The sequence below is a fragment of the Rhea americana genome, unplaced genomic scaffold, assembly GCF_003343005.1.
Source record: "Rhea americana isolate MKP2758 unplaced genomic scaffold, rheAme1 scaffold_14, whole genome shotgun sequence".
NCBI classification, from domain to species: Eukaryota; Metazoa; Chordata; class Aves; order Rheiformes; family Rheidae; genus Rhea; species Rhea americana.
Window position 1 is genome coordinate 1,722,242 of NW_028185483.1, and position 61,785 is coordinate 1,784,026.

Consider the following 61,785-nt stretch of genomic DNA (forward strand, 5'->3'; position numbering starts at 1 on the left):
AATATAGGTAATTATTCCTGCTCTGCTTTCAAACAGTAACTATAGGTACTGTAGAACATCCTGAACTCCGTTTTGTATCTGAACTCCCTATTTCATATCTGTTTTGTTAACTACAGCCTTTGGTTAAATAGAGAAGTAGTTATCATCAAAAGCGTCACAGGCATGCTAAAAATAATTTCTCAGCGTACAGTAGATGGGTAGGTAACTTAATTTGCCTATTCAAGCTTTCTCCTACTTCCTTGAGGCTTTTTCATCTTCAGTGCATAACTGCTTAATTTGAAACTCATTTTTCCTTTCCTTCCATTTTTTTGGTTTCACCTGAAAAATCGGGTCATAGTTGCATTTATAATAAAGATAGACACGAAGCTTTGTACATCTTTAATCAGCTCTCCTTCTAAACTCAGTTGGTTAAAAAATATGAAGAAAACCTGAACCTGTCCTGGTCCAAGTCTGGGTAAACAGAATTGTTGGAGCTTCTAGACTGATGGCAGCTCAGCTGAGCTTTTAGTACTTCATACATTTGTAGTTATTCCTATTGATACTCTGCAAGGCAGCCAGATCACACAGTGTTTGTTTTACTCCTTTCCAGTACAAACACTCACTGCTGAATTTATGCTGCATGCCAGAAATATACCAACCAGGGAACTGACACAAGCCTATTAAATTCTTACATTAACATGACTGTCTGATGTTTGCTTGAACTCTCAACAAACCGAAGAGATAAAGTAACTTAAAGCAGATCAAACTACAACTGTTGGCAAAAGTTTCTGGGCTACAGTCATCTAACACTACATCTACTGCAGTCGGTAGATAGGGACAAAACATGCTTGTACTGGGCTGGAAAGTTGGAATCACAATGAAATTTCCTTTTGGAGGTTTTTTGAGGGAAGTTAAAAAGATGTATTCTCTCTACTGAATTGCTTAGGTAATTGTCCTTGTACAACCCCATATTAAAAATTTATGCAGAAATGTAAGTAACTAATTATAAATCCTGAAATAATTAGATTCAAGGAAATGAAACTATTGATGCTGAAATAGGTTAAAGGAGTACAGTAGACTTTCATACTCATTAGGATGATGAAGAGTGCATCCTAAACTTCAGTTCAAAATAATCAGAGTATCTTCAGACTATTGCCTGGCAGGGACCCAGTAACACTATGCACTGGATCACTAACCAGTAAAATTTTTATATGTATTTGAGCCATCAACATCTAATTCTCAGTTGTCCATGAAATATTTATTTCTTCCTTTAAATTCAGACATAACAATAGCAATGGTGAAGCAGATGCTGTCACATTTAGAGCTGCTTAAACAGCAACTGCTGTATTAGTACTTCAAAAATAACTTAAACTTTTGTATTACCTTAGTGAAATCAACAGTAATATCCCCTCAGTTCTAACAGTAGGAGAGAATACTGGAACAGGACGATGATTGACTGGAGCACGACAAGGCCTTGGGTTCTCATGCTGACTAGCTGATAGTCAGAAACACAGAAGCAAGTTGGTATCTGATGAAACAGCCAGAAGAAATGGCAGAAAAAGTTTTGTTACCAGGGAAGCTTCTCTGCTGCCTGTGGGACTGAGGCACCTTTCAGAAAGGGGTTTGGTTCCTACCAACTATTAGGAAAACACTAATACAAACAGAATTCTGCACTTTTTCCATTTGTACGAAACATCTAGAAGTTTGGGGTTTTCATTTTGTATGCAAAGTGTGTGATTTGTGTTTACATGTCACATCCAAATGCAGAGGGCGATAGTCCCCCCGAGCATGGATAGGGAGGGTCCTGGTCCATGAGGAGCAAGGACCCTCCACTGCAGGGGTGTGTGGAGGCAAAAATGTGCCAAAGAATAAGACACCTCAGATCACCTCTGGCAGTCAGAATGGCTACTACCTCTTTCCAGCAGGGGCTAGGGGACTGGCTTACAGTGGGGCTTAAATTCACACTTCTGAACTGAGGCCCCTGAACTGCTCTAGGTTGAATTTGCCTTTGAATTGTATTACTGCAGTGTGCTGTACACAAAGCAGTCTTGTCAGAAGTTACACGTGATGTCTATAGGTGATTTCTTCAGTTGAGTGTGTTGCTGGGAGGAAATTAAATCAGTATCTTTGTCTACTCTGGCTAACTGTTACAAATGGAGAAAAAAACAAGATTAATGTTTTGAGGTTAAAATCAACACCCTAAATGACCTGAAAGTTACCTGCTTCTACTGTTATAATTGAGCATGTTGGAGCTCAAGTCTACACATAAGAAATGAGGATGAATTTTTTTTAAGTCATCTCATTAGCTTTGTCACTTCCTCTTCCACTGGTCTAAAACTTTATTAACCTCCATGCTGCCAAATTTATTGCTTTACTCTGATCATCTAGTGAGAGAACAGAATAGTTTAGCATATTTTCTCCAGCTGAATTACCAATTTATACATCTTCTGGGCAAGAGTTGGCTACAGATGTAACCTAATTTAGCAGCAGTTATTAGAAAATGCCAAAGAGAAGGATCAATTGATCCTTAAGATGACTTCTGTTGGAGAGTGGATGAAAAAACATCCCAAAGAAATACAGGTTGCCTGTGTAATTCCTGCCTGTGGCCTGTTCACTTTCCCGTCCTCACTCCTGCCTTTGTGGGAGAAATGCTCTTATTTTGCAGTAGAGGAGGAATCTGGAGCTTCAAAGACTACACTAATTTTATACACCAAAACTATGCTTCAGCAGGACCCTTCTGGACTCCCTTCCTCTGTAAATAGCTGGACAACTTTAGGATGCAAACATCCAAGCATTAAAAGCAATTTAACAGAATATTGACTAATATTTACTATTTTGCAAATATTTATGAGTAATATCATTCATGTTTAGCAAGGTACTTAACAACACATTTAGCTTAAACCACAGCATACCTTTGTTAGGCCTTTTGAGGTACAGCTTAAATTTAACTCTCAGCTGAGGTGTGTCTTGAGATATTTTGGAGCTTCTAGAGCCCTTAATACAGCCTGTGAACACATTGCACCAGCACACAACACAGCTTAGCTGCTGCTATGCACTGCTCTTTGTATGCTCCTGGCAGACACTTTTCATTTCATACCTCATCTGCATCTTGCTAGAATATCTGCCAAAAATCAGAACATACCAATTACATAAAAGAAAATATCGTATGTTTTGGGCAAGGAATCATAATCCAATTTCTTAGAGGTTGTTAAGAATAGCAAACTCTGGTTATATTTACACTGCAAGTAAAAGTATAGTGCAGAGGAATCTGAGCCAACTTTAAACAAGCTATATATGCAGCTTTGGGTCCCTTTAAGCATTTTAAGTATGTAAGATGATTTGAAATTAAAGCTTTAAACATCTATGGCAAGTTCTCCAAATTGCTGTTTCTGGTTTTATCAAGTAGAGAGAGAAAAAAAAAAGCATACTAGAACAGAGGAAAGATAGTTTAATAAATCACAAAAAATAATTCTAGAGTTAGAACAAACTGACACTAATTCTCATCTTTCAACTAAGACTGCCTGTATAATCTTGATTCCAGTAGGCCTGATGTGCCATTTCCTTCAAACATCAAGTCCTGAAGCAAATCCAAAGGATGCCACAGATGAACCAGAATGCTACTCTTTACAGCTTCTCAAGAAACCTCTAATTAGCAGACTTGGAGACAGTACCAGAGACAGATGAGAAATCCTTGTGATTGTTAAAAAGGAGGTAGGGGTGAGAGAAAGCATTCTACAGTCTTACCATCTCTCCAGTAATAACATATCACGTCAGAGGTAATATACATCAACAGGCCTGAAGTATTAGTAGACTACTGCATTACTTGTGGCAGGCTACTGATTGTTGTCACTTCTGAGAGTCTTGGGACACTTAAAAGCTTACCATTCAGTCTCTACCATTGGCTCAAACCATTTCTATATGCTGTGACTATATGAAATGGTCATATAATGTCATGCTAGCACCTGGACCTAATTTCCACTTCAGATAAATATCTTTTTTATGATGCAACTCGTGACTCTGAAAATGCTGGTGTTTCCATTTTCTGGAACAGAATGTTTGCTACTCAAATTATGCTTCTGGTATGGATACTGCCTAGCTGCCTCCCCCTCTCTTAGTTTGGTGTCTCTAGTATGATTATTGCCATGTACCTGCACCTATGATCTTTCTAGTTGCCTACCTTATGCTGTCAAAGAAAGATTAAACAAATAACAGCATGGTTATCCAAATACAGTACTTTTTCCGTAAAGTTTCTTTAACCTGGTGTGAGCCAGCTGAAATATTGTAGCTCTTTAAAGAAAAACCATGGTGTTGAGATATGTATACATAATGATACCATATATATGATGCATATGATATCATATGTAATTATACCAAAGCCATCTGCAGAGGGGAAAAATAATTAGTCCCAAGACTACAAAAGTTTCAGAGACATAGCTGTATAACCAAGCAGGAAACCATCTAGGTAAGCTTACTGTACGTATTTGAAGTAGTAACTATTGTGACTGTTAAGGAACCTTTTTAAAATAACTCCACATTGACTGTCGTATTTGCAAACAAAATGAAACAAGTCAAATACTTAAGGTATTTATGTTTTAATAAAGGATGCCACATTCAGCACCTAGCTCTCTAACTATATTTCATATATATAAAGTACAAAGTATATGAGGCTGCAGATTGACTAAATATTTTGAACATGTCATACTTGGTGGTTTCTTCAGTGAATATTAAGTCGAAGTGTCTTTAACTAATGTGAAGAAGTCTTTAACTGTTGTTGCTGTAGTTGTTACAATTTTGCTATGTGTCCTGAAACAAAATTCTGCAGAGAAGCAATGGAAACACATTTATCTGAAGAAATTAGTTAAGGAGCACTGAAAACTAAGGCTATGTTTCCACAGTGTTTGGCCACCAGGTCAGAGACGAGGCAATTGGCTGACGTACTCTGTGATCAGAAGATTGGTGAAGTCACTTCACTAGAAATCTCTAGCTGGCTATTTATATATGCTGGCATTACCCAGAAACAAGCTTGTCATAGGAGGGGCCCAGCACTGTCTTACTGGTCCCTGTCAGAAAATGTGATGCCACTAGAAGATACAAGTTACATGATGGACTTCCATGGCAAGCACAGCTGTGATTTGCCCAGTCAATTTAGAGAGGGGATAAATGCAAAAGGAGAACACACTCAGCATTTTAGAAGCAGAGTTCCAGATTTAAGCCATAGTCTATATCCATGCACAAGCATGTTTATACCATACGGATGCAAAATAAGTTGGGGTATAGGCATAATCTTACAGGCTTACTTTCAAATGAGCAACTCTTACAGTATATCAGTTACTCAGATACCCAAATTCAAATGTATGTAAAACTTGCAGTTTTCATGAATACTAAAACCTTTGATGCTTATTTCCTTGTTCCTTTCCTTCCTTCACTATTTGCCCCAAAACATTTAGGAAAAATATATTAATATAAGCTAAATATAGAAGAGATATTTGCAAAAATAAGTATAACTTAAAAAATGTAATCATGAAAACCGCTAACTTCAAGATTAATGCAGGTTTCCCCCTCTGCCTCCCAGGCAATTTGAAGGGTTTACTTGGCTAGTTATACTGCATAGTTTGGCTCTGTCCATAGATCTCACTTCTCTAGAGAAGAACATGATAAATGTTTTGGTACTTAACATTAAGTACCAAATCAAACAACTAGGCAGTGCTGTGTGGATATCATAAAAGAAAAACTCCTAGAGTGAAGTAGCTGTTGCCATACAGTTTTCCAAACAAAAAAAGAGCTCTTTTTTTTTTTTTTTTTTTTTTTTTTTTTTTTTTTTTTTTTTTTTTTTTTTTTTTTTTTTTTTTTTTTTTTTTTTTTGATTCTTACAGAGCGCAGCATAGCATTTTAGTTCTTGAATGCCAACAAGAGGAAAACCAAAATTATATAAAAGGCTGTAGACCGGGTACACATGATCAGTAAAATGTTTCGTTCTTTCAAAATCAGGCTTTTTAAAGAAGCCAATTTAAGAAACTGTATTCCACAACTTGTTACTGCACAAAGCACGGAAATGGAGCAGGGAAGAACTGAAGCGTGAACAGGGAGGATGCTGAAGGTGACTTTAGGAAAAGCTGGAAAGGATTGAATTGCTATGCAGGGAACCTCGTTATCATTCCATTTCCTTATGCTGTACCAAGGACATTGTCAACAGATTGAGCAAGAGGATCAGAGTGATAGAAAAATTATGGTAGAGGAACACACAATTACTTGGAAAATAACCACATTTTCAAAGCAATCACATGCTCGTGGTAATATCATGAGCCTAGCTGGTTCTTTCCAGCCTGATGCAGGCAATTGACCTATTTATTTCTTAAGGAGGGGATAATAGATGTGAACGTTTCAGTTTGGTGCAAAGACAAAGTCACTTACAAGACAAGGGAGAAAGGACATTATGTAACAATAAGTTTTTCTATTTTTGTTCTGCTTTCCTGTGATATTATTTGACAACACAAGTTCTCTAACAGAATCTGAGCAAAACAGAATTCTAGAAAATGAAACGCAGTAATTCTGAGTGCTGACTAGCCAGTCTAAATATTATATTTGGTGACAAAGCATCTTTCTCCAATATCTGCATTATACACATCCTAGCCCAGACTTCACCTCCAAATATACTCTATTAGTAACAGAAATTTCAAAGGAGCAAGCACTTCTTTCTCATCACACAATTTAAATTGTACTTTACTGCAGTAGGGATACTTTACAGGGCTGCAAAGGTTAAAAAAAGGTTTTAAAGTTGAAAAATATTTAATATTGCACCATTTTAAATTTCTCCTCATATCACAAAGAAGGAATACTATTAGTCAAAATTAACATTTGCTCCACTAAAAGCATGTTTTGGGACAGAATCTCTCATCATCATTTGACATATTTTAAAAGTTACTTATGAAGGATATGGGAAGACAGTAATCAAAATCTGGCAGATTGAGCTCTTCAAGGCAAGGAGACAGGCTGTATATTTCTTCATTGACCAATTCAATGGGACCTTGAACATTACCACAGTGCAAAATACAATATTTTATTACAAAGTGATAAAATAGTGTATATTCCCTAGTTTAAGTCACATATCTTTAATTTGTTGTTAGAAATACCTCTCACCAAGGAAAGCTAAATGTTTACTTTTTTCCCTATTATCTTTATATGAAAATGGAGCACTGCATTCATAGCTAGTATAACTAGTATTTATATAAAACTTACTGACTATGATTTGTAAGTGGAGGAACTACATTCTCCCCTACATTTTAGCATAATTACAGTGAGGTTACGAGAATTTATGTGCAAGTTACATGAGGAAAAATATAAATCTGAATCCCTTTTATGATAATCATTGTGAATTTGTTTTTAATCATACTATTTGCATGTTCCTCATGTGCTATCATTTTCTATTCATGTGTAACTTTTCCTTGCATGAGAAGACTAACAAGGGAACATGTTTTTAGAAAATTTCCCAAATGCTTTGATGAATTCAGTGGAAAAATCTTAATTGTTTAGACATTCATAATGCATTACTGTTGAGTAAAATGCGGGGCAAATTTGTCTCTTATCTGGTGGAGAAGGGGATTGCCTCAGTAAAGTTCTTGGAGTTAAACTTAGTTTAACTCTTACGGTAAAGCACACCAAAAAACTAAAAATATTTTTCTAAGAATCATTGTTCTACTGTTATTGTACAGTGTGATTTTCTCAAGCAAGCCTGATTCTAGGATATCCTTCTCTCAAATGTGTGCTTGAACTCTTCTGAAATGATACCATGAATGCACAGAAGATTTTCAGACAGTGAGACAGTATTTTTGACAGAATATGAGCTCAACTGCAAGTCTTCTGACAAGTGCAAAAGTGTTAACTTTACAATCTAAGACTGATACATGACAGACTCAGCCCTTCACAGACCTCAGGTTTCCTCTTTTCTCCTTTGAGAGCATATGCATGGCTACTATTTTCATAGATAGTGCTCTAGGTCCCTCATTCTCTTCTACTTTTTATACCCATAAATGCCTCACTTGCAGGTCTCATACTTCAAAGCATAAATACTTTGGATTGTCTCTTGTCTGTGTAATTATATATAACCAGTCCTGGTTCAAGATTTCTGCTTCATGATACAAATCAGGAAAAATCTTCTGGTTCTCTTCACACAATTGTGCCTGGCTTAGGGAGCAGGGCCACTGCACTAAGTCATCCTGCACACAGCCTACTGTGGTGTCGCAGAAATGGAGAATTCGCTGAAAGACTGATCCTGGATTTCCAGTGCTTGCATAACATTGTTGTCAGAGGAACTATGTATGTTGAGAGAAGAGTCAACAATGGGGCTCATTTGCAAAAACAGTAATGAATGTATGGTGCCTTTCAGCTTGGCTTGCCAGCACCTGAAACACAGCAATGCAAAGCTAGCTGTGTTTTAACTGCAACTTCTTTAATATATGCATCTCTCTCCAATATACGCATTTCACCAAGCATAGAAAAGTTAAGTCCACCTAACAAATATTTCACCCCAAAAGTACGTGGAAAGATCTCTTCTATAGATCTCTGCTTAGCACAAACAGACAATTTCCAGGAAGCAATACTGCCTAAGAAAGGACAAATTAGATAACTAGGGAATAAACCGTCCACTTACCTCTCTTCACAAAGACTGCTGCTTCATTACAAAACTTTGCCCAAAAGAACTAAGTACATCTTCAAAAGACTGTCTGCTCATGCGCTAGGAAGACTGAAATAGGAAGATCTGTACCCGAACTAATTTGTTACGTTACTATAGCAATTTTAACAGAGGCTCCCATCTCATGGCCTGAAATCACTTAGCATTTACAGAGAGTGGGCAATTCACAACCTCTTCCTAGTTTCCAGCTATTATTTGACATTAAAGAGATCTGAAAACAGGCTAACTGTTTTTCCATGTAAGCAACTGCAGTGGAGCAGACTGACTGGGAAGTCTCAACAGGACAGCTCCTTACAATGCAAACCAAAGTATTAAACAATTTGAAGATGCCTATACCAGCACAATCTGAGACTTTATTAGTAATTCATTATAAAAGACATGGGGAGCAGATAAATTCAACTTTAGGTGCAGCATGCATATGTAGTCTGAGTGTGGCCAGTCATATCTGGCAGATACTACAGCACTGATGTTTCAAACAAAGGTTTTCAAAGTTAAAGGGTTTTGAGTGTAAAGCCTACAGCTGCTTCTGCATTACATTGGCTCCTAAGGCAGCATCAGGCACTTTCATAAAAAAGTTAGCAGAACAGAACATCAAAAGGAAGAGAGCTGGGTCTAATATATTGCTTATAGGGCTTTTCATAAACAAAGAGGAAAATTCCCTCCCTGCCCACAAATTAGTCATAATATTTACCTGATAACATCAGGTAACTGATGGTAGAGGTAAAGATCCTATTCCTGACTGAGGTTCTACAGTCCTTTGGATTTTTAAAGATACTGTAACCAATATTTGGTTGTATTTTGCAATAAAATGCAATTTATTAAACAAAATTCTTGTAGTAATCTACATAGCGTTTCTCAATTTTTTAAAAGCATGTTTTATTCACTGTATTTTGAAGCTGGCTTTTTTCCAGCCAGATGGCATTTGCAAATCAAAAGTAAGGCTAGCAACAAACTCCACAAGCTTATTTCTGAGCTAGAGCAAATTCAAGAATTGAATTGATAAAGTGACTCAATATTTTCACCTACTTATTCAGCTTTCCTTTAGGATGAAACAGAAGATTTCAAAATGTCAATGTCTGAGCCTGATATGGAAGACTGCTTTGTGTTAAGTTTTGTGCTAGCTTGCTTTGTGTGTGTGAGTTTCTGTCCTTAAGGATTAGTATGCATGGAGATAATCTAGGCATTGTGTTGGCCTTGCAGTTAGGTGGCAGGCAGGCAGATGGGACACAATTATGCAGTAAAATGAATGGAAGATAAATTGTCATTCTTCATTACAAATTTAGATGCTCCTGACAGCTTAAATCACAACTCTATACAGAGAGTATGTTCACAACAGCTTAGAGATAGTTGTGTGATTCCTACTCACAGTGATAGGAAATGCCTTGTTAAATTCACACCTTCTTTTGAACAGTTACTGACCCAGATGACAGGTTCCAGCACAAATACAGCCATATGGAAGTACTGCACAGAATATTATTTTGTTAGTCACCATCCAGGAACGAGAACTAGCTCAGGGAGGCAGATGTTTCAAGCAGGTATTATGGTGAAAATACAATGCTTGGCACTGTGCAGATACCATCTCATAGCAGCATTTCTATATCTGTATCTACCCTTTTTGACTTTGCTCACTCTTATTTCTTCCTAGCCATTTCACATACCCAGGCAAGCAGAATATCTGAGATGCTGCAGGAGAATCTTAGGACAGCAAATATGACAGCTCTGAAATGAGATTGATGCAGCTGCATGATTGATGCTGCAGCTCCTCCATGCATTTTTTTTCTTACTTGTGCCTTCTAAAGAGCACTAAAGAGGCACTTACTGCATGGTGCATGGACTATGCCATATCCACTGTTCAGAGACCTCCTGATTCATTCACCAGCTTCTGCTAGGTATTGACATGGCCACTGCAATGGAACGGTTGTCATGGAGATGCAGAGGAAGATGATTGTTAAACTGTCAAGTGACCTGAAAGAAACCAAACTGATTTTATCACTTGCATATACTAGATTGCTGTCCTCTCTTCTCATTTCCTTTTAGGGAGTACGCTGACACATCCATGCAGAAATCACTGCAAGTATAGGGACACAGCTGTTTTGCTGAGCCAAATTTCCCCATTGCCTAATGTTACAAGTCACCTCAACTTCTACAAATCATTAAAAAAAATCAAAAGTTGCACAGAGCCTTGTAGCACCAGGAACCCAAGGGAGAGCATGTCTGTCAGGCACTCATTGATTCCTCCTGCCAAGGCATCCATACTCAGGTGCCTGCAGAACCACAGCAAAAGCTGGCATATAAGAACTGCACATGTGGAAGGAAGTTCTGCTCTCAGAGGGAACTGCTAGACACTTCCAATCTGGATATTTTCTATTGTTCTTCCTCTATTAAAAAGAGCAACTGCGGTTCCATCTGGGAAGATGACTCAGGGTATTAGATACAGAGGGCTTGAGAACCAGACCTTGAGTCTGTGCCACACTGTCAGGAGGATGAGTTAGCTCTGTACTCTGGCTGCCAAACTCAAGTATGTGCCTCTTCGGGTACCATGATTACTTCTGTAATGCCTCTAAGGAGCCAGAATTCAACAGGTTTGGTTAACAGCCATCTTAGTCATCATCATGACAGCATAGCTTTGAGGCCAGAGTAAGGCACAAAGGAGATCGTGTGTGTAGGGCCTTTAAGGTTGCCCATGATAAATAATGCAAGTTCAACATCAACCTTTTATTCCTTTCTCACCATGACAAACCCCAGTGTAGCCTCCACATTAGAGGCCAAGCACTCTTAGGAACATAATCTACAAATTCTTCAGGACATGAGCCCAAACAAATTATGTAAATAAATTGTTTAGAAGCCAGAAGACGGGTAAATTGAAGATAATGAAGCAAATGGAAAAACTCTTCTTCCTTTCATTCATTGGCATTAAGTTCAATCTGATTACCCCTCCCACACTTTGGACTGCCACCAGATTACTAAGGTGTGAAGTCAGCTGAGATCTTAAGGCATCTGCCTCTCTACAAAAATTCGTCATTCAGAAGTCTTTCTCCCCTATCCCTAATGAATTTTTTTAGCATTTAGAGGTCTCAAGCATCCCTTTGCTGAAATACCAGCTAAATCCAGGCTTCGTAATACTACTTTTTCAGCTTCTATTTTCAAGTTATTTCCTTCCCATTCAGCTCTCCTGCTGTTATTCTATTTCCTAGAATAGCTTTAAAGACATGTCCATAGCCTGTTTTCTGCCTCATTGAATTTAGCCAATAAGAATGTGACTACAAGTGATTTGCCATATCATGGGATATGATAGTTTAATACCTCAATTACCTCTCCAACTGACCAATTCCATGTACTAAGATCATCAGGATCACTGCAGAGACGCAAGCAAAAGCTTTGCCAAAAATCTGACAGACTGATTGCTTACACATTTTTAGAAACATGTGTCTTGGGGCCTCAGCAAGAAGATCTCATAAATCTTGACTGAGGCCCAGAGGGACCTCCTGCTGCCTTTACTTCTCCACAAAACAAATACAAATGCTTCATATTTGTGGACACATCTCTATTTCAGTAAATGCATGTTTGTGATAGCTGAACTATCATACTACTTTCAAAGTGTAATGGCAAGCTCTCTGCACCAAGCATCAATAAGAGATCACAACCTGTTTTGATGAGAACTGAAATTTCTCAAATATTCCCACTGGGTGATCTGCCTGTGTTTACAACTACCACGCTTCCCTGTTGTCACTGAGATAATCATACAGGATGCCTGTAGGCATGCTGTTCTCATCTGTGATGTCCAGAGATCCTATACGCTTAACACACGGGCTAACCAGTGTCTAGATGCAAGACTCAGGACAAAGCCTGTCTGCAGTGATAGTTAAAGCTGGGGATCCAGTCATTAAGGCATTTCTTTCGTTCTTCCCCAGAATGACCTGCAGTTTTCACTGTATCGCCTAGTGGGGTACCTGTCAGTCACACAGCAAACGAAGCAACTGAATGGGAATATGTACCATCAGGAGGTATTTAGGTCTCCAATGATATTTAATCTAATGAACACTTCAATCTGAGGAAAGCCTAATTTAGCACTGAAGAGCTAGAACAGAAGGGATAGTGCTGTTTACTAAATCAAAACACTGACTAACATCCTAGGTTTTCCCCCTCAATCTGAACAAGATTGAAATGTTTTGCTTGCAAAAGTTGATGAAATCATAGCTCCAGTTGGGATAGCTACTAGTGGCTATCATTAAAAAAAAAATCCCAAACCTTATGCAGCTTTTGCATACTCTAGCAAGGAGACAGTGTTTAATTTTGTATGAATTTACATTATGATCAGATTAAAAAATCCCCTAGAGGAAATCCTAGCTATACTAACATCAATAGCAAATTTCCCACTGACTTAAATAGGGAGCATATCAGTCTAAGGAGAAATGGTATATAGGAAGACCACACTAACTTGCCTCCCGCTAAACTGAGGCTGTTTTAGGTTTTTAACTACCCGTCTTTCCCTGATATCTGAATATCTCTGAATTGCATTAGAGTTCCAGTGTGTTTGCCATTTTCACATTTGAGTTAAGAAAACACTCCTTTTACAGATGATGGTCAGAAAGATGAAGCAAATACCAGCAATCTTACAGGATCTGTAATAGTCTCTGACAGCAAGGAATTGAAGGCACATCTCAAATTCTGTGCAGAGAACCTAACAACCATCTTGTTTTGTATCACCATATTCAAAGCCTTTCACAGATAAGGAGTCACACATTCTGGTTTCTAAACTCAAATGATACTAAAAACATTTCAGTAACTTTTGTTTGAAGAGCATGATATAAATCGATCAAAAATATTTACCTCTAGATTCAGCAGAAAAGATATGTCATTTTCCAAAACTATTGAGAAACAAGATTTAGTTTCACAGAAGAAATTTTAGTGAAAAATCAAAACTCAAGGAAAAAAATTATCAGCTTATCCCCCTAACGAGGAAAAAAATGAGATGGAAATGCACATTTTTGGCAGCATAACAGTATCAGCTGACAACAGTGATACTTTAAATTCTTCCCTGTGAATGAGCTTTGCATTGCAAAGCAGGCTTGTAAAATTTAAGTGTTTTCACACCATTAAATTTTTTCTTGTTAAGTACCTCAAAATGAGTTCGGCCCACTGGACTTTGCTGTAATGCTGTAGTACATTGAAAGTCTCCCCTTTTATTTTGCAAGACAAATGCAAATTAGATATCCCACTCCTTACTTTCAGTACAACTTTCAATGGGAACCAAATATTTAACTATTTATGCTTTCCAGATGCTTCTCCAAAGCTTTTGTTTCTTTAACAGCAACAGTATTAAAAACCCCATCACCTCTCTTTTCAGGAGAAAGGAAGTGTAACATGCAGTAAAGCACAGCTAAAAGATACTCTTCTGCAGTGTGGTAGCTATTGCCATGTGCCTCCAGAGGTGGTCAGACATGTTATCATGGCTGAGCAGGACCAGCAAGACACATTGCTATTCCAGACCCCTTCTCAGCTGCCTGCCCTGTTCACTTGCTTTTGCGTTGGGATACCACCACATGTAATCATACTCTAGGTTCTCCTGCCACAGTGACCAAGTTAAAAACCCACAAACACTAAAAACATTCATGGCTATGCAGTTATTCTGAGAGATTTGCATTAGAAGGCAGCTACATCCAAATGCACATGACAGCACACTTGAGAGGAAAGGTGCCTCTAATAGGGAATGGTAATTAGCAAATGGACCTGCTGGAAAATATCTTCTTCAGCTGCCTCAGAAAGCAGCACACAAACAACTTCATTTCTGCCCAGCTGCCTCCAACCGGGGGCATGACCTGCCCCAGGAGCTCCTACTCCAGACCAGGCCATAGTCAGAGCTGTGCACAAAGCAGCCAGAAACAGCCTCCAATGTGAAAACTGACACTTTCTCCCACCCTCCCCCACCCTCCTCCATCTACAGCTCCTGTCCCTTCAATACCATGACCAACACTTCAGCCTCCAAAAGACAAAGGTGAATTCACAGTTTTGCTTCGGAAGATCTTGCCAGCATGCTTGTTGCAATAAAATTTATGCTTTTTTTGTACTTATCTGCACCTACGTTTATGTTTCACTTCAGAACCATTTGGTCTTACGTTGCGATTTTAAAAAGCCTGCTATGCATTTTACACTGTGGCAACATGATTCTTCACATTATGATTCAAAACAAAAAAAGTTTCCAGGAAGTTGTATTAATAAATCTTCACAACTAATACAGCTGATCACAAAACTTCCTCAACTAAAATTTGTAAGCAAGTCTGTAAATGGTTTAAGTAACAGCAAATTCAGCTCTTTCTTTCTCCTTAGAAGTCCATTCTATGAAGTTATCAAACTTTCCGATCAGGACCAAGCCTTTTGAATGCTTTTGATTGCTCCTCCCTCCCAGATACCTCAACCACATATCCATCCATCTCCTGCACAGCAGCACCTTCTCAAAACAGAATTGTCTGGCCTAGAAAAATATGACAGGGGAAGTATTCAACAGACCTGACTACATGGACTATGCAAGCCAAAAGCCAGCCCCAATCACAAATGTATTGGAGTTTTCCTCTTAGACCGAGTGAATGGACACAGACTACAATATATTTCCATTATAATCCATTTCCACCATTCACCTGGAAACACAGGCTTTGGTTATATCAAAATATATCCATCTTTGACTCTCAGAATAGGAACAAAAACACAAAATATTTTTGTCTGCAAAGTATTTTAACAGAAACATGAAAAAAACTTTTAAAAGCAACCCACTACTGATATCAGAGAATTTATCAAGGCTTTGTTTTTTGTATTCTTTCAATGATATACTAATTTTGTACCACAGACATGAAAATAAGCTCAAAGTGTGAGTATGGCAATTAGATTTCAGAGTGAAAAAGTTAATAGAATTGTTAAACATCAAATGCATTTGGTTCAGTTTCATAGGATTCCCGAAATCCCAAAGATGATAATCCAAACAAAATTCTCATACTACAAATTACTCATAAATTGGCTTATTTAATTCTGTGATTTGCCTTGCATGCATCTGTAATAGTTTTTCCCCATTAGGACATGTTATTTTAATGTTTTTGGTTACACAAAATTGAAAAGAGGCAAGTTATTTTGAGCATTCTACTTGGAGATTTCAGAGACCATAGCTAGGTTTTTGCATCCGTTATGCCTGTTCCCTCTTACTACTTTGTCAAAGGCATTGTATCCTACTTGCTACAGAACTAAACTAGCATGGAAAATAAGAGGAAGAAAAGCTTAATCGCATTAAGGTAGCAATAAGCTCAAACTGCCCACAGTAGATCCTGAGCTACTCCCCTACTCCTGCTGAGCCCAATAGCAAACACCTGCAGCATGCCTCCTGTATGATTCTACCTCTGACATGGACAGCAGCAGCAGTCACTGCACTTTACTTCCATAAAAGACAGAGCACATTGGCTCTCTCTTGGCCATGCTGAGGGGTACATTATGCTGAGGTCTTCATCTCCTTCTTAAGGGACACAGCAGGTGGGGAATAGAGTGCTCCAATTTCTGTGGTGCAATGAGGAGAAACCCCAGCAAAACAAGCAACTACCAAGAGCATTGGTGGGAAGCAGCCTCAGTAGTGTGCTCAGTTAACTGTAATGCCTCCACATTTGCTTTCCTCCTCTTGGCAGGGTTTGAATTTATGGCTGAATGTAAGTGTACTCCATCAAGTCACCAGACAATAGCCTCAGAGAGGGAGAGAGATAGTATAAATGAAGTTATACTTAGATGGCTCTAATTTAAAGGCTTCTTGAGCCCAATATGTGCAACCCATTCTGTTTATTCCATTTTGAATCTACCATATTTCTGTCCAGGAAAGCAGTCTCAGTTTAGAGCCAAGAGAATATCTGTACAGAAGGCCCTTCTGAAATTAATAGAAAGCTATTCCTCTCAAAGGGAAAAGTAAAGAGACAGTTTTATAAGTAGCCCAGTGAAATATTTGTAAATCTATTTTTCTTCGGAATCAGGGGTAATGTATATAAAGACTAACTGGGAATATTTTTTTTTCCAAGAAGTGAGAATTGGTAAGTTAACCCCCCACAGCCTTCAGATGGAGAAGTTTTTCCTCGCCAGAAGTCTTTTGCTATTAGTATTGTATTCTCCAATCAATACAATGAAAAAGCTTCAATTATTTTATAAATGATATAGTTCTCTATAGTTGTCTGTGGGTTTATGGCTAATGTCTAAAAAGACAGCACTATTTACTAGTCGGCCACTACTATATGTAGCACAGCTGTAAAATAGGAAGGGAAGCACTTGCTCTCACATAGTTTCTATACAACTGAACCACTGAATAATTTTGTGGTCTTGAAGGTTAGACAGACATTATACAATAACTTAAGACAATATTTTTTCCAACATCACAGAACTAGTTGAAAGCATACAACAGCCAGGAAGGAGAGCTAAAACACCCCCGAGAGTTTGACAGTCATTTCAGGATAGCCTTACACAGTATTGCCAAAAAAAGAAAGAGGATAATGCTGTGCTACAGTAGGTTAGTATCAGTGATCTTCCTGAATCAAAGGAGTGTTCAAACAAGTAAGATTTAGGTAAGTTAGGACAGCAGAATCAGGCCAACAGAAGGATATAAGGAAAATTACAAGGTTTTATTTCAATTGTATTATCATTCCATGTACAACTAAAAGGAAATTTAGTGTCCTTACAGTTGACATAAAAAAAGTTGCCATGAATGTGTGAGTCACTGCTGCCAATCAGCAATTATGATGGAAGATGTAGCAAGAGCAATCCAAGATAGTCAGAGTTAATTGTTGTGGATGCATAAAAACTGAGCCAGCTGTCCTATTTGTTAACTACAGGATGCAATAGCTGACTGATTATTCAGATCGTTTTGAAATAATTCAACATATTTCTACAAACAAACAGTAACAAAAGACAGGATTATTATGAAAATCAGAGGACAAAAAAAAAATCTAAGCCATTTTTCCTTGTGTAAGATGCTTTCCCAGACTATTCAAAAGCAAAATAAACCCATTTTTATATATATATATATATAAAAGTAAATTAAGGAAATTACTTTTCTCTGATAAAAACAGCATACAGAAGTGACTTGTTGGAGGGCTGTCAACTCTTACTGGTTATAACAGTTTATCTAGTTAGGACTATAAATTAGAGCACTGCTTCTACAAAAAGTCAGGTTTTGAGGCAGTTTCCCACTAGAGTAACTTAATTAGTTTGAAGATGAAGTCCGATAAATTTGAGATTAGAGGCCACAACTTCCCACAATAATAAAGAGCTGGATTTAATCACACAAAAATCCCATTTCAGTCCTGTGCCTGTACGTATGGGACTGACTTCTTGCCGCATGTTCGTGGGGTGCCACGGTGGTTGCTCAGCACTTCTGCAAAAGTCACTGGAAGTGATAATGCTGGTTTACACTAGGCTAACTAAAGGTCCTTTTTGGAGAGGTGGGTAAGGATATTTCTAGACTAGACAAATTAATTACCCTTTCAATATTATTCTCTAAGCTTTTACTAAGTAGTCTGCAGTCACCATTCCCAGGCCGGTTTTAAACTGTAAAAGGCCTGCAAACTACATTGCTTCCTGGTAGCAATACTATGCCTATGCATGAAGGTCCAATTTCTGAAAGTTTAAGAAATGCTTAGGAGATGTACTATGAATTAAATAAATAGTAGTACCATGTTGTATTATATGACAAGGTATTAGTTGGTTTTATATTGTAAGCAGCCTACTGACTCACTGGAACCTGGTAGGTTTACTAACTATAGAAATTCTCATTTATATTCATCTGCAGTAAAGTATCAGTGATCATGCTTTACCATTAAATATGATAAAAATTCTACTCTTCTGCATCCATGTGAATGTTTCTGCTAGAGGTTCTGCCTAACTCATATGCTTACTTCTGACTGATTAGCTGTAATGGTGTGAAAATACTCATAAGCACTAACAAGATGTCATATCTTTATGCTCTGCCTTATAGATTCAAGCTCCAGTCTATTCAAGCCAATATATAATACAATACAGTACTGTTTTGATATTTCAGCTCCACTGAGATCAGAGTCTTAGCTTTGTTGCTTTTAGAATTCCCAGTCCGAATCATGCTTGCATATTCAATACTCAAGCTAAATGACTTTAGTCTTATGCCCTGTCTGTGAAGGGCAGGGATGTTGTGGACTGACAGCTCTGCACGTTGATTCAGCAGCAAGTGCAACAGTTAATTCACCTGATTTGTCAATTCTGGAACTCACTGCTGAGTGCCAAATACCTACAGAGCTGTTTTGCGTGGAGTAGTGTGGGTCGTGACTACGTCAGTCAACCTAATTGATAACCAGAAGCTACAAATATACAATGAACCTTATACTACAAAATGCTCCATAAGGAATCAAAATCCAGCCTTAAGAAATTAGATTTACTGTTTCATATGTAAAACCATTTACACTCCATCACCCTAAAATAAAAAAATCACTGTTACTAATGTTTCACATGTTGAGCAAAAAGATGAGAAAGCTAAAATTTTACCTTCTTTCAATTCTGTGGGACAGGAAGGGCATTATTTATGAAAGCAAATTTAACTGTGATCTGTAGTCTCTAAGTGTTATGCCACATTCATTATTTATTGTTTGGTGACCCTATCTGTGCTGCAGAAAGCACTCAGTGTGAAAGGCAATGGTAATATCTTACATTCAAAACTTTGTAAGAAAGTGTCTTGGGCTTTTCACATCCTGTTACATACCTTATATTCATGTTGGGAGGAGAGTTTTAATTGCCTGTAATCAAGTAAATAATGACAGAGTAAATTACCTATTTAGGCATTCCTTTCATGTAATTTTTACTTCAATTGTGTCTGAGTTCCTGCTAACTTAGCAGATTCTAAGTGCGTCTGTGTGTGTGGCAGGGGTAAGGGGGAGGAGAGGCATGCATGGGGGAAAATACTGTTTAGAGAACAATATGACTTGAATTGCTTTAGCTGGTATATTACTCCCACAAGACTATACCGCAGTTTCTGGACAGAAATTCTTTTGACTAGAAAAACAGTGGGAAAACCATGTTTCTGTATAAAAAGCTGCTTTTGATATAAGAAGGATAAAATTTCTTTAAGCCAGAACAAATTCACTGTTTTCTCATTTGTAAAACTTCAGTCATTTACACCATGAATAGGAGTGTTGGCTGGCAGAAGGAGCAAACTGTACACTGGATTGAATTTTTGCATACCTGCAAATCTATCAGTTCTTAAGTGAAAATTGGTAGTTTTATGTAGCTGTTTTCAATATTCTTAGTCACCATCGGTTCAGGGACTAGAAATCCCAAGGTCAAGAGCAAGCCTAGGTTTCAGAGTCAAAAGTTCAGAATGACCTTTTACAAATAGTCACCTTTCACTAGTCCCTCCAGGTCCCCCAGAATTATACTGCTTTTCCACAATGAACCACTGTGTAACACTTCAGATTAAGAGGCCAAATAACCACTCTGTTAAATAAAATCAGATACTGCAGGTGGAAATGCCTTTTCCCCCACTACGTCTCCTAAATCTCTGAAAACAAAACCAACAGGAAGCCAAATCAAGAATTAGTTTGACTACCCCATTTACCTGACAGAGTTTACAGAAAATTGGTATCTATTACTAGTAGCCTAAAATATTCTGAATTAATTATGTCCTGCTTATAAGGGAACTGATACATTCCTCTTAAAAAAAAAAAAAAAAAAGGGAGTGTTTTGCAGCTTGCACAAAGAGATCCTGATCCATGGCTAGGACTCCTCAACGTTAAAAAGCAATAGTCCTCATAACCCAAATCCCCTCAAAACTACTCAGTAAAGGACTCTAGTTGACATGAGTTTTTAATCACCTTATGTTGTGGTGACCTCATCAGTTCTTTTGTAGAAAGCAATTAGGAAAGAAATATGAACGTGAACAATAATTGACATGAACTTCAACAAACTCTCAGTAAGGCTCTCATGGCCTACAAGTTATCTTAGTGGTTTTTTACTTTTCAGAGGAGCATAAAACCAAATTTTTTAAAAAAAAGCAGGGTACATGATGTCTCCTTGAATTACAATACTATCCTAACATTTCCTGTTCAGTAGCAATTTTAGGCTTCTCTATTTGGGTTAGGTAAAATTATTTTGTTACAGACACAGAGATGCAACTGCATCCCTGCCTGCTGCAGCAATATCTACCTACAAAATCAATCAGTAATGCCAAGAAAACCGCAAAGGAAGATCTGCATAAGGCTGAACTGCATAAGTTAAAAAAAAAAAAAAAAAAAAAACATGCAACACTTAAAATATCCTCTTTACCTCTACTTGTTTCCCTCTGTCATGGTTTAGAAACCTGGTTGCCAGGTTTCTAAGCTCTTTAGGACACTTTCTAACATGCTTGCAGACAGCCCATACAGAATAGCTGAGCTATGCACTAATGTTTTCCCACCACAATATATTATTTTCTCTGTGGAGACCCCTTTAGTCTCCTAAAGGAGCCACCAAAATTCAGAACACTCATCCTACACCAGTCTAGAGCAACAGGACAAAAAAAATTGAGGCAAGATCTTAACTACAAGTCTTCAGAGAACCCACGGTGCAGAGAGGGAATCACTCCAGTCAAGATGACAACCAAGGACTGTACCAGGAGACTGGGCACACTTTCGTTAATAGTCCAAATAAGGCAGATTACATATAGCAAATCAAAGCCCTGCTTAGCTTGAGCAGATTCAAATGCATATAGACTCTTTTCTCTTGGGAGGGACAGTCTCAGCTCCCAGTGCTAAAGTAGCACTGTTGTGCAGAGAAAAAGAAAATACAGAGTTCTTTGGAGAAAAGAATTCAAAAAGCGAGCATAGAAATTTACAGCAAAAGACAATCTTTGGGAACAAAATGATTCTATTTCTTGTTCTCTGTTTTTGCTAATGATTCAGAGAAGAGGCGAGAAGCAGCCACTACAATACTTATCTGCCTCATTAAGTCTCCTGAAATTTTTTTGCTGCACTGTTAGATGCTGAACAGGGAGATGGCCAGGAATGTCCTACAGCATGCTTAAAGGTGAGAATCCTCTCAGCAGAAGTAATTTGAATCCAATTGCTCTTTCCACCCTAGAGTTTTGTTTGTTTGCTTTGCTTTAAGACAAGACGACAACAAAACTGCCTATGTTGTTAATGAAAGCAGTCATCATTCCTTGCATTTTATTTGCTATCTATTTCCAAGCCAAACTCTTAAATATGAAAATGGAAAAAGGAATGCCCAAATTCAAGATCACAATTGAGCTTCAGGCTGAGTGACACATTCCCATTCCACTGAGGCATTAGTGGATTTCCAGTGTGCTTGGCAAAATAAAATACTTTAGCATTTCTGCAGTTCTCCTTCCTTCAAGATTAAGCACTAGGGTGTATATACTAGGCTATCCGGTATAGTTTAAGTGCATCAGTCCCACTTTATGCACCCAAGTCATTTTGTTAGCTGTGCACACTAAACAGATAGAAATTTAGGGATTGAAGGAGCCTGATCAGACAGAAGAGAGGTTAACTGCAGAACTGAAGGTTAGACTGACTTCTGCTACAACATTAGGAGGTTTCTCTGGCTTTCCATAACTATGCTGCTGTTATAGTCTCCATTTGTGTTGAATGAGGTGGTCAAAGCAACACCTTGTAAGGTACACAAGACTTTCAGTCATGTCTGTTAGTAAAATTTCAGCTTTAGTTACAGCACTGGGCATTTAGCACTCAATTAAATCATGCTTTTTCATAACTCTTCTCTCCAACCAGCAATGCCTGGGAACATCTTATCAACACTTAAACTGCAAAGGAAGCTTTCCAGCATTGCTCTCATCCCAGCTAGTCAGACCCAACTCCTGGGAACCCTAGTACCCTGGGGTCCCAGTTACTCAGGGTTGAGACTTTCAAAAAAATGGGCTCATACCTTCTGCATCTTCTTCCATCAACTAGGAAGGACTTCGCACAAGTTAGATGCGGTCAGTTTAACTGAACTCTCCATTTTGCTGTGAAATGAGAGGACAAGATTGTTCTCAGATCAACCATTTACAGCTGCACTGTACCATTTTGACTGGTTTAATCCAAGTAACTTCAGACACAGGGAGAAGAAAAGTGCTAGCATGTTGTGCAAAGTTTCTCAGTTGCTATTCTTCCAGGAAAGAGAAACTATATCCTGATGACTTGATGCTGTATCATGTCATGCTACAGTATCATGAAGTCCAAAGCACCATGCTGCAAGTTTGGTACATGCTGAGGCCTGAATGCAATCAATCATAGCCTGAGCAACACTGCAACACGTGCTAGTCCCTATTCAGTGATGCCTTCATCCAAACATCAGCAGACAGCTAATAGGCAGGCTGCCTATGTGAAAGTGCTTGTCTGAGTGCTGCATACAGTAATGTTCTCATTTGCATACAAGTTTACTCTTTGGCTTTCAAAGAAATCAATATACAACTTTGTGCCTAGTCCTACTTAATCAGAACAAGCCATTTCAAGTATACTACTACTAAAATGCTCCCTGACCTGGAATGAGCTAGAATCGTTCTCATTTCTTCCTTATTCCAAGCTTCACTGTGACCAGTATCTTAACTTCTTCCTTTTGTCTTAACTTCACAGTGCAATGAGCCAAGTTCAGTGTGGAAAAAAAAGAAATCATTCAGTCCTCTTACAGCTGCATACCTTATTCTTTAATGGTGACGCTGCCAATACTCTGCTCAGAGCCTGCCTTGAGCTGAGACCTCCAGACGTATTACTCAGTCACAAGACTAATCTGCTCAGTCTGTCAGCTCAGGATATTTATAAACATTACTGTTAAGTTTTTTTTTGCAATGCTGACTTTAGTTTTCTTATAGAAAAACTGATGTACTTCTCAACGGAGACAGTATTTTCTCTATGCTACCATTTTTAACCCTAGAAGTCTGCAACTCAAACAAGAAAAAAATGTACAATTGCACAGTAAAAAATACAGCAAGTTGATGCAAAACCAAATCAGAAAGAAAATGGTAGAAGAGTTTCCCTAGTCTTTGTAAGTATTTAACACTTCATCCCTCCACTTAAATTTTTTATTGTGGCTTCAGCAAAGAGATAAGTTACATCAGTTGTACAAACAGACCGAATCGCTACAGCTTTATTTTGTCTCCCCTCAGTTACAGTCTAGCATAAGGCTGAAGAGAAACTGGATCTTGGGAAGTTTCTCTTCAATTCCCCCAGAACATGCAAACTAGAAACACTGAATACAACTCAGTAAACAGTGAATATATAACTGAAAAGATACCTCATTCCCAAAGCCTCATTCCATCCTGGGGAACTCATAAGCGATTAGAAACCACAGCAGCTCCCCATTTTCTCCAGATACTCTTTTCCCACAGCTTTCTTCAGGAGCAAATTTACAGTGCTGCATCCCTCTTATTTCATCTTCAGGAAGGAAGAGCAAGCTTGACAGTACTGCCAGCACAGTCAGTTCTCCTTCTGGATTAGGAGAGAGGGATCTTTTAACAGTTAGGGAGGAATGGAGTTCAAAATTCTTCCAAAGTTCATCTTTCTTGAGGTATTTGTGGGTTTGCTCATGCCTTTTGATCTTTAAGAAGTCCAAACCTCATGCTTTCTTTTCCTTCACTGTCATTTCACATTTATCATTTCTAATAAAACCATCGCTCTCGAAAGTAATTCCTCATCTCTTTTGAGAGGACCAGAAGGAAGAGGGTGGTCAGTGACAGCCCAAGTTGTATTTCTAAACCCCGAGAATTACCAGAACTATGTCCCTCTGAGAAATATCCAGTAAGATGAGGACTCTGTCAGTGCCCCCCTCTGCCATAGGGAAACAATATTTTACCTTGCAGAAGGTGATGGGAAGGACAGTCAGTTCTGGGTAAACTGAACTATGGCAAACCGCAAGCTCAGACATCACCCTTGTGTGGCTTCAGCATTTCAGTGTCTGGTTTCAACAGCTCCTCAGCTGCTGTTAGTAAAGGTAATACTCCATTTACACCTAAGCTATAAAGATTCAGCAAGAGTCTTCAGTTATAACAGCTAGGGACAAGGGCAGGTAGGGACTATTCCTCTCTAATAGGGAAGGTCAATATTTTTATACTGGTTTCCAATTTTTAAGTATTGCAAAGAAAGCACTTTAAGTCTCTGCTCATTGCCTGAATGAATTAGGGAATAACATCAGACCACCCTACACGCGTAACCAGATGGTTGTCGTTTTTCAGCATTTTCCCTCAACTAGTCTCTTAAGGAAGCACATGAATGATAACAGATCTTTTTTGTTACAACTAATTCAAACCACATTTCCCTGTCTTTAAACACATCCAGCACAAATCCAGCTGGAGCTCCCCAAAGTGACATGCAAGTCATTCAATCACTGTGAAGGCCAGGAAATGCTTAAAGTGATTGAAGGAAAAAAAAATACAAACTCTAAACTTCTACTGATAGTTAAATTTCAGGAGAGACTGAAGGGAAACAAATGGAATGACAGAACAAAAGCATCTGAGAATAACTTCTGTGAAAATTTACCAATCTCAGAACAACCTGCTTGCCTGCCCTTAGCAGCCAGAGAAGACAAAGTTTATTTGCACATAAGGATTATTCACTGTAGGAAACAATATTTCTAGGCTCTGTGAAAGGAGAAACAGCAGGATGTCTTCAGCTATTTCTAGAAGATGAGAAAGGAAACACCTGTTTCTTCCCCAGCACACTTTGCTCCTGGATATGGCTGGAAACAGGGAATGCCCAGGGAAATCTATGCCAGTGTCCAACAGTTCCCTGTAGAGGCATCCCACCTGGGAAGAGGGATTCATGCTTACTAACATTGTGTATTCTCAGTATTCACTTACCCTTTTTAATCCACTAGGATAAATCAGAGAAACTGAGGACTAAAACTGTCATGTCAACACAAGACCAGCAAATTTTAGCCTCATTGCAAGTTAACTGAGGTGGACTTACACAGGGGTTTCCTTGGCTCCTTGCATGCTCAATGAGCAAGCAACATGTTCTTTCCTAACACTGCAGTGTATAATAGTTGTTCCTTGCAGACACTGACAAACTAGCACTTAGAGAAAAGCAACATATGAGAACAGATCTGGAAAAATTTGGACAGGCAAGTTTAAAAAAAGAGCAACAAATAGTTTAAAGATAGATAAATGAAGGGGATATTAAAAAGATGAATGAGAGTTTGGCTGATTTTAAGGGAGACTGACAAGGGGAACAGTAAGGTCAGCCCTAGTTCATCTTTTCTAGAAATCCTCCTGAAAGAAGCCTCTCCCACTCCACAAACAGCAGGAGATAAACAGCAAGCCAAACCACTGTCCCACACATAGGAGAGACCATTTGGCTAGTAAATGCAGCCTCTGCTGTTAGAGCAACTAGGTTGGGTATTGCTTTCCCATGCTGTTCAGGTACTCTTTCAGAAGTGACTTCTTTCCCTTCTGCCAAACAGCCCTCAATAGTAGTGAGAGCAATCATTAAAGACACTTACTTTCAAGCCAGCAAGTAGTTCTTCATTTTGTAGCAGCAGGGTTTTGTAACTTGATGTTCTCCTCCCATGGTATTTATCCCTTTAAGACTTAAACGCAAGACTCTTTTCCAAGGGGTTATCACAGGGTAAACCAGAGCTTTATATTCCCTGGCAGGATAAACACACCTTCGCCTGATTGTTTTTGTTCCTATTCTCTGAATGCCTTAACTGTGTCTAGTATTGCAGGCCAGCTCAGGCCAAGATTCATACAATGCCATCCGTGCTCCCCAAGTACTGCCAACATCTTCCTTCGCATCCTAGGATTTGTGTGCGCGTGTGCCTGCATGTCTCCACCACACACACACACTGCAGAAGTCACCACTGCTGGACTGACAATACCCTAAATCTCCTCTGCCCTCTCCACCTGAGGAAAGGATATTCCTAGTTTATAGCAACAACTCTCATCAGTAATCTGTAAATGATAAAGTTTAATAGTGAAAAATGCACAGTTGATCTCACTTAGCTGGACACAGCAATCATCCACTTTTCCCCTTTATCACACTCCAAACCTTAGCGTTCAGGAGTATGTAAGAGTAATGCTAACTCTTAATTATCGATAAATCACATGAGTAGTCTAACTTTTTCTGCCACCACCACCAATAGATTCTAAATACAATAGCAAAATCAGCTCTTGACAAAGTCTTTCAGAGGTCATCAAGCACTTACAGTATTCACCCCTCAGTTCAATAATTCTCTTTACAAAGTCTCCTCTTTAGCCAAGGTCTTACCAATGTTGCAGTAACTTAGAGATTTCCTTTGTGGCTCCACATCAGATATTTCCACAAAATCCATATGGATTTAATCTCTTGTATTTCTTTCATCTAAAATACAGATCAGATAACCAGCTTATTTTTGGCACGATCAACTTTTGATTAACGATTTCAGCTTACTGTCTATTTAGCTTTGCCTGTAACATGCTTTGCAGGAAAGGGGAATAGTAGAGCTCTACTTACTACAGATGCATGAGCCTGCAGTTGTCTCATTTAATTTTGTAGCCTCAATTTTGTTCCCTCTAAGATACTGATACTGCATTTAGTCTCTAATTATACAGTTATACTCCTAAATTATTGGAATCCTTAAAATATTTCTTAGCAGAGCTGCACTTCACATACCTGTTCTTTCAGTTTGATGTGTTATCAAGTCTGTCAGAATGGACTACTTCAAGCTTCGTTTACACTCCAGATGAAGCAACTTCAGCATTAATATCCTCAGCCCCTTCCCAGATGTCTGCTGCCAGAAGAGGATTAGGAAGAGCCACTGACTTCTAACCACCATAGTTAAGGCAGGAAACATTCCCTTACATAGGAATCTACTTAAAACTAACAATAAATTCTACCACCTGGAGCTCTTCAAAAACTTGAGTTAATCCATTCAGTTCTGTAATGACCAGGTATCTCTGCATTGCTGAAGCTGGCCTTAGTGCATCCCTTACAATATTCCATATAAATAACAGAAATTCCTCCTTTTCAGTATGTTTTCAATTGTTAGTGCAGTGTTTTGTTTACATCAATTTGTTCATGAGAACTATAGATTCCTGCCCTGGCATTTCCTGCCTTCAACAGAAGCTGTGCAAGGACATAATGACGCTGAGTCAGCACAAAGCATGTGTGCTAGCAACAGTGCATAAAGGACTAGAGGAGTATTTGTCTTTGGAATTTTTTTAAAAAATTTTGCTCAGGAGTGCATTATCAAGGGCTTTCTTCTGTAAAAAGATCACTGAAAAACCTAAAATCATGTGAGGTGTAATGTCAGTCTACACAGCTGCATTAACAACAACCTACACCTCAGTTAAGACTAGTAAATGTATGTAAATGAAGGCAAACATTCTAGCTTCCATGCTCTAGTAGGCTGGGTCAAGCACCATTAACAGTGACTGAAAAAGTCACAGATGTGCTGCTTTAATATAAGCTTTGGATACTTCTGGATGGCTCAAAGACTCAAATCAGACATCAGGCCCTGCTCCACATTAAAGGATTCAGTCTCAGAACATGCTCCGAGTGAAGAAACATCACAGACAGCTCCAAACAAGATCTAGGTATAATTGCAGAACACACACACATTTGGGATTTGTGAAAAGTTCTGAGCAGAGATTCTGGGTCAAATAGCTATTCTTAAAGAAGGATATTTAATGTTTCAGATTCAAGGACAGTTACACCTGCTCCTATAATCAAGTCTGAGCACCAGAGTTACAGCTCTGTTTAGCAGTAGTTTATACTAGCTGGCATTTTAAGTGGGCAAAAGAGTTCTGATCAATTACTGAACTTCAGTTGGTCAGTAACACTGTTATGCACAAGTAATTGTTTACAGTATTCAAATTCAACTGCAAGAAACATGTCATAAGTCATCCATGAAACCCAAAGAACATGTTGTAAATAAAATAGAGAAAATTGTTTTCAGCTACTTCAAAATGGTACCAATAAAAACAGAGGAATCTCCTAATGAGTTCCTTGTTCTTAATTACAACCATCCAGGCACTGATATAATCAATAATAAGAGTCAATAAGGTACAGGTTAGCATAGAATGCAACATTTGAGTAGAAGCACATAATTTTAATTTGTTTTTAAGTTTAAAACAATCCAAACAAAAGTTGCTATATAAATACAGAGTAAATGCACACAGTTTACAGCCAACTACATGTATGCAAGAATAACAAACCTCACATACGCATTAAAGTATTTTCAGACTTGTCATTTGAGTGTTTAGCTATGACTCCTAGGGTATAATTATGTTCACATATGCAGGGTAGGCAGACTCTCTTAAACAGAGGAAACAAACTTACATGACCAAGTCTTTACAGACAGAAAGTTTAAGAAGTTACATTTACCGAGGCACACTTCAGTGTTCAGCTTGTTTTCTGAATTTAAACATTGCTTAAACTGAAAGTGACATTTAGAAAGGACCTTCAATCTTTTTCTCTGGAAGCATTCCTTTAAAATGCTACACTGAGGAATGTTAAAAAGGTAATTATAAAGAACAAACAGTATAGCAGAAACTTATTACCAAACACCTCAATTAGAAAGGTAATGTATGGAGTGCATTATGTAAACAGGGAACTATACAGGTGCAATGTCATATACACATGGAAAGCCTGTTTCGGTCTGCAATTAAAATAACTCCCCCCCCCCCCAAAAAAAAACTCTATAAACCCTTAGTGTAAGCCTGCTTAAAACAACATACACTAGCAGGTGAGAAATGCAGAGAGCAAGAACAGACCTTGCAGCCAGCTGAAAGGCTGGGCCTGGCTTGCTGCGATGCCCTGGACTCACCTGCTTCCCTGCAGCACCGCAGGCGCTGCAGCAGCTGACCGCAGCCCCCCAGCAGCTCCCCACGCCCTGGCATAATCCCCCTGCCAGGTCACCCCAGGATGCTACAGGTGCTCCAGGGGCAGCCTGCGGTGCACATACACAGCCACCTCTGATCTGGGCATGCTCCAGTGCCATCTTTTGATGGATGCAGAGAACTGCAGTCTTGCACAGGCAGACTGTGCAAGAATTAACAGCTTGCAATGATGTTTAAGTTTCATCTAAGCAAAGGACACAAATTAATTGCAGAGAACAGCTTCAGACATCTGAGGCCTTTGCCTCTGTAACCAAGAGCACAACGTAAGCACTACATGAAAATACTAAATGAGATGACCATTTAAGTTAAAGGAAGTTTAAATGTACTCTTTTAGTTTTATAGTTAAGGATATCACTGAATGAAGCATCTTATTCCCTTTAAGATTTTATAATAAATATCCTGGGAACTTTATAAATAAAAATCTTTGGGAAATTTCAGAGGTAACATTGTACCGGTAGTTTAAGAATAAGACAAAGATCCTAAGGAACTTCAGGCTTGTATTTTGTTACATAAAGCCAACAAACCAAAAGAATAATCACCCCTGAAGTTTAAAACGTTGTCTAAACCCCCATTAAAAAAGTGCAACAAGAAGCTGATTGTCTCTTCTTGGCTGTTAACAGGGCAGCTGGGTATAGGAGTTAGTCTTCCTCCTTAAAATTTTGTTTTGAAAGCAGTGGCAGGGAGCCTGCCCTCATCCAGACAAGACACACACGGTACCCAGCAAGTTAATGGAGAAGATGCACATGCAACCATGGGAGAGCAGATCCACAAAACAAAGGAGTGCAACTCATGAAACCTAGGCTAATCCAGTTATCAACTCTATTCATGAACTCCAATGCTGAATATGGTCTCCTGCCATTTTCTTGCCAACTTGAAATTTGGTTACCATTGAACCACCCAGATACCCAAAGAGAAACAATTCCTGTAAAACAAAGATTCCAGTTGTGTAGCTATTCCTGCACTTAGGGAGAAAAATGGTACTATAGGAAGACCCAAAAAGTCAGTCATGAGTAATACAAAATACTGCAGTGTTTTCCTGGAGCTATCATTAGAAGAAAAGACCATTTTAGAAGACACATTTAAGTACTTCCCTTGTTTAAAATAATGACCGTGTTCATTTCTGGGCAAATCAGACCATGATATCCCTTTCTTTAAAAGGGTAAAATAACATTTTCCAAAGACAAGTCAATCCAGCCAAGTCTCCACTGCAAAGGCACTACAGTGGGCACTGTGCACTCAGTAGGTGATTCTTAGAGATGAGCCGAGATGTACAGAGAATTACATGGAGTGCTGAAATATTTTTACATAGTGCAGAAGATACAATGGGAGTCAAAATAAATGAAAGACCGGACTGATCGTTCTGCAAACTTTGAGTCTTTACACATGACCTACAGAACTACTTCAGAGATCCTATCTACCTTCAGCATGTAATGCTTTATCCTGCACAGCTTAAATGGAAACCAAACCATAGGCTTTGTTTAAAACAGAACTGCATGTACTGAACACAGATTTGGGCTATAGATAAGCAGTAAGAGAAGGAAATGTCACAAGCCAGAGGAAGGCCACAAAGTGCATCCAGAAGATAAGGCCATTGCACACAATGCAGTTCAGGATACTGAAGTACCACGCAGGTAGAGTCCCCTGCACAGTTCTGCCATACCAGTGTAGCAGCATTTGTGTAGAAAGCTACTGCCCTGACTTATAACGGTCACCTTCCTCAGGAGGACCAAAGATTCAGTTTTAGAAGCAGTCAAGGTGCAGATGAAAGGTCTGTTTACAAGGCTATATAAGTTCTTGTGACATTAAACCTATGATTGACATTCCAACTGCATACTTTTGGAAAACCCAGTATATGACAGAACAAACTAGTTAAGTCTTGTTGCTGAATGTAACGCTATTTTGCCAGCAGTTTATAAAACAAAGAAAAATGCTTGAATATTCAGGCAATTTGGAGGACAAGGTTATACTGTCAGCTGCAGTTCTGCACACAGGCTCAAGCTGGGAGTGACAACAATTTTAAGGGGAAATACTTATGAAAAAATATTAGTTTTCTCCATCACCTGGAACACATGCTGGCTGCACTGAAAAGCTCTCAACTCCAACTCTGTTCTCCACTTTCTGGTCATCTTAGCCATGGTGATACATGTTCTTCCTCTGTATGCCAAGGCAGGTATTTGTAAGCTAGGTTAGGCTTCATAAGTAGTTGTTTCAGGATAATACAACTTATTCTTAGGTAGCATGAAACTGTATTTAAACAAATCCTGCCTTCACAAATGACAGGCTGGACTAGTTAGGATTTATTCTACTGAGAATCCCTAAAGATACTATTGAACAACATTCAGCAAGTTCTTAGATGCCTGAGTGGCCTGACAAACTAGCAAGGAAAAACCTCTTGATACCAGAGAATGTTCTGTGGGTCTCTTGCTTCTAAAAAGGTGGGACAAATATTTTGGGAGGGCACAGGGAAGATGCAGCAGAACTGGAAACCCACATACATCAATATTAAGAGACTGAATCTGAGGAGTTCACCAATTAGGTCTTCTCCTCTAACCTACAACACCGTTCAACCTTCAAAGGTGGGGGAGGGGGAGAAAAATCACCATTTATAGTAAAGAAGTATTTCAGTTCTGGGTCGCTGTGCCATGTTTTACCTTGAGGTAGCAACATGAAAAGCTACACATGGACTACCACCTCAGTCTCCACGAAGTGAACAGAAGTTTTGTATGTCTCTAAAGGTATTATGTAGAGTTCCCATAAAATTCCCCATTTTTCCAACAGGTTATTTACTCAGTAAAACAGAAGAGTGTACTGAAGAACAGTCACTTAGAAAAGGGACTAGGGCTGACCCAGGATATATTTTATACCCCCTTACTCACCCATCAGGTCTCTGAAGCTGACTGAATGGCCTTGTCTAAACTGAGATGTAAAGAAAACGCAGTTTTGAATTAAGAGGTGTACAAAGACATTCTCTAAAGGGACAGCCCCCATTTATCACATTGCCAAGAGACCATACAATAAGGCAGCACAATTATTCATAGTTGCTCACAATCAATCTGCTGTTTTGTCCATAGCTGCATGTTCCTGATAATTTTCCTTTTGCCCGCAACACTGGCATAGACATTTGGTGGTCCGCTCCAGGCTCAGTCTTCCAGCTTCCTCTAGAAAGCCTTATGACACTATCCATCCAGCAAGTACACTACCACTTCATAGGTTGACATCATGATAGCTGTGTTTGGAATCTGTCTGATCAGATGTGTAGTTAAGCCTCGGTAGAGGGCTCCATATCCTTCTTCTCGCACAAGCAAAGATAATGTCTGGAAGAAAGATCTGTATTTTGTTCCCTCTTCTCTTAACCTTGTTCGTACAACCTCTGTATAAAGAAAACCACATGTGGTTATGTTCACCACTATTTTCTTTTCCAGGAACCAGTTAATTTTTTAAAAAAACTCCTCAAGCTCTCAGCATCAGAAAGCTTAGAAAACCTCAAGATCAACACACAGCAGAAGAGACGGGGGCAAACCAAGCATCTGGAAGAGCAACAAGTTAAATGTTCAGCTGATGCCAAATATCTAGGTGAGCAAGTCAAGTTCATTTGCTTAGTTAACATCCTGAAGACCACTGATGTCTGGGCTCATGTTTGAGTTTCGAAATTGGCACTACTGAAATATTCAATCCACTAACAAACTCAGTTTTTCAGTAAAGTAGCTCTGTGTGTGTATATGTATGTGTGTATTTTATATATATATATAAAAAAATATATATTTATATATAAAATATATATATAAAATGTATGCTTAAGTGCAACTGCAAACCAAACAGCATCATAAAGAGCAATATGTCAGCAAGTACTGCCTATTTTTTAAGAAGGATATGAACTTGCTGATGAGTTGTGAAACTGTTGAGCATAGAGAGAAACTCCAAGTGAAAGACTACTGCACCCCTAAGTACTGGCCAGACTAAATTCTTTGTCGGTGCTAGGGAAGCAAACACCTAAAAGGGGCCATGCTGAAGTAGTCACTTAAAAGTACTTTCCCCTTTTTCCTCAATACTATGAACTCCTGTTTGCTGAATCAGAAGCAAGGATCAGACAAAAAAATAGCTCTTTATAAACTCTTGAGCCAGTGAACCAGGAGTCTGCTAGAAATTATTGAAGAGACTCCCACTGACTGCTTTGATTCAGGCCCTCAGACATCCCACTTACCATGGGGATATGCTATTGATGTCGCACAAGTTTTAGAAGTGGCAGCAGCCATCATCATTCCAACAAAGTCCGAAGCTTCCTTTGATGATTCATCCTCATTGTTCATGGCAGAAGCAGTTTTATGTTCCAGTAGTTTCCGCTTAATACTCTCATAAATAACAAAATGAATAACAGTCTCAGATATGCCTGCATACGATGCTGACATTCCTCTGTAAAAGCCTTTGACACCATCTGATCGATAGACTTTCTGGACACATTCAAAAGCACTCATTCGCCTTTCTCCACGATTCCTGAAAAGAGAAAAAATAGACATGAAGCTGGTGCAACCCGGGATTGAAAGATAATTAAGCAGAGTGTTCCTTCAGCAACATGAAGATTTAGGAAACATCTCACATCAATGCCCAGGGGCTCCAATTCAGATATAGTTAAGAACATAGAACTTGAAGTGAGGGTGCCAAAGGCTATATGGTGACTAAAGAAATAAATGCTGTAAATAGCTGTCAAACACCTCCAGGTCTGTTCAAGTCTTAGAGAGCTGTGGACCAAGTTGCCTAAAAACTGACAAGTGAATCATGAAAGTCTGCAACACCAGGAGTAGGAGTATGTTCATTTGCATGTAGAGAGTAGGTGTGTGTCCCTCCTCTCCTCCCCCACCCCCCATTTTGCCTTACATAAACAGCTCCCATAGCACAGCAGTTACCTACTCTATTCTAGAAGTACAGGTCTTGCAACATGGCCTTTAGGATTATATGGCTCAGGTCCACAAAGAAAAGGGGTAGCTACGAGTTCAAGCATCATGCCTCACACACCATCATAGCTTAGTAAAGAGCTAGTAGGTCTGGTGTGAAGGCAGCACACCAACCAATATAACAGAAGTAGCTTTTGATTCCACTACACCACAGTGGATGTCAAGGAATATATTCACTAGATTCTCCCCTACCCCATCCTCATTTCACTCACAGATGTGAAGAATATTAAGCCACAGCCTCTTGCTTTTTACCTTCTGATAGCAATGAAATGATCAAACCCAATTTCAAATTTCACTAGACATTATCAACCAATATGTGTGCATTGTGTATCTTGAAATACTTAACACTAACAATTAAACAAAACTATTAAGACACTGCATAAAATATGCTTCATTACTGCAACAAGTGCAGCCACTTGAAGCACCTCAATTCTGCCAGCAGAGGTCTCCCACCCAAGCAAGGAAGCTGCATAGAATAAAACAGTAACTATCCCTATGAGAAACTATCATAGAACATACAGATACAAAGCAAAACAGACAGTGACAGTACTATTGTGCAAATACTGAGGCATCTCCAGATGGTGGAATTAAAGTCTGACAGTTTTAATCTGCCATGTCAGAGAGCAGTTAAAAGTACAGAGCACAATTAAGAATTCATTGTTTTAGAGGAAGAGAACAAACGTGCACGCAGCCACAAATCAGATCTGGACTGAGCTACGCTGCTGATGCTGCAGAGCAGCAGTCAGTACTGCTGACACAACAGGAGAACAGAGCAGAAGCACAACTGGAAAAGCAGCAGTGGGACCTATGGCTGCAGCTCCTGAGGACACCTCCAATCCACATCAGGGGACATCTACACAGACTGCTTTAAGCTGCTCTTCTGATGTGCAAGATGCACTGTTTTGCCTTAGAAGCCCAAAGCAATTTCACTTTGGGAACAAAACTTGTCTTCTGCCAGGTCTTACTGGGATCAGTGGGAGTTCTAAGAATTTAAGCAGAAACAGGATCAGGTGAGGATAATCTCCTACACCAAATGTTTTCTGCCTCTAATAACTAGATTAGAAGAACCAAAAATGCAGTGTGTCTAAGTAGTGCTAGGTTAGCCGATATAAGTGCATTATCCCATACTCAAAGACAAACATGCTTCCTTTTGTAAGTCTCCCACACAAGCAATATGCTTGATGCTGTGTACAGGAGTAACATGTACATGAATTCCATAGCTTTCCCTCAGCCATATGGTTTAAGCAAACTGATGAATGGAAAAAAGCTAAGCAGCATAATATGCTCTCAGGTTGCAATCAACTGTTGCCATGGAATTATCACTGCGATTGCATGGTGACATCGCAAGAAGTCTCACAATAAAATTAGTTCTGGGATGTATTTACTGTCATCTTGTGGCTGACTATCTTGCCTGCTAAGAGGAAGAATGCTAGTATGTACATTAATAGAGAAAGTCCAGTAGAACCTCAAAACAGGAATTTTGAGGAGTCAGTAAATTTCAAAATATTTGGCAGTTTAATCAAGATAGTAGTATCCAGTACAGGACTTGTCTTACAATCTGCTTCATATTTAGACAGTATTTACCTGGAAGTGTACTGATTAACTGTTCTACTCAGATGGCGTTTCCTTTTACAATACATATAATTAGGAGCTCTAGTATTTTGAACTAATTTAATGTATTTCCATATTGCTTTTTATTAAAAGTTTCAATTGCACATTCTTCATCTAAATACAGCTTCTAATGACAAAACTGGCTATTTTTTCTTTTAATGACATTGATGCCCAGTTACTTCTTGTGATTTACTGTCAAGACTTAATTTTATGAGAGAAGCAAGACAGTAAAATAGTTAAACTCTATACAACATCTACAGCAGTTACACAATAAATCAGAACCACTTAAGTTACCTATTCCCAAAATAAACACTACCACACAAAAGACGACCTGACACTATTGTGGCACATGCTAGTAGGAGTGCTTCAACTCTCAACATTACAAAACTTAAGTGCATATTGAGGCTTACATTTGGTACACTTCAATCCTCTGCACATCATCAGTTAGCACATTCTGCCCTAGCAACCTTCAGAGACTTCTTCCTAAAAGGAGGAATTAGGCTGACTCCTTTGAAAACTTTGTATTTATTTTTTTAGACTCTTGCAGATCTCTTAAAATAGAAGGACAAGATTAAAAATTAGGATTTTTTCCCCAAAAGAAAAATCCTATTTGACAGAACAAAATCATTAAGATGATTTTGTGAAGCAGAGGAAAGAAGAACAAAAACCCATTATCAGAGATGTATCACACAGGAAAGTGTGTGATTTCAGGGCTAATGTTTCCACACTTTACTACTAGAAAGAGGAACATGTGAGCTATAAAGGAGTTCTGGCTCATTAGTGGATGAAGCTCAAAAAGGGGAATCAGTGTTTTGCAAACCATTCATTAATGTATAAAATTGAAACTTCATCATTCATTCAGTTTATTGGCCAGAGACTGCTGCAATACTTCATGCATGCCTTAACAGATTAAAATACAGAGAACAATCATAGTGTAGCTTGCAGAGATCGGTACCAGCTTTGAAACTTGAATTGCTGGCAAGATCATAAAAGGAACATTGTGTTTTAGATGCACAGCAAATTCAGTGTTACTCTATACAAAGTCTTATTACAGTAGTAAGATTTCTAGTTGTCACTAGCAAGTTCTCCTAACATTCTTACCTTGCATCAAGCTGTAATCGTGTCTTTACTAACCAAATGGGATTGGTTGTTGTGATTGCAGTAAAACCTAAACAAACATTTAAAAATAAAAGTTAAATGGGATAGCATTATAAAAGCCATGGCACCTAAGTTGAAACGCACACAGTAAGGTACAGTTGATGCAAAAACTCGGACTATACTGATATTTAGAAGGTACCCATTGTAGCCCTTTACTAGTATTTCAAGAATCCATATAGCCAATAAACAGTTTCAAAAGCTAAGTTTACATTAATATTTTGAAAGTTTGAGATTCCCCATATAAAATAAGCCCAATTGTGTGCATTTCCCTTCCTGTCCACTCATACCAACCCTGTTTTGACACCAGAGAACAGCAAAGCTATCTAGACTAGCATTAGCCAATTAGTTCAGAAACATTTCAAAAAGAGCATGTTGCAAATACAGCTATAACAATTCAAGACAGAAAACACTGTCAATTTAATTTTCTACCTGAAATACAATCCGAGTTTAAAAGCATGCAAACTGAATAAATACTACTTTTGGAGTAGTTAAAACACATTACTGTAAGTTAAGAGATTTTAATACTTAGGTATGAAGTTAAAAAAATTTTGAGAGCTAATGTTTTTAGTATTCAAAGCAAAGACCGCTGGTTGGCCCAGGAATACTTGTACAAGCATAAGAGTGTTTAAATTGTTAAAATAAGTAGTATGGCTAACTATCTGGACAGACAACAACTATTTGGGCTTGCATCAGGGCTAAGTGTTAAAGCTATGATTTTCAGTCCACTGAAGAAAAAAGAAAAAGAAACAAATTCAAAAAAAAGAAGTAAGAATCACTCTTACTTCTGTACAACCGTGAAGAGAAAAAGAGCAGAGTGAAAGGTAGTTCTAGAAAAAAATAATAAAGATATCTAGAGTTGTAATACCACACGTGCACCGTTAATGAGGTGACATGTCTGCAGGAAGGAAAGGGGAAAGGGAAGAACTGGAACATGGCCAGGCAAGAGATGGTAAATTTAGACACTCTGTGCTTCCTAAGTGACACACATCACTTGTATATCACTATGAAGACATGCTGCCCTCCTGCAAGGGAATGGACGGGGGTTGAGGGAAAGCAACAAACACCACCTTGTTCAGTGCGTTATCTGCTGTACAGTACTTATTCGAATAAGATGCTATTGATAAGCTTATTTATGGAGATCATTAACAGCTTAAGTATATATATTTAGCAGAGCTGCTCACATACTGGTTACTTCTGTTCAATCATAATCCATATTTAACATTGTACACAAATGACTGCAATACTCAGAAAGAAATGCCAGAGGATCTTAACTGTTTTAAGGTTTAGGTATCCCCCTCAAAGCCTTAATCCCCCTCAAAGCCTTAAAAACAGGTCATTAGGATTTCCAGTTACAGTTCTAAAGACAAACTATTACTACCTGTAAGGTTAAGTAGCTAAGATTCAACTGTATTTCTGTGTTAAAATAGCAAATAAAGTGACCCTTAGCAGTTTCATTAATCTTTGATTAAACAAATAGGTTTTTAAACTGACTCCAACTCTCAACTGAATAACTTCATGTGAAGTTACTCACTGGGTAGATCATAAACAGAAAGTTAAAATTTTTGAAAAAGGATATATGTACCTAGACATAGAAAAGCAAGTAATAAGAGTGAAATCTTCAGCAAAAAACAGTAGTGTTTTATATCCGTATTGCATGTAGGTGAATGACTATACAAAAGCTTAAAGTAACAGGGAACTTTGCCTTAGGAAGGCACAGGATGTCTTAAGAGATTACATCTGCAAAAAGGGTTCTGCACTTCAGCTGGCTGGAGCCCTTCTCACATGGCAGTTTATGCCATAGTAACTCCACCAATTCTATCAGCACTCAACCCTGCATTGCACTAAGTGAAAGGAAAATTTCTTGCATTTTAACATCTTTTTGCTAGCACTAAAAACACTTCAAGTTTCTTTCTATACTTCAAACCAGAACCTTTTCAGATGTATATTACAGTAAAATGCAGTATGTGCAAGAGTGCAGCAATACACTGAAATAAAGTGGGGAAAATAACTTCCTCAGTAAGCACTGTCCAGAGAAGGCCTCTCCCTCAAGATACAAAAATAGTTCTAAATTCTCTCCTATTTTTTAATCATTTGTCCACATTTTAATGAGTCAGTTTTAAATAGGACTGCCAATGCACTAAGTTACACATCTCTGAAATTTTGTTATTGCTAAACTACATTTTTTTTAGTACAGTCTCTGCCTAGCCTTTTCTCCTTCCTATTCAGTGCAAGGACTTGGTCTCTATAGATTCTAAAGCCATAGTAGAAAAAATATAGCTGAGACCAGAGGCAATACCTGAGTGGTAGTAGTGACTACTTTCCCAGAGCAAAAGCAGAATATTTCTAGGCAGAAAGTGACTATACTGGAACTTGCCAGCAAATGCTGGCTAGCACAGGACACAGCTGTGCCCCATTCCATCTGAACTTGCACTCCCTGGGCTGCTCCAAGCATTAAAGCACAGCACACCTAATAGTAGGATCAGACTTCATGACATAGCTACTCCCCTCCCACCCCACCCTTAGTGGGGTTTTAAGCCTAAATAGCACAACAGTCTGGACCAAAGCTTTCCAATCAAAGAGCCTTCAATGATTCAGGTGTCCAAGATGAGATCACTGCAGCTCAATTTTTACAGGTGAGAGTTAGTGGAACAAGCGAAATGCATTAATACAGGTTGAGCAATGCTGACCTCAAGGCAGGCACTCAAACAAAAACATCCAGAATTTTGGATCTCTTTGATAAGATAAGCTTTCTTTTTAAATAGAGAAAGTTTGTAGCAAAATTACTAGTTAAAATAAGTGAAGGGCTTTCAACAACTATTATGAAGGTCCATGCCTCTCTATCCCAATATCCCCCCATGCTCATCTCAGCCCTGATCTTTGTAAGACCCAATGTTTATGAATGTATTTTATCTTAAGAAAGGCTTCAGACTGCAGATTCATTAGGAGTGCAGATCAATTGACAAGACCAGAATTTCTTCTTGTCTCTATTTAGTTCCCTCTACAAAACTATTTAAGTTTCAAATAGAAAGAATTCTATCTGTTGAGCTATGCCAGCTAACGACAGGTAAGATCCCAGGTATTCCTATTGTGCATCACATTTCAAAGGTTAGTTTTTTTAAATCTATAAGCCAATGTAATTGATACAGACGCATATGAAAATGGAATGTTGAATTAGAAATTCAAAGTAGTAAATTAAAAGCAAACTAAAAGAAAACAAAGACAGAAAGGAGACTGTATACGTTTGAAGAGAGACAAAGAAAAATAAGTTTTGAAACAATGTGACACCACAGAATCAGCTGCAACATTTTAAAGGCAGCTCTGGGACAAAAAAAAAATTAAAGAGGCCTTGTTTAACCTAGTAAGGGACCTTCAATTAGGCAGATCTGAATAAAAGTAGCAGCTGTTAGTGAAAGGTACTTTTCACCTTTCCCTGAACAGCACTGAAAAAAAAAACCTCTTGAACAGAACTAAGGAGAAGTGATGTCTGCACAACGCACATAAATTGAGTTCAAGGTAGTTAAAGTGAATTCCCCGTATTTTGTTTAATAAATATTACAAACCCAATGTGTGGTTCTTACGCTAAAGGCTGCAAGAGACGCTCAGTTCAGTACTCACGAGGTTTAAGTTAGTCCATATTTCTGCAGGAAGTGACCTGCGGATGGGGAGCATGAGATGACACGATCTCACTCTTTTCACAGGAGAAATGTACAGTAAATGCCTAAAATAGACACAGGCTTTTCTGTATCATAACAACAAGCAGTGACCTCATCAGACACATGTGTACAAATTGAATCCCATTGGAAGGATTTGTGAATTAGTTATTGTGAGATCTAACTTTTTTCAGGTAAAAGTTTAGGAAAAAAGAAAAAAATAATCAGAACAGGCCACAGATATTAAAATAGTTGTGTAAAATGCACTGAGTACTGAAATTTCTGCCCATTTGCAGCAGTTCAATTTTACAGCTCAATACTTACCTATCATATTTACAAACTCTCCTCCTTCCCCAACATATAATTAAAAAAATGCTAACCCGGTCAAAGGACTAAAAGTACAGTAAGATGCCTTATGAAATCAAACTTTCTAGTATCAGTAATAAGTAAATAAGTATTCTTTGTTATTTGTCAAGTTAACTGCATATATGCTATTGACAAGTTTAAAAAGCACTGAGTCTCTAAATAGAGTGGTTCCAAATTAAGTAAAATCTACATTTTGATTGGTTTGCCAGTTGGAATTCCAGAAAGAGTGGTAATATTATAATGGGCAAAGTAATTTCATAGTGATACATTTGCAACTACATTTTCTGAATAAGGCTATGAACCATTTAAAAAGGAGGCAAACTAGAAAGCTATACAGGAATCAAGAACCTCATTTAGGTCTCCATGTGAGTTTTTACCCTTTGTTGAGGCAAGAAAGGCTGAGTAAGCCTAACAAGAATGCAGTTTATAGCAAATCTGAGAATTCAGCATAGCTTTGGAGTGTGCAGAGATAAATGTCTTCATACAGGCAAACACTCATTCTCCTCATTGCAGAGCACTTCTGGTATTTCCTGCCTGAGTCTGCGAAACACAATCATGTGATATACTAGATGGTAAGTAAAGCGTCGCTGAGTACATCTTCATGCTGATACACAGGTATTTTAAAGAATGAAGGTGGTGTGAATTATGTGCTGGAAGCTAGTACACAAAGTGAATTACATCAATTACTAATTGCATAAGGCATCACTTGCTAACATGTACCATAATTGATCTTCCTCAGGATAAAGAAAACTGAACTGTAATAAAACCAAAAAGGTATGCTTTATCTTGAGAAGGAAGAATCAGGCCTAAGAGCAAAAGGCTTACATTATATTGAATATTTTAACTATCAACACAATACTTCATTAATGAACTTATTACAGTACTTCAGCTTCTTGCTCCAAAAATATTATGTGCATAAAATAATCCTTATTAACATAAGAAGGTTAGTCTAGTCTTAAACACTTGTACATTAATATGACACAGGTAAACACTTTTTCAGGTTGACTTACAGTACTTTCATACAACATATACATGAGCTAAAACTATGAATAGCTTACAGAAATTTGTTTTTAAACTGTATTTTTTGTATCATTATTTATTTTGCAACCCACAGAAGAATTTCATAATACAACTACCACCTCACGATCATTAGGCAACAAATCTTTATGTAAGAGTTAGATCTATTCAAACCAAAAAAACCCTGTCATTTGGGATTGAGCTCCTTACTGAAACCAATGGCAGCTGCAAAAGATAAAAACCAATACTGATTATTTTTACTAGTTGTTAGAAGTCTTTATTCACCTTGCAAACATGAAATTAAGTTCCAAAACACATTATTACAAGCTTCTGCATTAACTTTAACTCAGCCAATGAAGAGCTCACATTAGATCTTGTCTCTGTATTTTGTCATTTTTCAGTTGGTTTGCACAATATAGTAATACAAACCTTGCAGGCAAAACTAAGTTTATTTTCTGAAATACATAAAATTACTTTATTACAAGATAATAAAAACAGTAATACCTTCCCCAAAACACTTAACTACAGCCCTTTACATATAAATCAGAATAGTGCCAGTACTCAGTATATTGTTTGTCAGAGAACTTTTTATAGGGCTTCCAGAGAATGTCTGCATTATACAGTGCTAAGCTATTTCAAGAGAGAAAGCAAATAATGACCTGTAGTGTGAACTTGCATTCAGTTTCACCAGCCATAGAGTTTACAAATACAACTGTAAAACCAAATAGGTGTAAAAAAAAAAAAAATACAGCCACAGAATTGTTCAGTATTAAAGCTGGTGTACAAGTATAAAAAAAGTAAACAGCAATTAAGAGTCAAAGACATGCCCCACAGTCTCCAGTAGTCATAAACACAAATACATACTACCAGCCTTTTGGAAAGGAAACAAGTCAACATGCAGATACAGAACTCCTGGTAAACCAGAAATCTGCAACTGCAAGCACTTGGGAAAAGATACTGTGGTGTACCTCTGCAGTGATTTTCTATCATGGAAAGAGGACAGCAGCTTCCACAACACTCTGAAGCTTTAGCTATCTGCAATACCATGTAATTTATACAAGTAGTCTCCAGTTAAAAAGTGTTAATCCATTTTTCTTATCTTCAGCTCTTTGTCAAGAGGATAAAACATGTCTTTAAACTCTGAGAGGGAAAACAACATAGGTAATAAATGGGGAAAACAATTGCATAAGTAGAGTTTCTGCAGTAATTAACTGATTGGGATGAAGATTTCACGAAACCCCTCCCCAATCCTTACCCCAATCAGTGCTGTGATATACTGGCCAAGTAATATACTCAATCTTCTGATGAAGTGAGCATCCTATCTTGCCCATTTAAGACAAAAGAGCTGTCCTTACGCTTAAGTCATGACAAGTAAATATTGCAACCATGTTTCTCAAGCACTGAGATGAATGTGTCATCAGAAAAAAGCTAGTATCACTTCAGTTTACTATATTAGATATTTCCTTGTGTCAGAATTAGCAAGTATTAACCAAAGAGTTATGCTGTCCATTCTCATTTCACAATTGACAGTCCTTTTAATATCACCAGTGCCCCAGTTATATACACTGGTTGTAAAATTTGACATCAGTTAGGAAGTTCAGTAGGCCATGGTAATATGGTTGGAATCCACCTGAAATATGTATGGCCTAGATGGAAGAAATTGAGGAAGACATAGAAAAGACTGGCAACAACAAGCAAAGTATTGCCAGCTGAAGTCTTGATTTCCCCAGCATAAGTCCATTACTGAAACTCAAGCTTAGCTTTAACTCCATGTTCAATCCCAACACAATGAATCACAAACCAAGTAAGGATTGGCAGTGGCTAAAAAATATACCAAAGTTACATTGCAGACTAAAGTAGAAACTAGTTTCTAGAAATAAGATGAATACAACAAAAAAATCTGCTCTTTTATGTCACATAAATGGTAGAACAAACTAGAGTAGACTGCTACCTGAGCAAAGGATGTGTGCATTTTTAAAGTCAAGTAACTGCAGGCATATTCAGAAAGACAAAAAATAAGTCAGATACAAAGCTGTAATAGATAAAAAAAAGTGAAAAATACATTAAAAAGCATTAAGCCAGAGCGCAGTGCCAACTGTCATTTTAGCTTGCAGAACAAAGAATTACTGCATAGGAAGTGTTTATTTTACATTTTACAAAATATATCAAGGAAGCAGGCATGCGTTTTCCTAGAAAAGCTATTCACACATATACAATTAAACATCTTCATTAAGTGCAAATTTCACAAACATTCTCCAGGTAGAGAATCTGGAGGCTTTTGTATCTACCAGAAAGCCAAAGAAAATTGCTACAATTAGAAGTCATTCAATCAGAGTCCTCCATTTTATTCCCTCTCCCCCCACCCTCCCCAGACATTTATTGCCATTTCATTTAACCAGTATGACTCTAGAATGAAGAAGCTAAAAAGTTAGATCCTTACCTGCCACACCAGCTGAAATCATGTGTACCTGGGTAGAATCTGGATTGAAAATATTGTTCAGCTTTTCCTTGCAGTTTGAGTAAGCAGCAAAATATATCGCTCTAAAATTAGAACAAGAACTGAGTTATGTTACATTTTGGGCTTTGACGCACTTATGAGCGGTGCCACTGGCTTCACCAACTCAATGTTTTTGCCTGAAGTCTTAGATAAGTAAAAACCTTATCAAGGCTATCAAGAAATAGTTCTTGGAAAGCAATGTGAACATTTTAAGAATGAAAGAGTGAGTACATTTTACAGCTTTCTCAGAGCTAGTTAATGTTTGGTGAGGTAAGGGATAGATAGCTGTAAACACAGCAGTATTTGTGATCCTACGAAGTTTGGCCTAGATAGTAAAACACTGAACCAAGAACTGAAGTTACAATTGTCTATTTCTTCAATAAAACATTAGCTTTTCTCTTGGAATCATAATGCTATTAAAAAACCTTATGCTGTTAGAACATCAGCAAGCATGCTAATATATATTTCATTTTACTAAAACAGCATATAACCATATTTAAAAAGGTAGAAAAACCTGTAAAGAACCTGTTTCTTTAGTTCTGTATTTAGAATAGATGCTTAGATTTTTTTCCTGAATACATGAGAAAAGTATTTATAAGCTTGTAGTACATTAGGTAAGCTGATATCAAAGCTACATACCAAAGTTAGCATGTCAATGCAATATTATCAAAAAAGCTCAGCAAGACTAAAAATGATTAAGTACATACAGAATTGACATTTGAGACTGGTAATTCAGATCTCTGCTTAAATGAGTCTACAGAGACAGAAGCGAACATGAGTTTTCATGAACAGAACACTAACCTCAGTTGTGCAAACATGTTTATTACAAAAGATGAACTGCTTGCTTCATGGGCATAATTTCTAAAACGGGATCTGAACCCAGCTTAGTATACTGAATGTGTTATGAAGTAAGCTTCTCTGCAGCTTATTTAAACAAAGAGCTGCTGTTTAAACCACGCAGCTAATGCTTAATTGAAATGAAGTACTGAATGAAGACTGAGTGCTCAGGAAGGGAAGAAGGGTTGTGCTGATTTTAAGGCTTCACACATTACAGCATGTACATACATTGTTAGTTTTGTCAGTGTTCATACTAAATCCCACAAGCTAAATGTTTTATCTGGGAGAGGAAAGGAAGTGAATTGAAAGAGTCAATTCAACGTGGAACTTTCCAAAATGAACTACAGCTACTTTTACACCAGCACTGAGGATAGTCACTGACAAAGTGAACTTCACCACTGTGTAAGAAGTCTCATACATTGAGAGTGATCGTGGCAGTTTACCTTTTAAGTCTGTTGTCAGTAGAAAAAACAGTACTGCTGAAGAAAGGGGGGAAAAGGGCAATTACGTGCTAAGGTCCAAGAACTTTTCCTACAGAGTGATGGTGCAGAGATCAATCTAGCCTTTAAGGGCTGATAAGTTAGAAAAAAAGGCATTTTACTTTTCCCCTGAAAAAGTGAGAACTAGTAGAACAGGGCTAGGTCCACATATGCACACACACATGCTTTTATTAGTGCAGAGCAGTAGGAAGTAGGAGAATATGAGCACAATGAAAATAAGCAAGAGATGACAGCACCTCTCCTCCTGCATGCAAGCAGATGTTAGCACAGTCAGCCCTGAGTCAGGTGGTACCAATGGCTGACACTGCCTGCAGTCAGCAGGACACAGCACAAGCTTTAACAGTCTGTTCTGTAAGGCTGCTATCAGAAGACATACAGCATTTAAAAAAAATAGATTACAGTTTCATTTCGAAGTGTTAAAATAGATACACTCAGAACAAGTTTACATTAACAAGTCTTCTCTCCATTTAAAGACTTAAGTTATTTTGGAACATTGATTCACACTACTCAGAAGAAACATCCCTCTATTGTATTTCACTTTAAGTTGCAGCATTTTATCAAGACAGCTGTTTGATAACAGAGTCTGATTTTCCACTGTGAGTATACTTGTTATTGAGACAGTCTGTGAAGCTAATCTGAATTTCAGAGTATAGGTCAAGGGAAAAGCAAGCAACAATAGATGAACACCACAAGAAAGGTTTTGCTACAGATCTTCAGAAACAAAGACAACAGAAGCCCTCCTATACAACCAGGCCTTTAACAAAAGAGTTTTCATAACTTTTGTGAGGAATTCAGTTTAGTCATGGTCAGTCAGGACTTTAACAATTTAATTCTGCCATTAGATGTCATAGCTTTGAAATTTAGTAGGCTCTAAGAGTTACCTTGGCCTGTGATCAAATCTGACATATGCCCAATTCTGTCACACAACCTTAAAATGCAAGCTTTTATCTGTGAAGGAATGTCACTAACAGATGAAAGTTTAGTTTGAGATGTGCTCACCATTTAAATTATTTTATGCCAAATACATTGTGACTTGCCAAGTTGATTAAAGCTGTCCATACTAGAGAAGCAAGCTGGTTACATGTGGCTTTTGGAAGACAAACATATTGAGAGAATGACAAGAAAAAAAGAAAGGGTCAGGAAGAGAGGAGCTTAACATCTGTCAAAACTGCAGGGTATTAATGTTGAACGTTCAGACCCACACTGGACTATTAAACTAATGTATTCTTCAGCTTAGGGATTGTCTACATTAAAAAAACCACAAAAGTAACCTTCTGTCCTTACCTTTTCCCTTTCCTCATATAATACGTGCTTGGTTTTTGTTGGTAGTTTCTGCCTTAAGCTGGAGATACAAGTATCATACTCAGGGAAGCCTTCAAGTGCTAGTTTCCATGAAATAGATTAAGAGAATCCAACTCTGGATTTTGCATATACAGTCTCTTCAGAGATGAAATGGGTATCTAGAACTACGCAATTTCATGTGCTAGTATTCCACAGGGATCCAGGATACAGAAAGCTGCTAGAATTTTCTTCATCTCTTCTGAACAGTAATGCTATACTAGTGATCAGAAGTTACTCCAAACATTCCATAGAAACTCTAAAGACTAAAATATTCTAATTTGTGAAACATGCTGAAGATGTACAGATGACCTCATCTGTCAGACTTTTGTAGAAGACATCCATACTTAGAAAGTCTAGTTTAATCAGTGTTTTCTGGCAGAATTCAAGGCCTTGAACTAGCAAGTTTCTAATACTCCAACTGTGTGTGTGTGTGCAGAAGTAGGGATAATCATTCTATTAATATTGAACAGTACAGACAAAACCCACACAAGCGAAAGCAAGGCACTGAAATCAAGGAAAGAATAAAGTTAGTGGGGTATATTCCCTCTGCATAAAAACACTTCTCTTGAAAACAGAAGAGTTATTACAAAAATGGGCCAAAAGATGTCATAGCCTCATCCATGATTAAGTAGTTTCATTTGTCTTTTGTTTCTATACCAAGAGCAGCAGTGCCGCTGCCAGTAACATCAGGTATGTTCTGGGCTGCTGCACACTGATGCTGCCCTGCTACCTTCTGGAGTTCAGCCCAGCACCAGATTTGCTTCGTCTGCAACAGCTGTAGATGTCTCATCCTACCCAATTTGCTCTTTTTCAAGTTTCAGACCAGCCTTCTTGCTGCAGGAGGCCAGCAGCCTGCGCTTCACCAGACTTCAGGAAAGGAAAAAGGCCCAGTGTTCTGAGGCTGTATTCACATAGCTGCTTCCTGAAGCTGAAGATCACATCAAGGCTTAACGTGTCCTTGTATTTTCACAGGCACAAACTTATTATTTAAAAGTGCAACTAGGTAATAATCTTCTTCCCTAGCTAGACAAATCTGAGTAACTTAGAAATTACTAATACCAGGGCTTTTATAAACTGAGCCAGCAAGCACAGGGATACAAACTCAATCTGCAGAGTACACAAGCAACTCCATTTATTTCTCAGATATCAGTATTACCCTGGAAATAGAGGCTACTCACAACTAAGCATTTACATTATGGATTGAAATAAACCTCCAGTCTCTTGAATAACATAACTCAGAAATGTTGGTTGCTCTATTCACTTACTGAATATCCGTTTGTATTTACCTGGAAGGAGCAACGCCTACCAAGTTAGGACCCAGCCCTCTAAAGAGGGAACGAGGACCTTCCTTTTGCAAGATCATCCTAGAAAACAAAAAAGTGACAGTACTTCAACATCACATCAGAATTAAGGAAAGCACTAACCATGATTACAACTTCATTTTAAGTTTTACTCTTTGCATACATATAGGTTAACAACTGAGAGTTTAGTCCTGACCACAAGAGACTAACAACTTCCTAGAAACTGCACAGAATAAAATCTAATTACATTATTGCCTGAAAAGCAATAAATTCAAGAACTAAAGACAGAAGTAAAACACTGCTGTTAATATGGACTTTTCTCAAGGATCAAACACAAGGTAATCTCTCCTTAGAAGTTAATGGAGAGGCCTCTTGCCTTCTCATGCAAGTCCACTGCAAAGGAGTTTGGACCTGAACCAGAAAAGAACTCCACCCATGCAAAAAATGACTTCATCAGATTAGAGCCCTAAGATCTTGTGGGACTAAGTCCACTCTAAACAACTATAGAAAGAATCTTTCTGGCAGGGGAAGATGTCACTTTTTTAAAGAACAGACAGATGCAAGCAGTAAATTAGTAGTGCCTCACTTAAATCTTAATGTGTTTGAAGTAGTGTCCTATTAACTATGATTTTTTTAGAAAAAGATGAAGCTGTATAGAAGTATATAGCAAGATGTTGGTACAATAAGGTTTCACTAGAACTGGACATTAATGGACATCTATCTGTCCGGCAACCTAGATGCTAATCAGGTATGGTATAAACTAAATGGGATATGAGAGGAGGAAGGATGACAGTCTCCATCTCTGTCACTGCAAATTGCTAAACAGATTCAGAATTTAAGTTAATCCTTGACTACTCCAGTGGATGTTGCAATACAAAACCTGATTGAGACACCATCCAATACACACAAACATTTCAGATATCTTTGAGACATGCAGGTTAATGACAGCTTAATTACCCAATAACACAAATTAATTGTTGTATAAATAGCAGTATTGACTGAGTATACTCTCAGAACAGCTGAAAACTATTTATAGCACTGAAGGAGATTCCAAACCTATTCTGATTTCCAGTGACTGAAAGTATCTATTCCACTACAGTTCTGTTACCAAACCAAACATTTTTAATGTTTGCTTGTATGCCAAATAAAACAGTAGTTCTTTACAGTCACATTCATTTGAAAGAGTTGCCATCACTGGTTAGGAATGCTGGCATATAGTATGTCCAACACCACCTTAGCTTCATGTTCATAACAGTTAGATGTGACTTCACTTTGTGGGTAGAAATGCTCTCCAGCAATAACTGGAGGACTGAACACACAAATAGCCATTTGGAAATTCCAATTATTTAGTTTTTAACATGCTTATCCTGAAAATCTATATAAAACCTTCAGCAAGAATGAGCTGTACCAAAGATCTTAAATTCCACAGGGCTCTGCATAGGCCCACCATCAGCTTATAGCAAATTTGAACCCAGTCAGTGTCAGACTTGTGTAACTTGAAATAGTTCATTGGCATAACCAATCTAGCAACCTTCCCCAGTGTGGATGTTTTTAATTAGGAACAGAGCTCCTATATCAAGTCCCTCAAGACCTCTTCTATAAGTTTTTCACACAACAGCAGGGTTTTTTTTCCTTTGAAACTGGAAAAGGAAAATTGGCTTTGGGCTCTGGCTCAGAAGTGGAAAAAAAATGACTCGTCACTTAATAGTTTAAGTTCCAAGCCTTTTCATTTTTTTTTCAAGCCAGCTGAAGTTTCAACATTTAAGTGAATAATTCTGCTTTAATAGATATTCCTAAAAGCAAAAAAAAAGCAAAAGTAGAGTTTCAGTAGTTGTCATACTCAAACTGCAACAGGTTTTGATCAACTGAAACATTACAAGACTTTTCCCATATGGTACAGAGGGTGATGCTTATAACAGTATTCAATACCATGGGCATTTGGCAGCCCACAGCAACCAGTTCCCAGGGAACTGGCATCAACAGGTTGAGTTAAACCAGCTTTTCATGGTTGTAAGAATGCGGCCATATACACAGAAAAAGTGTTGGCAGAACACAGAAACAGATTGTCAGGCCTGTGTTGGAAACTTTTCTGCTTGTTTAACAGGCTTTAGAATTGGGACGTGAGGCAGTCCAGAAGGTTTTGAAACACTCATCTCAGGCAACTGGGTTAAAGAGTGAACATACTTTTATATTATATTTGGAATCAATATTTGTGATATCACCCAGGTCAAGCCTTAGGGGAGAAAGCATACTGAGCAAAAGGCTCAGTTAGGGATTAATTCAGAGAACAGATCAGTTTTACAAGCCATTTAACAATATACAAGAAAATTCAGTATGTCAGCTAAGTGATTTGGCAAAAACAAGAGATGACCATACTGCATCTGTGTAGAATCTCGTTTACTGTTTTGCTGTCTGAATTGCTAAAGACCTTAATCTCATCAGGAAATACCAGAAGATCCACAAGAAAAGTTTTAGCAAGAAATCTGGCAGAACTCTGTCTTTATTCTGTAATTTTCAGAACGAGTGCTGCTGAAAGCTCCACTCTGTACTTGCAAAAGAAAATTTTGTCACAAGGCAGTCCTGCTAGAGAATGGCAAGTGAAGTCCTGGGCTACTGAGGAAGTAATTCCTATTGCACATAATCTGCTCCACAAACCTTTCATTAGGTACAATAAGACAAATCCAAAAAATTGTAAAATAGACCCAAACAAATACGTAATAATTTCTCTGGACAGTCATGCTTCTTTCCCTTCCTTTAAAAAGGCATTATTAGCACTGTGCTCTAACCAACTGAGCTAAACCTAACCCCATTCAAAAGTCAGAAGTTAGTTGATTTTTCCCTAATAGCAGGCAAACAGGATTATAGTTGCAGCAGTTACTGATACTGTGTTCACAGACAAAGAACATCAGTCTATACCAAAAATAAAACAACTCTTTGCATTGAAAAGCAAATCCTAAGTGTTCAGTTCATTGGAAGAGGTAAATGGCAAGTCCATGGTTGGAAGAGCAGCACAGGTGTCCCATGTGGCCCCAGCTGACCTGCCTATGTCACATGGGGCTGTCTATTGCAAGGGCAATCAGATTTCCATTGCCCAAGACCTTTTGTTTTAGTTCAGCGTGGCAGATACAGCACGCAGCAGCAATATGAAACACCCAACAGATCATTTAGGAATAAGATTCAACTTCTATTGTCAAAGGCTGCAGTCACCTGTACTACCTCTGAGATTGCTTCCTGACACAGATGCCTTTGAGCTCACTTCTGACACCTAAGAATCAGCCCAAGAATGATTCTACAGTTGTTGAATCAAGTTGACATCATTTGTCTGAGTGCCCCTACTTTTAGGTTTCCAGTGCTGTGAGCTCACTCCTGAGCACTGCTCCCTGGAATTGCTTTGGTCTGAAAAAAGCACTAAGCCATGACACCTGCAATACAGAAAGTAACAAGTGACAGTAAGGGCCTGAGAGAGTGACAGAGAAATCCAGTTTGATTTCTCCATTAAACCCACCAACAATAGCAGCCCTATCCTTTTAACCAGAGTGTAAAATATATCCTGTATGTAAACATTTCTTTATTAAAAAGTTCATTGCCACATAATTTAGGATTTTTCATATTTACTGTATTTAAACAACTTGACAAGCTGTCAAAAGTTACTTGGCATCTCAGTTGTTTGCTTCTACAACAGCATAAAACATTTAGGCAAAAATTACGAACTCAGAAGCAGGAGTAGAGGGGAACAGGCCTGCAAATAAAGTTCACCAGATCTCTACTTCAGTCTGAATTTGCCTTCTGGGAAGGCAGACAGAAACAATGACGTGGTTTTCAACTAAAGCTTTCTAATGACACATAAAACATCTGTCCACCCTACTATCACTCAGGTGCATTTCTAAATAGTGGATAAAAAAATCCAAAACTCAGAAGCTGAATGGTTCGGCTTCAGTCAGAAAAATCTAGTAAGACAACAGCCAGTCTTTTGATAGAGCTATCCTCCCCCCTCACCATCTGAGCCCTTTCTACCCAATACCTCTTCCCAATACATTCACCCAGACTCATACCTGTATAAGACTCTGAATCAAAACTTCCAGAATAAACTCTGCCCCTTCCATCTAAGCAGCTATTTGGGTAGGAAGTTCTGGCTCTCTACAGATTTCTCGTAGAAAAACAAGGGACAGCCGAGCCTGGCCTGAATCTTAAAGTCCCTGTACTCCAAGGGACAGTAGGACATCCTTCCCAGAGGAAAAACTCTTCCCACCTCTGTTCTGAAGGTTCCTTCCCATAACTGGCTAGCTTGAGATTCCCAAGGAGAAAGGGAAATCTGCCTGTGGTGTGCTATTAGTGTGACAGGCCACATCTCTCTCCAGCTGGCTACTGGAGGTGAGCAGTAGTAGGGAAGGGAGGAAAGCCAGTCCCTGTTCAGTGAGGGGCCACATGCACAAAATGCCCTGGGTCACAGCAAAATCTGGTCTTGCTCATCTCTTACTGTTTCAGGAGAAGATAACTCATGTCCACCAGAAAATACCAAAAGGCAAGAAAGGTGCAGGGTGATGATAGATGAAGGGGAGACCAAAAAGCTGAGTTAGTTGTAGCTGAATTTGGTGGTAAGAAGCCCTACGAAAACTAGGATTCGGATAAAAACAGCTGTAAAAGTCTTACACTACCACTTCTTCAGAAGAAAAACAGTTTGGCACTTTGTTGCACAGCTTCCAGTAAGTTTTAGGGACATACTTTAGAGTCATGAAGTCTACAGGCTATTTATGCTCTGGCTAATTCCAGGTACAGGTTCAAGCATGAAGGACATTTGGAAAACCAAAATGCACAATTTCATTACAATTTTAAAGCGAAAACGTGGAGAGTCATGTCATTATAACACCATGAAAACAAGAATTTTCATGTCTGAAACTGCTATATGGATTTTGCTTAAACCTTCCACCTCCTCTCCCAACCTAGTAATGCATGCACTTACTTTAAACAATGGAGAGGTCCAGGAGAAACTCTAGTTACTCGGTTGACAGTAGCACCATTCACAGTGTTGAGATGGACTTCAGAGATGTAGAGAGTCACAGAGGATGACTGCAACCTTGTTTTCACCACCTCTAGCGGACATGTTAGAATTGCACCAACAGTACCTCCACATCTGCAAAAAAGGGAAAACACCACATTCTCAACTACAAGGAAACTGAACAGTATTATTAGTGTACCATTAAGTTTATTACTCAATACAGTCAAATGGCAAAAGGTGAAGCAGCAGCTGCAGCAGGTGACAACACTGTAGTTACTGTCCTCAGTGAAAGCCATTTGTTAAGTCAGTTCGTCTTCATTAGTTCCATAACAGATTGAAAATTTAAACAAATAAAGTTTCCCAGTGTAGTGAAGATGCACAGTCTTCAGTACATATTGTTCAAATCAGTTCTGAAAGGCAGCTCAATATCTCAAATGTTTAACTCCTTATAGTAAACTTTAACTTTTTTGAATGTTTAACATACTCCTGACCACAAGGGAGATGTTTAACAGTAGAACAGATTTGTGCACTACACATACAAGGCTACACCCATCAGTCCCTGGAAAGCTGGTAAAGACCACAATGAGGCAAAGTGACTTAATAAAACACTCATGAAGATCTTCAGCTATTTTCAAATCCCCCTTTCTATTTTGGGCACAGTGCCATGAAAGCACTGATTCTCTGAGTACTTCCTGGGTTCTGCCCATCACAGAAGGAGACCTAGTTTTGAGTACAGAACACAAGTTCAATCCATGGAGACAAAAGACACTTGAGTGCCGAACCAGTGCAGACTTGCACATTTTGCTAGTCTGCCACTCACTTCTGCACGACAGCAGTGCCTGATTTGTGCTGATAGAGTTCTCATTCTGCTGGAGTGGAGTACAGCCAGGAACATGCTGCCTGTTAGCAGTTCTGATCAGAAGGTTGTTCAGGTGCTTGTCCATAGCCTATTTACTTAACTATGATCACAAAAGGCCTAAGGGAAAAATACCAAATCCACGAGTTTCAATTCTGAAGACTACCTTCAATTCTAAAGACAATCCCAAATTTCCTTCAATGTTACCACTATCTCTCCCCTCCCCCCAAAAAAGCTTTCCTTAAGCCTTTTCCCCAGATCAGTATTCTGTCTCATCACTTGGCCAAATACCTTAAAACTGTATTCAGAATACTATATGCACCAATTGCCTCCCCCTCTGTCACAAAATTTAAATTAGGCCATTAATGCTACTAACACAATCTGAAATCCACTACCACACAAATACAGTTCCTACTAAATTCAAAGGGCCTGTGTTCACTTCTCTGAAGCAGAGCTAGTTTGACACTGACAATCACTGAAAAATAATTAGCAGCTATTTTGTTGGAACAGAAGAGATTCAAACCCCAGAAATTTGAAGAAAAGAAGTTGTCAGATCTGTTCAACAACACTTTTAAGCAGTGCCTTCCACAATGCAGGAGTTCAGTGTACATACAGGAAATAACAGCTAGGACTCCAGAACTGTCCTATAAACTTTCATAGAGAAGTAGGGTCTTTTTTAGCATCTGAGTTTAGTTCTTTTCTACCACAGAGAATACTGAGAATATAAGGGCAGTTGTTAGCACAACACCATATCCTGAGAGCAACTAATCTGTGTTTGAATGAACTGAGCTTATAGTACTAAACAGCTGTAGAGAGTGATGATACTTCATCATGATAACTTATGCTCTATTTGAACTAGTGACCTACAGGTATCCTATTACTTGTGCCTGGAGGCATCCTGTCCCACTCCTAACCCCAACATTAGACTGAAGTTTATCATCTTCCAAATTTTAAGCAAGGAAAGAAAGTTGGCGTTAACATTTTTTCCTTCTTGCAACCCCTCTGCTTCCAGTCACCTGTATCATGTTCCCTCTATCTTCCAGGATTTGATTTTGGGCAGGTTATCTGAAAAAATACTGCTTTCAAGCAGCAGTAACAGCAAGAGAATGCAGGTCATCCAAGTTACGATTTATACTCATGAGAAGATAAGCATAGAGAAAGTAAGCAGAAGGAGAAAAGTCAGTCCTCATTCTGTAACAGGGCTTGCAATTTTGTGCATTTATTATCCTAGGCTCCACAGCAACGCTGCACTAGAGAGCTTTCCCAGAGTCGAAGATGAACACTGAGCTGCAGCTTTTATCCTGCATTCTGCTCCACACAACACCCATATCACTGCAAAGGATGTCCAACTGCAACAGCACTTGTGTTAGACAGTCACTGCAGCTGGATGAGAAACACTACTGGCAACTTGGGGTTACCTAGATTACTAGAGAAGAGGGCAGACAACCACCCACCCAACACCGCTTCTTCTGCGGGTCTGCCTACAGCCAATGCTGCCACTGACATGACCTACTGACAGAACAGCACCTTGGCCCACGTCATTCCTATATGCATCAAGAGAAGCAGCAGACCTTGTGCAGCAGACCTGCTTACTTGTGCCATGTTCTGCTCTCCAAGTCATGATTTCAAATAAATATGGAAGGAGGAGAATTCAAGACTTCAAATTGACACTTACTTAAAGAAAAGTCGAGAAGGTCTTGAAGTGCTCTGTGGTTATCACTTGCAAAGAAATCTTTGCAAAATTCCAAATTTCTCCCACCAAAATGGAATACCTTATTCACCCAGGTGTCAGAAATACCAAATAACAGAGAAAGTATTTCAAATTTAAAGGCAAGTGGTAAATCCTCAAATGTTGACAAACCAGACCTTGCTTAGGCAACCATAAGATTCAAGTTTGAACTGAGGCACTAAGCATAATCCAGAAACAGGATTATGTAATTCACTTGAACTTCAGATATATATTTGAGTATTTGACAAAAAAGTCAGTTCCAATACCATCAGTAAACAGTCTGCAGGTAAACAGACAATTCAAATAACTGCAATCTGTAGAAATAACACAGCTTTAAGAAACATGTCAGTTGTTCTGCCATCAGTATCAGGCCATCAGTGTATTTTACTTAGAAATACACATATATTCCTGCTTTACTTTTTTAACAGATTACTACTACTAAAAGTACTATGAAAGAAGCAGTTACTTCTTCATGTTGAAGTCCTTGCGTGCTAGTAACGGTCACTAGCTGCAGTTTAGCAAAAATGTGTTATATGAATTGCAGCAGACCACTACCATTCCCACTTCTCTCCTCACAGGCTTTAGGTTTGGGGGCTCTTTTCCAGTTTGTGGTTTAACAAAAATTAGGAACTATCACAGCTTAAAAAAAACACTTTAAACTGCTAGAAAAATAATTAGATTTGTTTTCTCCTGAATACAAGTGTGATTTTACATTAATTGGGAAATTTCTACCTAAAAGTCCTCTGGGCTTCAGCATCTCTGGTCATGTGCTAGGCTGCATCAACTGACTTGTGAAAACACTAATATGTAGTTTTCATCCAGGATTACATAAGTTTCACTCAGTATAGTAAGCAAACAAACACACCCCTGCTGACAGAGCATGAACTAGAAGCAAAGGGTAGAATCTGGGGCACTGCTGTCAACAGATAAGTAGTAGTCCAGAGTTACTTTGAAATTAGATAGCACCACAAGACAGGTCACAGTACTAACTTATGAGGGAAGGCAAGGCGTTGTGCTAACCCAAGATGCAGGCCCAGCCCTCTAATTCAGACTTACCCCCATTCCCTCCCCAAAGCATTTAACTGCATTCAGTAGAAATGCCTGACAACTTAAAAAACACCACTTTCATCTTACCTATCTCAGCCCAAGAGTATGCTATCTCATGGTAGCATGTCCTAAGTTTAATGTATGCCTTTACTGATGTGTACCACAAGCCTTTCTGGCTCTGCCAAGTGCTTAAAAAAAAAAAAAACACACTTCAAATCTTACATTAGAAATAGCTGATCATACAACAGGCTGGAAAATAGACATCCGCAAGCAAATCCACAGAAACAAGAGGCATGAGGGACATTAAGGACCACTACCAACCACTCAGACACACCAGAGCATTAAACCTGCAAATTAAACTGTACAAGTAGACACAAGAGACAACTATGTACTCGGTGAATCAGATAGACAGGAATACTTCCTCTAACCTGCAAGACTGAGGCAAGCTTGCAACAAGCCAATAGTAAAAACTAAGAGCAATTGTTTGTTCCTACTTGACAGAAGACCTCTTGAACAGATGAATCTAGAAAGGCAGTGATGAAAGTCTCTTCTAAATAGCAGCTTATTCCAAAGAGCACCAAGGCAAAAAAAAGCACATGATTTGACCTCCTAGTGCACACTAGAAGTCCAGCATCTCACTTGATCAACTAAAGCAAGTGAGATATTTGTTTTATAAACCCTGCTAGTACTTCAGGACAGATACTCAGTGTAGAGAACTGCTTTCCTCAGATAAATCTATGTATTATTCATGAGGCTGCATGAGGAAAGACAGACAAGTGTGCTTCAAAACTCAGTCCTGTTTGGCATTCAAATCTCAGGTTCTGTTTCCAGAGATGGCTGCACAAGAAAGTCTTCTTTTATAATAGCAAATTGAGGATACCTGGTAAGGAATCACTGGCCTTGTCTAGGCTTGTTAGATATCCTTCACTATTAGATTAGATCCCTGCAGCAACAGCAGAGACAGCTCCAGGGTGGATGACATTTCAACACTTGAGCCAGCAAGCCCTCTATATATGCCCCTAAAGTAAATTATTATTCCCAACGCTGACAGCATCAGCTGATCTGAAATGGTAACTGCACCAATAGAAGAATCAATTTTTAAACAAAGATAAGAGATGAGGTTGCATAGTGCTAGCCTGAGATTCACCTTTCACAGTATTTGCAACCACAGCCTCAAAGCCTTGTCAAAGATAACCTTTAGCCCTACTATCTTGGGTCTACATTCATTCACATTCTCCCTAACTGTTTTTCTTTCTCGTATAAAAAAGAAAGTTCCATGCAAACACTAACTTGCAAGAGAAACAGTAAGAAAAATGAGCTCAAGCTCTCAAAACAAAACAAGCCACTTGCAAATAGAACTCCTAATCTCTTCACCACTTACTGCACATTCAGGCCCCAAATCCACCAGTTTTAGACCTGCCTTACAACACAAGAGTAATCATCTTTTATGTCAACAAGACACAGGTTTGAGTATCTTAAATTGACTGTATCCCTCTTTTGAGATAACTTAAGGCCTTAAGCAAATACAACTTTCAGAAATAAGCAAGAATACATTTCTGTATTTTTAGTTGTAACATGATAGCTATGAGGACCAGCAGCTAGAAAAGCATAACTGCTTATGATTAATTGGACTTTGTGGTGAAGCTTAAAGTTAGTTTTGTGTTAGCATTCTTGAACTAAAAATACTAATCAAACTTGATATTTTTAGTTAAGAGTGTAAAAATAAAATTCCTCTGATTTACTGACATAAGAATCTAGAAGTATAAAAACACCAGAAGGGGAATAAGCATAACTGGTTTCCATTATCCAAAGCAAATACTAACATGTGAGTTGTACTTTATGAGAAATGGGCAGAAAATGTTTACAGTATGATATTTGTATTAAGTAAAGGCAGCTGAAAACATCACTCATCTAGAAAATAGTATGATAGATGCACCAGTTTCACAATTCTTAAAATACCAGCAGCTATTCCTGCATTACTTGTGATTCAGTCACTTCATGGAGCAAAACCAAAGCCTCTCAGTGCTTTAAACAAACATTGCACTTTCCCAGGAGGAATAGCTAAACACATAAATAACCTAGAGTTGGTGCAGGAAGGTAGCAACCTTCTCCTATGGTTTAAGAGAGGAAGAACTGGCTCTGAAAGGCATCCAGGGGTTATGTCAGAAGTGTAATTCAGGGAAGAAGGGAGTCCAAGTACCTAAATAACTCAATTACAGCTTGAGTGGCTATTTTCTGAAAGGCAGGGAGAAAAAAAAAAGAAAAAAAAGGAAGAACTACCTCCTAAGCTAATCAACTAATATATTATTTAAAAAAAAAAAAATCCAAGGGCCTTTCACTGCTATTTCATACATACTAACACTACCCATTTTTCTAACGAAAGAAAACATTTAATATTCAAAAAAAATTATTTTATCTCAGCCACTACATGAATTTGCTAAGAATAACTGTCAGGCAAAGAGCTATTCAGGTTACAGATAACTAAGTTCTATGGTCACAAAGCAATGCAGACTCCTCCCTACACTCACTGACATTAATAGAGAACAGTCAACTTTCTGCAACAGACATGAGAAGCAAAGAAAGAATTAAGTGAAGCTGAAACCACCCAACCCTGGATTCAAAAATAAGTTGTCTACCTTCAAAAGGGACCCAAAGGATTCCTTCTTGAGAAGGACCCAAAATGTTTTTTTTGCTGAGGAGACAAAGCCCAGCCAAGTTTCCACACTCAGAAGGAAGTGTCATACAGAGTTAACAGCAAAGAATTCTAAGTAAATCATGAAAACCTGGAAGTGATTTTGGTAGCCAACACGCTGTTTTTCATTAACATTTTAGTTATGATTACAAGCAGCTAAGTCACATATTGTATAAGGAAGATGAACACACTCATCTTCCCTATACAGTAAAACATTGACAGAAAAATAGTAGTAGAAAGACCTTAAACTTACATACTTAGTGTTCATCTGAAGTCTACATTTCAATAATGAGACTTTTTATTTTAAGGATGCACAGTGTTCTGCAGATGATTCTTCTTGGTTTAGAAGAGCAACCAAATTTGTACTACCAACATGCTGCCTACAACAACAGTTGCTATTCAACTAGCAGATGGAAAAACATAAGGGGTGGGGAGAGAAGAAGTTTCACCTCCAGCATGATCCTCTATCAGGATCCAGATTCACAGATGTTTAGGTAGTTCCTGTCCCAACAAGGACACGTTACTGGAAGCAAACAGTGCTCTGCAGTAGCCGCATGGTCAGTGGAAAAAGATCCTGACATACAGATACCTCATGACCAAACATGAGCCAAGTGATTACACAGGCTCCAGGTACCTAACGATCAGTTCCAGTGCTTACCCTCTGCACAGTTTCTCCTCAGCACAGAGTGCATGGCAGCATTTTTGAATATCGCCTAGAAAGCTAAGCTTAGGCTTCTTAAGGTGGCAAAAAAGTTACTGCACAACACTCCCATTGCTTAGAAATTCTACTAGTTAAAACTGCTTTTCTTTAAGGAAAGTATTCCAAAGAGTCAGTCATACTTTTTTTTTTTATTATTAAGGAATTTTATTTTGCTACCCCATCATCTTTGCCTACAAAGGAGGTGCCTTTCCCATGCTATGTTTTCCACTTCTAAAAGTGACTATTGCTATGTTTATAAACTTTAAAATCCTCATTACACAGTGAACGTCATTTCAAAAAAGCAAGGTCTGAAAAGCATATTTTGGTGGGGGGAAGAGTTGTATGTAAATGAAGTTCATACTTCACTCATGCAGTAGCCAATACAACAGCTACTCCAGCAAAACCACCCAGTAGACCTTTCTTTTCTAGAAAGGTCTAGACCACTTCAAAATAACGATAGTGCTAAAACTGACAGTCAAGTCATTCCAAATTAAGTACTGAATTACTTTTTTTAAGCTTAGATATAGTATTGCTATCAAAATTTTGGTGGTAACTTCAATTAAGAAAGTTATAAAGCAGAGATACAATTCTTAAAAATGAAACTATTAAAATTACTAAAACAAACCTTCCACACCTGCCCGAGCATCCAGCAGTCCCATGAGAGTTCAACCTGTTAAAAAGGGGTAAGGACTCAGGGACTGGCAGGAAGGAGGCCAGCTCCCAGCACCAACCGGTGACAGTCCAGAATTGCTGCAGTTTGACCACTGTTCCTGAAACCAGACATGAAGTTACGGGCAGCGACAGAAGAGCCCTAAGGGAGCCCTCACCTACATTCGTGAAATAGCAACCAAGACCTCCGGTAACTGTCTCGCTAGACTAAAGGAGATTGAAGACCACACCGCGGTGTCACAGAGGCGCGGGCAGACGGAAACAACACGCCCGTTTCCGCGCAGGCTCCAGCAGGGCCCCGCGGGAGGCACCCCGAGAGCCTCCTGCCTCTCCTAAGGGCTCCCTGAGGGCTGGCGGGGGCC

At 38.5% G+C, this 61,785-nt stretch overlaps 1 protein-coding gene across 1 annotated transcript; it reads right to left on the reverse strand.

Annotated features, from left to right (window-relative positions):
- Nucleotides 1-28,696: 28,696 nt before the first annotated feature.
- On the reverse strand, nucleotides 28,697-54,674 carry SLC25A36 (solute carrier family 25 member 36). The gene is made up of 8 exons (XM_085298687.1): nucleotides 54,551-54,674; nucleotides 54,270-54,297; nucleotides 53,695-53,865; nucleotides 48,720-48,797; nucleotides 44,699-44,799; nucleotides 37,169-37,235; nucleotides 33,709-33,998; nucleotides 28,697-32,877 (listed from the first exon to the last, which is right to left on the reverse strand). The coding sequence occupies exons 1-8, from the start codon at nucleotides 54,672-54,674 to the stop codon at nucleotides 32,684-32,686; spliced, it is 1,053 nt and encodes a 350-aa protein (XP_085154813.1). The 3' UTR covers nucleotides 28,697-32,683.
- Nucleotides 54,675-61,785: the final 7,111 nt, after the last annotated feature.

What these genes read in the sequence shown, in the direction of transcription:
- SLC25A36 (XM_085298687.1), bottom strand. Translation starts at nt 54,674, where the DNA reads ATGGACAAGCACCTGAACAACCTTCTGATCAGAACTGCTAACAGGCAG. An exon ending in GTAGGCGTTGCTCCTTCCAG is followed by an intron (nt 44,800 to 48,719) that starts GTAAATACAAAC and finishes TTCTAATTTTAG; the next exon opens with AGCGATATATTTTGCTGCTT. An exon ending in CGATTACAGCTTGATGCAAG is followed by an intron (nt 33,999 to 37,168) that starts GTAAGAATGTTA and finishes TTCTCTTTTCAG; the next exon opens with GAATCGTGGAGAAAGGCGAA.